Raw genomic sequence first — 72,089 nt, forward strand, 5'->3', positions numbered from 1 at the left:
CTCTGAAATACCTAGAGGAAACTACAAGGAAAACATCTCATGCTATAGAGATAGACAAAAGCTCTCTGAAAAAAAAAATCCAGTGGCTGAGCACATAATAGCAAGCATTTACAGATAGCATTGCAGGTAATGTAAAAAGCTTCTCAACAACCAAAGACACAAAGACGATTTAGACTCTAGAATGAAAGGAAGTATTCATCAGTTATACATTTCCCTGGAGATTAAATTTAAGAAAACATTAAAACTATCACAAATGAAAACAGTAAAAAGCAAATAGTCCAGTAAATAAATGGGGGAATATATTGGACATCCTTGAAAGCATTAGGACAAATGACAAGTCAATATATGTTTTTAATAGTTCCACATCCTTAGGTATTATAGAAATACACATATTCAAATTCCATCTCGCTGCAATCAGAATGGCTCTTAGTAAGAACAGTGAATGTTAGTAAAGCTGCAGGAAAAATAAACCAATACCATGTTTGTGGGAATATAAATTAGTCCAGCCAATATCAGAATCAATGTGCAGGTTCCTCAGAAACCAAAACCACAAAGCTACTGTATGATTCAGGTATATCACTTCTTGTTTATATATGCAAAAAATGTTCTTTAATCAGCATACCACATGGTCAGAAAAGTTATTTGCCCATTCGTGTTTAATGTTTCACTATTCACAACAGCCAAATAATGAAACCCTGCTTGGTGTTCATCAGTAGATAAACAGAAAAATAAAATATGGTATGTATTCTCAAAATTGGATTTTATTCAGCCATAATTTTTTTTACAGGAAAATATTTGGACTTGTATTAGGCCAAGTAAGCCACAATCTATAAGACAAATACTGCAGGTTTATGTCATGGGTAGAACTTACTTAGAGAGAGAGAGAGAGAGAGAGAGAGAGAGAGAGAGAGAGAGAGAGAGAGAGATAGATTTGCTAGACTTACCAGAAGACTACAAATAATATGGAACAAAAAATCAGTTTCCTTTTGAAGGTTTTTTTTTTTAATTAATTAATTAATTTACTTAATGTATATGTATAGCTGTCTTCAGACACACCAGAAGAGGGCATCCGATTGCATTGCAGATGGTTGTGAGCCACCATGTGGTTGCTGGGAATTGAACTCAGGACCTCTGGAAGAGCAGTCAGTGCCCTTAACCGCTGAGCCATCTCTCCAGCCCCATCAGTTTCCTTTTGTATTACTAGAAACTCATTGAACTGAAAGATAAAATAATATTAAACCAAAATTAGGCTGGAAGATTGCTCAGTAGTTAAGAGCACTGACTGCTTTTCCAGAAGACTTGAGTTCAATTCTTAGAACCTACATGGGAACTTACAACCATCTGTAACTCTAATTCGTGGAGTTCTGAAACCCTCTTCTGATCTCTGTAAGCATTATACTCCCATACTGCACAGAATTTAATTCAGGCAAAATACAATACACATAAAATAAGAACTTGTAAAAATAAAAGTATTGATGAAGGTTTGTTTATAAAATATGAAACATATGAATTGTTATACTTGGTGCAAGCCTACAGAGGTGAGTGGCATGTACCTGGTCCCCTGAATACCACTGCCTATCTCTGCCCTTGCTCTTCGGTATGAAGGAGCCTTGTGGAATCCCAAGGGAATCCAAATCCCCCATGGAAACCTTAGTGGGCCCCAAAGCTAATCAACTTGGAACCCTGCCCTGAACCCAACCTAGCTGAATCCACTTGAAGCCCAAGCTGGTCCTCCTGAGATAGCCTACAGAGATAAGTGGCACACAGCCAATATCCTAAGCACCATTGTCTACCTCTCCACTGTCTGGAGGATCCTTGCAGGACTCCAAGAGCTTCCCGCCTTCCCATAGAAACCTTCAGGGCCATCAAACTAACCAGCTTACACCTTACTTGACCACACATCCTAGTTGAATCTGCTGCCACACCAACTGGGTCTAACTGGGCCTGAGGCCCAGCCAACAGAGTAGGGTACCCTGATGAGTCCATGGCTCCCCTCACTTTCCTGAGAAGTCCTGCTGCTGTTAGGATCATCCAGCCAACACCAGAAAAAAAAAAAAAAAAAAAAAAAAAAAAAAAAAAAAACAGATGCCTAAAGGACAAGTAAGAATGCAATCAATAGGACCCAGGGCAATATGGGATCAACAGAGCTCAGCTATCCTGCTACAACAAACCCTGGATATCCTAATGAAACAAAAGCACAAGAAGAGGATCCTAAATATAATCTAGTAAAGATGATAGAGGCCTCTAAACAGAACACAAATAAATCTTTTAAGGAAATACAGGAAAATACAGTCAAACAAGTGGAGGCATTCAAAGAGGAAGCAAACAAATATAAGGAAATACAGGAAAATACAACCAATCAGGTGAAGGATGTGAATAAAACTGCCCAAGATTTGAAAAAGAAAATTGAGACAAAAACACAAACAGAGACAATCCTGGATATTGAAAACCTAAGAAAAGAGAAGAGGAACTACAGATACAAGCATCATCAACAGAATACAGGAGATGAAAGATAAAATCTCAGGAGTGGAAGAGACAATAGAAGAAATCAAGATATCTCTCAAAGAAAATGCAAAATCTAAAAAGTTCATTACACAAAACATCCAGGAAGTTTAAGACACTAACAAAAGACCAAACCTAAGACTAATAGGAAAGAAGAAAAAGAAAAAAAAATTCTCAGTTCAAAGACCCAGAAAACATCTTCCACAAAATCATAGAAGAAAACTCCCCTAACCTAAAGAAAGGGTTACCTTTGAAGTACAAGAAACTTACAGAACACCAAACAGATTTGACCCAAAAAGAAAATTTTCCCACCACATAAAAACCAAAACACTAAATACACAGAACAAAGAAGGAATTTTAAAAGCAGCGAGACAAAGGCCACATAACATATGAAGGCAGACATATTTTTCCCCCTTTGGAGATTCTAAAAGCTTGAAGGACCTGGGTAGAGGTCTCACAGACTCTAAGAGACCACAAGTCTCTTAGACCACAAGTAGTCAGCCAAGACTACTATACCTAGCAAAACTTTCAATCATCATAAATTGAGTAACCTAGATATTTCATGACAAAACCAAATTTGGACAGTACCTTTCCACCACGCCACCCTATAAATGATACTAGAAGGAAAACTCCAACCCAATAAGGTGGCTATAGTCAAGAAAACTTCAAACACCACCAACATTAAAATAACAGGAATTAACAATCACTAGATATTAATGTCCCTCAACATTAATGCACTCAGTTAGTTCCCCAGTAAAAAGACACAGGCTAACAGAATGGATGCACAAACAGGATCCATCATTCTGCTGTATTCAAAAAACCACATCTCAGCAGAAAGATAAACATTATGTTAGTATAAAGGGGAAAAAAAGGTTTTCCAAAAAAAATGAACCCAAGAAACTAGCTGGAGTAAACATTCTAATACCTAGTAAATTAGACATTCAGCTGAAAGTAATCAAAAGAGACAGGGAAGGATACGTCATACTCATCAAAGAAAAAAAATCTACCAAGAGGACATCTCAGTTCTAGCTTTCATAGTACCTAAAGGTGATGTGTATGCTATTGGGGGAGAAACTCATACTCTTGCCCAGCTGCAAAACATTTTAATGATGACACCAACTTGCCAGTAAACATGTCAGCATGTGTGTAGTAGTGTCACAATTGTTATGAGAATAACCAACCACTCAGTTTAGACTTCAGGTACATTCCACAAGAGGAAAGCAATCTTTGGTTCTTCAACGCCCCCCCCAAAGCCCACAATGGAATAGGACAAAAGATCTAAAAAGAAACTTAATTTCTTTTCAAATAAATTGACAGTGTTGAAAACTCTGTAAATATATGCATTTATACTCATGACAATTGCCATTCTTCATTTTTTCTTTACTTTTTTTTATTTATTCACTTTACATTCTGCTCACTGCCCCCCACTCCTGACACTTCCTTTTACAACCCTTCTACTCTGATCAGATGGGCTGCCCTGGGTATTCCTCCACCCTGGCCTTTCACGTGCCCGTGAAGCTAGGTTCATCCTTTCCCATTGAGGCCAGCCAGATAAGGCAGCCCAACTAGAAGAAAATATCCCATGTACAGATAACAGCTTTTGAGATAGCACCCTCCCCCCCCCCCATCAGCTGTGCCATTTCTCTTTAATCAGAGAGAACTCTCTTTTCAGTGAACTGTGATAACTGGGATCATAGGACTACACAGCTGCTAAAAGTAAGTGATGGTTGACTGCTTAGTCCTAAACAAGGCATTTACATCATCTGCTCTAAGACTCAGGGAACATTGCCTAAGAAGGAGCGGAAAACTGTCAGATCCAGAATAGACAAGGCTGTGAAATATCTTCTAGGCCATGTACAGCCATTTCAATAAAACCTCTCAATAACTACATATAACTGAACAGTGACAGGTAAGGACATAGAGAGGCTCAAGAGGTCCTTTCCCTACACTGCTGACATGTACTAAGGCTAGATTAAAAGACAGGAGGAGTGACTGACTTCGGGTATATACCCACCAGGCCTCAATAGTGTACCCCGACACTGTTTCATTCAATAGGTTTTCTTTTCTCATTAGATTTTAGTTTTTGTTATTTTGTTTTGTGGTCTTCTTTCTTTGTTTTTGTAGTGTCTAGTTTAGTTGTTTAGTTTAGTTTAGATTAGTTTAGTTTATTTTTTTCAACTTAAGCATTTGAGAATAAAGAAACTAAGTTGAGAAACTGCCCCTAACAGATTTCTTTGGAGTCAAGCTTATGTGTCAGACTTTTACTGATTAACAGTTGATGTGAGTGGGTTTAATACATTGGAACTGGTGCCATCCTGGACCCACGTTCCTGGATGGTATACAAACAGGCTGAGTGAGGCATGGGGAACAGATAACTAAGCAACATTCCTCCAAGGTTTCTGCTTCAACTCTTGTCTCCAGGTTCCTGCCTTGACTTGCTACCCTGAGTTCCTTTTATGGTGGAACCTGTCTTGATTACTTTTCTATCGCTGTGACAAAATACCATGACCAAAGTAGCATAAAAGACAATGTTTAATTTGATTTATGCTTTACCCATCTTGAGTCTAGGATGGCAGAGGAAGGGAATAGGTGAGAGCTCATATCTTGATATATTTTGAGGCAGAAAGAGAGAGCACTATGAGTTTCATGAATGTTTTGAAATTTCAAGGTTAGCCCTAAAGCTTCCAACAAAACCTATTAAGCCTTTCCAAACAGTTTCACCAATGGGAGACCAAGTATTGAAATATATGAGCTTATGGGTACCATTCTCCTTCAAACCATCATGGACTGTGATGTGGAAGTGTCGGCCACATAAATGTTATCTTTCCCAAGAACTTGTAGACATGGTGTATTATCAGACCACTACAAAGTAGGGCATTCCTCATTCAGTGGTCATAGATATGCTCCTGAACAAAGCAAAAGTTAGGAATGTGGGAAAGAGACAGGTAAGAATCATGAATAGACAGTAGTGGAAATGATAATATGTGGAATGCAGTATATACATGTGTGAAATTTTCAAAGAACTAATTTAAATTTGAAAAAGTAAATGTATACAATTCTACGCACATTGATAAATGACAGACATCATTCTTTTTATGACTGTATAATATATCATAATGTTATGCCACATACGTTTTATCTACTCATCCATTCATTGAACATCTTCAGTTAACAGTGTTACTTGAATTTCATGACTAATGTGACAATGGAATAATTGTCTCGTGGTTCTGGAAGCTTAAGTAAATTCTGACCCATTTCTGTCAGAGTCATGATGCATCATAAGAGCAGATCATCAGTAGTGAGAGTCACACCAGAAAAAAAACAAAACAAAACAAAAAGAAACAACAACAACAAAAACTGAGTTCTGATTTCAGTATAAGGGTAATTCTCTTGGAAGAAGAAACCCACTTCTGCAATAAAGGTGTTATTACGTCTTAATTTACAACTCTCAACTCTATCATAATGGCAGTAAATTTACAACATGGAATGGGGAAAACTAAAATCACAGATGATGCTGAGCATGGTACAAACTGTATAGATTTGAGAGCTTTCATTACTTTTATTAAACTTTTCTTTGAATATAAATTGTCCTGTAAAAAGTCTGTTAAAGAAAAAAAATTGAGACAAAGAGAGAAACCACTACAAATTCAATTTTCCAGCCAAAGATAGTCACTTTCAAAAATGGAAAATCAATCACATTCAGTCAACTTTACTGTCAGCACAGCAGAAATATAAACCTGCAGGTTAGAAATAGATGTGCTTTACCCTTCTTGAATGTTCAATGTTACTATGCCTTCTTTTATTTTCAGTAGTAGCTGAGCGGTAATTTTATCTGACCATACATTCAGGCTTAGACAAAAATGATGGGAACTAATGAGACAAGCTTTCATGTTTGTATAGTTGCATTACAAACTGTACAATGTATTTCTATTAAAAATATATATTCAAATTATATTTCTGTTTTCATCTTTTAGTTGTTCCAATTTGACAACATTTTATATAAAATACAGTTTTAGAAAATCAATGTTTTAGAATAAAGTATATATATATATATTTATATATATATATATGTAATCAGTTTATCATTTTAACAGATAAAAATCTGAAAGCTAGTTTAATACTAGATTCATGATTAAAATTATTGATTTTGGTCAAAGCAAATTTTAACAAATTTGTTATTATCAATTATCATATACATGTCAAAACTTTGGATGAAAGAAAACATTATATTTTCAACAGCTAATTCACTCTTATTACTTGGCCTATGGGCCAAAGGGCTTTCAGTTGGTGTTAGCTCTTCTATTCCATTTTTGTACCTAATAGAAGGTAAATTACTCTTGATATCCTCTAACAGTTATCTTCTGATGCTCCCATTCAAAGGATAACTGTTTTTAGGCTCAATTCTCCATCCACTTAAGCCACAATTATTTGCCTAAATGCTCAGGAGTTAATTGAATTTCTGCATCACACATAGCTTGTAGGCATCATCCTTGAAATTGCTACATATTATTAGGTATAATATTATCTAGCAATGCTTTAATTTTTAGAAACTATATTACTTAGTATTTCTAGCTACTTTGATATTCCCAGAAGAGCAGGATTATACTCATAATTCTGCTATCAAACAGACCCCATTATCTAATAAAATATCAACCCAATCAACTTGCTCTCATGTTGAAAGACACCTGAGATTATCAACTTAGCAAGAAGAACCCTTTATGCAACCCTTAAGCTTGGACATCTCCTCCAGTCAGCTGAACTCACCGTGGGCCTGTGCTGAGGCAGCATAGTACAGCTACCTATATAATCAATCCGATAGGAGAGGAAACAACAGGTAGTTGAGGTCCATTCTCCAGACCATATTGTACTGCTCAGGACTCACAAACATCCCACTTCCCAGTAGAGTCACATAGACAGAGGTCCAAGCCTAAAAACATGGTCATTTTGGAACATGCAAGTTCCACACTACAGAAACCAGCAAACATACTTGGCATTGAAGGGATTCCTTCTGGTTTACAAATGATAGTGATACTGTGATGCAACCAAGTAACTGAAGAATGAATTTATAAACAGTTCACCTTCTAAGTATATGTTAACTTTTTTCAAACATCATGTTTGAAATATTTCGCTAACTTCCCTAATGAAATGGTTTCTCCTGAGATTATTTTAGCAAAAGTAAAATTAAGATTGAATACTTTCTTAAAGAAAATTGATGACATAAAGTCTGGTGGGAATGTGTTGGGGATGTTAGCAGAGTCAAACTGGGTAAAGGAGGTGATATGATTATAGTATACTATGTACATGTGTGAAATTCTCAGAATAAACTAAAACTACCATTAAAATACATTAAATTTAAATGAGAAGTCACTCTTAAGTTAAAACAAATGCTGCCTTTTGATGAAAAAATTTAAATGCCCATTAAAATCATTAGATTCTATGTATTAAAATAAACTCTGTGCGTTTTAAATGTTTAACTTTATATAACTTCTTAAAAGTCATAATCTTCATCAAGCTCAGGATTTCCTGCACCAGAAGATGTATTGTTATTGATTTATTCTCTTTACTGCAATTAGGAAGATTCCGATTTTCAATTTAGCACTGATAAGATATTTTTTGTTTCTATAAACTTTCCCATGTCATTTAAACACATGATCAATCACATCAGTATTTTACAATTGTGAGTTTCTGGGTAATAGACAAGAATATTTTCACATATTTTAGTCTCTTAATTTATTCAGAATTTTCAAGGTTTTACTATTTTATGTACAACAGTCTTACAATATCTTACAATGCATTTGCTATTACATTAATAGTCATCATTCATTTTCTGGTTTTGTAACATTTGCTGTAATCATGCCTATTATTTTTTATATAATAACTTTTTCAACTATGTGTATGTGTGGTACATAAGAACAATAGAATATTGTTCAACCACACAAAGAGTGAAGCTCAGTTGTTTACAATAATAGAAATACTGCTTAAGACAGCCATATTAGGTAAAATGAGGAAGTAACAGAAAATCAATACTGTGTGATCTTATCCCATATGTAGAATTGAAAATAGTTGGAATCATTGAAATTGAGGTTGAATAGAACGGGAAAGAAAGAGAGAAGGGAGACATTGCTCATGCTCTGCTATGCTACAGTGCAATAAAGGCTATAGACAATAAAAATGTACTGCATAGAGTCAATAATTTATAAGGTTCTACCATACAAAAATAGTAAACACAGAGTGGGTAGTTATATTTATTCTGATTCAAACATTACACTATGTGACATGTATCTTATCATGACTATGACACACTGTTAATATGTGTGATTTTCTCTTATTGATTTTTTTTAGAGATAGTCTTTTTCTATGTAGACCTGGCTCTTTGGAACTCACTCTGTATATCCGGTTGGCCTCAAACTCAATATCTGCCTGCCTCACTTGGTACTTATTTTAAAATCTGATGCGATTTTAAAAGGCAATATTACAGTCCAATGAATTACTGCATTACATATTAAGACTTTTCAAATAATATTTAAACTTTTCTAGAACTTTAATAAATTTATTTCAACATATTACTTGTTCCAGAGGATCTTGCTAGCAATTACAAAGGGGGTGCCCTTATGGAGGCAAGGCAAGGGGGTAGAATGGGAGTTTTTCAGAAGGGAAACTAGGTAAGGTGATAACATTTGAAATGAAAATTAACCAAATAACTAGTAAAAAAACAAAGTAAAGTTCCATTAATGATTTACTATCAATTATTAAGAGTGCACTGAAAATCTGTTGACATCATTAAATAATTTTGGAAACTATATTTTTAATTGATGCTATCAGAACAGTAAAATATTTATCTATTGAATAAAAGTATGTCAAATATTTGCCTTCTGTTTATCTATTTTATAAAAGCAAACTATATTCTCTCAGAAATACAAGGTATTCTTGATATAAAAAGTCAGGAACTGAAGACTGCCCTGAAAATAAACTCTATATTCTGTCATAGGCAACAACTTTGAATTTGATAGTGACAGTCAAATGGGGGATGTAGTAAATGTTGGGCATGAAATGTCTTTAGGAAGAGCCTGTCAGAGCTAAGGCAGTCTCTTCTACTTATAGCTGAAAGAAAATTATCTGTGACCTTTTTGGAGTATAGTTGTCTTTTTGTTGTTTATTGGAGAAAATCTATTTTAGACTATACCAAATATTCAATAGTCACTTTTCTTTGACCCTCAGTATGATGGAATTGTTTTCAGCAGGATTTCGAGACCTGGTCAGGCGTGGCCAAGTTTGTAAACATATCCATATGCAATGGCAGACTTGACAGCTTCTTCATTGCTGAGTTTGGGGATTTTTTTCTTTATAAAATATTTTATGGAAAATTTGACATAAACTCAATAATTATTACTTGATCTAAAATTCCATTTCAGGCTATTCACTGTTAAAAAAATGAGGCTGAAAATTTTGCTAAATTTGAACATAATATTTGTATAATCCCATATCCTACACAGGTCCCAAGGACATGAATAATTATTGTCTATATTCTTGTACCATTGTGCAAAATCTTCTCTACTGGATGACACTGCTTCATAAAACAAAGAAAACCAAAGAAAAGCAACAATAAAACTCATTCCTTTTTCTTTTACTTGCTAGAAATGAATATTTTAGGTCATCTACAGTAAATGTGGTGATTTTAAGGTTGTTCCTTTTGTATTTTACTAAATGTTTTAAAAAAGACAAAATAAATGTCTTTTGGGGGTTCTGGAGTCCTGACACCTTCTTTGCAGCAGATTGTTGAAGTGTGGGCTAGTCTGTTCCTTCATTTTTCTATCAATCTCGGGAACAGCATGGCAGCAATATTTATACACCAGGAAGAAATAAGGTCCCTGAGCAGCTGCTGGTTCTGTGTGTTATTTAGCTCCCCCAAAGGCAGTTGGAAATACTTTCATCCTTTAGTGAGTTTTTTTTTTTTGTTTTTTGAGAAAAATATCTTCTAAGAAAAATGGATAATGGATAGTGATTTGGGTGACAAAGAACATGAACTCTCAAACTGATAAGTCCAAAAAGGAAAAAGTGATTCTTTTTTGGAATAGCAATAGTAAATACCTCACAGAAGCACACATGCGTGGAGTCCTTAAGTTGCCTCTGTGTTGGAAATGGTTTTCTTTTTTAGTCTAATGACATGCTATTACTTGGTTTGACACACAAGTGACTGTTGTTGTTGTTTTCAATTTCTTCTGTTATGGTTTAAGGTAGATTTATGAGTCCTTGTATTTCTTTAAAGATTGGTGTGTGTGTGTGTGTGTGTGTGTGTGTGTGTGTGTGTTTGCCATAGTGGCACAGGGCACAGTGGGCACAAGAAGACATTGGATTCTGTGAAATTGAAGTTACAGGCAGTTGGTCACATGGAAGTGTTTCTAGTGCTGTGACATTTCTCTAGCCTACAAGTCACTGTAATTTTTATTTTGCTTTTTAGTGCATTATGGCTATACTTATAAATATAAATAGTAAGGAAGTTAGATGCCACTGAACCCTTCCTGCCAGAATTTCTGATGTGTTTTCCTGTTTAAATTTCATTGTTTTCAGTTAGCCATCATTCTTAAATTATCTATTAAACAGTTATGTTTGAACTAGCCCTGTGCTGTGAAAAATCTATAATAAAGGATAGAGATACCAGCAGTATAAGAAAATATGAAGTTGATTAGGGATACACATAGACACAACCTATGTCTTCCTCTGGCCTCCATTCAAATATGTCTTCCCTAATATTACTCTTATTAATACATTATGTATCCTTTATTATTTTCTGTAACAACTCTGTGTGCTTTTAGAGCAGGTTGCATTTGTTGGTTGTCTGCTTTCAAACATTCTCTGTTGAGGGTTTTCTTATTATTAACTGAATTTGAAGTCCATATTTCTGGTGAAAGGTAACTGGCATAGAATACATACATTCATATATGTATATATATTATATATATATGTGTTTATATATATTATATATATATTTACTTTCATATGTATCCATAAATTATATATATATATATAGCCAATAAATGTGCACTGAAATTATTGAAGGTTGCATAGCTTTTCATGATTGTTTTTTGTTTTCAAAGAAAATATAATAAATGAGAAAAATAAGATTATCTATTAAAATGCTATCAATTTTAAAGATGTATTTATTATACTTTATGTGTATGGCTATTCTGCCTGCATGCACAGATATGTGTATCACATATATGACTGCTGCAATGGATCACCTGGAATTGGAGTTACAGATAGTTGTGACCTCCCATTGCTGGGAATTAAACCCAGGTCCTCTAGAAGAGCAGCCAGTACTCTTAATTCCTGAGCCATCTCTCCAACCGTAGGATATTAGTATTTTGTGATACAATTAAGTAAATGTTCTATACCTTCATACTAATTTCTGGGTTATTAGATAAATAACCAGATTGTAGAACTTTTATAAAAGAATGGAATATAGAATTCTCTTACAAAATTATTACGTTTAATTTTTAAAGATTTATCACTGATAAATCTTCTATGTAGGCCATGGAGAGTTTTTTTTAATTTAATTAATTTGAATAGACTTTTAATTGATTATAATGTTGCATATTTGTAGAATATGTCACGTTTTACCCCAGATATATGTTTCACAATATTTTTACTTTTATTAACTATTTGAAGAATTTATATTTTGTATTTCATTAATACTAACCACAACCCAACTTCACCACCACTTTTCTGTTTTATGGCCACCCAAATTTGAGTCCTCCATTTTCTTTGAAGCAATCAAGTCCAATTGGTGCTGCTTCTGTATTTGGTTCATGGCTATTCAATTAAGTGAGTTAGACCTATGTGGGGCAGCATCCTTAAAGAAAGCTGACTCTGTCTCTCTAGGTGACTATCAACAGCCTTTTGAGAAATCTAGCTATCTTTCCAGGCAGCTGTCAATTATCAATAGCTCCTTAGTTGTGTGTCAGACTTGGTGACCACCTACACCTTTATGCTGAGGTTTTACAAGGGTTGTGGATGGTACCTCTCTGTGACTTGTTATGTAAAACCATACTGTGGCATAATTTTAAAGTTAGATATTTGTCATTTGTTTTTACAGTGGCAATATTGAAACTCCTTTCTGCCAGCTGTGTGAAGTATATGCTACATTATCATCAACTCTAGTCTCTCTGTGATACAATAACAGTACAAAACTTTGATCCCATGTGACTGTAACTTACACATTGATTGTTTTCCCTCTTTCACTCTCCCTGATCTCAGGTCTCAATACATTTCTACTTTCAACTCCTATGACACAAAATTATTTACATTCCACTCTTGCATGAGGCTATTCAGCTCTTGTCTTTCTGTGTCTGAATAATTCAATTATTTTAAACCTCCCTAATTCCAACCATGGAGTCACAGACCACAGGATTCCATTATTCTTATGATGGCATAGTACAAGACTGTACTAAAGATATCATCTTTCTTTATCTCTGATGAACACTTAGATATTATTTTTCTTTTCTTAGCTCTTTTGCCTAGTGCAGTAGAGAACACAGAATACATGTAGACAAATGGATACCCTACACTTTGGATATATGTCTGGTAACAGGACTGCTAGAGCCTATTGAAGGCACGTTTTGATTTTATTGCTTTTCACAATTATCCTATTAATTACATAGTTCACAACAGTGTGTACGAAATCTCTTTTCTCCACATTTTCCCTAATGTTTGTTATCACTTGTCTATTTTTCTTGTCATTTAATGACCATCAGAATAACTATTGTTATTATAATCTCATTCTTTGAAAGTTTTGTGTGTATGTGTGTATATATGTAGTGCCTCCAATTCATCCTAAATAGCCCAAACCGGATTCTCCTTCAAACTTTATGTTTGCCCTTTTTTTCATAACTCATTAAGTCCAATTCCTGATACACATGGGTTTTGGGAGCATGGCCACTCTAGCATAGGCTATGCCTCTGAAGAAAACTGACTCTTCCTAACCTACCTAGCAGTTGGACAAAAACTAACATCTGCTCAGATTTGAGTGTGAAATAATCACCATGCTGAAATGGAAATTTCTTCTTTTTTGCATGTCTCATGCAGGTAACTGCAAAGGTCCTGACATGTCCAGAAGACATTACTTTGTTGCAGTACTCCTGACTTTTTGCTCTTACAATCTCCCTACCCATTCCTCTGCAATGTTCTCTAAACTCTAGAATAGAAGGACTGTGATTTAGATGCTCCATTTGGACTGAAACACTCCATAATCATTTTTCTGTGCATATTGATCAGTTATAAATCTCTGCATTAACCATAATCCACTGAAAAAAAGAAATTTCTGAGGCCAAGAGACCACCTATGAAGTGTACACCACACTTTTGTTGCCCTTGGTTGCCTAACAGGAAGGTAAGTCCATATTGCTGAAGATACCACACACTTTGGACCTAGGACTTGGAAAAATTGAGATGGTTTGATCTAGAAGCCTACTTTCTGGGGTCCAACACTCACATTTATCAGAAGGTGCTATGCAAACTGCTGAGGAAGAAAAGCAATTAATATCCTGCCCCGTTGTGATGGCTATGAAACAAAATGATGACAAGCACAGCAATATAGCTCCCAAGTTGCAATACAGGCATTTATATCTTGTGATTAACCTATAGACATATAATTAGACTTAATCCTAATGGTATAGCCTATTTTCATATACTCACTGGCTATTTCTGGATTTTCTCTTGTGGAGAACCTGATTAGTTATTACCCATTTTTAGTTAAGTTCTTTACTTGTTAATTTGTTCTTGAGTTTCCCCATTCCTGCATGATTTATATATCAACTTCTAGCAAGATGAATAGTCTGCAAATGTTTTTTCTCTTTTTGAGAATTGTCTCTTTGCTCTGCTAATTGTTATACAGAAGCACTTTAGTTTGGCTTAATCCTATTTGTCTCTATTTGCATTTGCTTTGAAGATTTGTACAAAACTCCTTCCTTATTCCAGTATCTTACAGTATTTCCCACACATCTTCTTTTAGTGATTTAATATGTACTTAAATCTTTAATCTCATTGCTGTTGGTTTTTATAACTAGTGAGAAATAGGGACTCAATTTCATTTTGTACTTATAAACTTTTAACCACTTAATTATAGCATCACCAAATGTAAATATTATGAAATTATTAAAAAGTCTTTATTAATATACTATATACCAAACTCTGTTTTATCCCACAAAACATTTTGCTCTTCTCTGGTCATCCACTACACAAAAGACTAAAGTGATTACAAATGTGACCCAAGAACCAAAGGACAGGCAAAAGATTGGTGCTTTGAGTCAGAGACCTCGCACATGAGTTCACGAGTTAAAATATTATTATGATACTTAAATAGAAATGTTATGTACTGAGAAATCCATTTCAAACTATTTCTAATCATTATTAATTGGCAGTGATTTATGTTTTCTGTGGTATTATATGGTTTATCTGTCCCTCCTTACAAGAAAAGAATACTTATACTGTATTTATAAAAATATTTTCTACTTGATCATGTTTCTAATAAGAATGAACAAGAGACAAATAGAAACTCCTACATTTTTTCAAAATGGTTACTGGCTATGTTAAATAGAATAAAATGCTAATTTAACTATTTTATATTATATAGTCTAAAAGATTTATAAAACAAACCACTAACAATAGAACTGTACCAACTTTACAGATGTTGTTTATGTAATGAAGCAATATAATTTTTATTTTTCTTCAAGTTAGATAAAAATATACAACATTAGCGTTTAGCTGTATCCAATACAATCTCCTTTGGATGTTTTGCTGCAGTTGTTATTGTTGTTTTAATCATTCTTTTATTTTTAAAACAGGACATATATCTATAGGTTTATGATATTCATTCATTCATTGATGACAGAGGATAAATTTCTGATTTTGAATAGTTTGTGTATCTTTGTTACATTTGTTAAAACGATATTTACCCACTGAAATATTTCATCAGCCTGAAGTATTATTTTTCTGAGATATATAAAGATGTAGTGCATTATTTATGACTATAAAATAATACTAGTTTTCTTAAGGAAGTCTGAATTTTTGATATATTTAGTCAAAATATATTTATCTTTTTGTTTATACATTTAATCTCCAATGTTTAAAATAATTTTAACTAGAAGTTTGCCAAGTTTCTGTTCATGACTTTGAGAATAAAAAGAAATTAAAAAACTGAAAAAAAAAAAAAAGAAGCTAATTAAGAGACATATAGGAAAATATTTCATCTTGGATGAGCCTTTTAAAAATATTTCTTGTTCCATTTTAATTTTTCACACTTGCCAAAGGTTTTAGTAGCCAGTCATGATTAGTACTTTCAATAGATTTTAATAAGTGATATTGGTCCTATAATACAAGATGTAGTTATAAAGAAGAAAACACACTTTTGTCAAAAGATATTCTTCAGAGTTTTCTATTAAAAATTGTTTTTGAATATAGATATTTTATGCTTGTGAAACAAACTGCTGATTTTTCAAATAAAATCTGCAGAGAGATCTAGAACCCTGCTCTGTGTTACAGGCTTGTGACTTACGTTGATGACTGAAATTTCCATTAGTATGGTAAACATTTACAGAACACACTCCAAAACTTAATACCTGGAAAAGAAGCTCTACAACAGTGACTCAACAAATATCTATGATTTAAAAAGTAGTCCAAAGAACAACTACAGTTCTTTGCATTACTGGGACAGGACCCAGGACCTGCCACGTATGGGGCAAATATTATTCCACTGAGGTAAACTCTCAGCATGGCCTAACCATATTTTTTCTCATAAATTGCTGCAAATAAATAAAAACTCATAAATTGAGAGTTGTAAACAACAATAAGGCAAACACTATAGAGCACTAGAAACCTTATAAATTCTGACACCATCTTTTAACAGAGAAGTCATGTACTTTATACTAAACTGGGAACAAGTTTGCCGTAGCAGTAATACAAAACCGCCCTATGAGCGCACTGATTATACATATCAAGTGAATAGAGGCTGTTATTCTATTAGCAGATATTGATCAAAAAAATCTGTGATTGCCAAATAACTTTTAAATGTTAAAGAGAAAAGCGAGGACTTTGTTTCATAGTTGCTAGTGCTTACACAAAAGAAAAGTTCTTTTCACAGCACAAATTTGACAGCTCCCTTACCTTTTGAAAACGCAGAGTCTTATTAATGTGGTATATATAAAACATGCAAAATTTAGTTTCTAGGTGTGAAAAATAATAGGTAATTGCACAATGTACAAATCATGAAGTGCAATTTCTGTTAGCCATTATCATTTCATTCTATAATGTAACTGCTCTTAAGATGACTGAAAGAGTTATGCTTGTTTCCTGTGTCTAACATTATTTTCTTCCATGTTTTCATCTAAGATGATAAGTATTTTTTACATTGAATAAAAGGCTCCATGCATGGCACCCCAAAATAAGTAGACACCTTTCTCCACATTCCTAATGAAAAAATATTTAAAATATTCTTTGCAAGAGACTACTCGTTTAACTGGAGCTTTGAGATATTCCTAGTAGCCTATAAACACTGACTTGCAGTCGTGCTGGCATTTCCCAGTGCTGTCAGGATGCAGTAGAGGCAGTGAAAACTTCCCCCCAGCAGCCATCCCTCAGCATTATACATGGGGAAAGCCAGTTAAAATCATAGTCACAAGAGGAGAGTCATTTTTTGAGGATTAAAATGTAAATGAAAACCCAAAAGGTGGGTATTTTCTTAGTGGATACCACATTTAAAAATATGTTCAACATAATAGTCCAATTTAAAGGAAAATGCTATCATTACACATGTAAGATAGTAGTCTTTATTCTTAACTATACACTAATCTCCGTGAATACAAAGCAAAGTATTCTCAACAACTAAACCGTAACACTGCAACCTCCTTATATTAAGTAAGCTTTCTATCCCCTCCTTTAATTCTCCCGCATGCTAAAGAGACCCCAGAAAGAGCTGAGAATCCTTCAGGATTAAAACATGCCATTAGAAACAATTTGAATACATATATTTTGGTAAATATCTAGAATCAGAAAATGTAACTACCTCTCAATTTTTATCTTAAATCTATAAATGAAACAGCATTAAATCTATAAATATATCAGCTTTCAGATTACAGCCAACAAAAATGAGAAAGTTTAGTCTCTCCACCTACTTCCCTTTTTCATTACAAGGTCAGTAGATGTAGATAGGGAGCAATTTTTGGCTTTTTAGTTTCTTGATTGGTGTAGATCTATCAACTATTCGCTGTCATGTTAGTGACTTCATTAAATTATGGTTTGAAAACTGATGACATGAGAGCCAACAAAGGGAATGGAGCAGACAAACTGAGATCTCAAATTATGCTTGCCTTCTGGAAGTTACCTCATGAGCCATTTAACACTCACAATTCAACTATTTAATCCAAATTTCAGCTTGAAAGTAGCCATCAGCTCCAAAGTGTTATGCCACACAGTGGCCAGCTCAGGGAGAAACATAGCCTTACTCCCATAATAGGCTCAATAGGAACTCCCAGGTGGCCTCACTTCAAAGACTCATCGCTGGGCTCTGCTTCTGTCCAGACCTTACAGCAAAGATGCTCCGGTCCCTTGGGGCCTCTCAATTGCCTTTCACTCACCCTATACTTTCACTTAAGAAACTAGATGAAGAGGCATTAGAGGCAGATTTTGATTAAGAGAAATTTAAAGGAAACCGACATCTTGAGAGGACCAGCTGCCTTTTGAAAGTGCCCATTAATGCAATTGCTAGGTAGTACTGACTCTGCAGGGAAGACTTTTAAAAGCAACCTACTTGTGGTGTTGCATCCGACATTTAGCAACAAGGCTATATCCCTTCAATGCAGTACAGTTGCAGTGAGGCATTTTATTCAGCATTTTGAACCTGGCTATCTAGTTCACAGTTCAGTTCTAACATGTCCAAGACTGTCAATGCAGTTGAATATGACAGACGCTGAAAACAGTTACAGCCAACTTAGTCTTAGGTATTTCTGTATAACCGAGTGCGCAAATGCAGTTCTTAAAGACACTAATAGTTGACCTACAATCCCGACAATCCTTACTTTTATTCACTGGAGAAAATATGTAAGTATATTTTGCATACTGCAAGTAAACAGGAATATGAAATCATTGTGTCCCCTTGTGACAGATTCAGACATGTAATCTCAATCGCTTTTGTAAATAGTGACAGCTGGGGGAGTCCTTTCTAACCCAGGAAATGGTTTTCCGTCGTTGACCATGTATTGAAATCACATGTCATGGTAAAAGATGAAATGAAAAACATTCTGAACCTCAACTCCAGTTTTAATTTAGCTTGTTTAGAGTGAGCCTGGGCAGACAGAGCTTGTAATTTTCATGCTCACCAAGAAGACACATTGCTGGTTTAGTAGAGCTCGAACTTCTCAAAGTTTAATGTGTGCGTAAACACTTGGAGACGGAAAGGAAAAGTATCAGATTAGAACCCCCAAGACCAAGTTCTCAGAAACAAATGAGATTTATTTACCACAGAGAGACAGAAGGCAGGGAATTAGAGACAATCACAGGAGAAACAGGATGAATGAGAAAGGGACAGGAAGAAAGAAAAGGGGGCCACCAAATAAAGGGATACACCACACAGCTTTTGGAATATAATCTAACAGTTTTTAAGCAATGCAGAGGGAATTGAGGAGAAGGACAAGCTGGAGCCAAGCCCACCATCATTGAGATGGCCGGAGTTCCTTCATTCCCCGCTTTTTGTTACTGTGTTGCTGAGTGTTGTGGAAGTGATAGCATTCTCTCTCGCAGCTTCCTGCTAACAATGAAAAGCAGTTCAGATTTTGCTGAGGGCAGAGATAAGAGGCAGGGGTGGGCAAGGTGGTCTAAAGTGAAGAGTTTGGGGATTGGTGTGAGAAGGAATTTAAGATGGATGACTTTGAGAGTGGAGGGTTGAGCTTTGGAAGGAAAGAGCTGGTAACTTCTTCAGCTGAGGAGACTGAGTAGTGCGATGGTAAACGGAGGAACTACAAAGGAGAACAAAGGTCATCAATGTAGCGAAGCAGGCAGGAGGAAAACGCGGGAAGGTGAGTGTCTAGACATAAAGGTGGGAGCTGTCTGTGAATCTCTGGCGAAGAGCAGTTTCAGTCAGTCATCTGGATTGTTCAGTATCAGAATCCATCTATGTGAAGGCAAAAAGGCCATGGACAGGGGTGGACATCCAGGAGTATTGAGAAGAATATGCTTTTAAGGTGTAGGACTGAAGAGTGAGTGGTGAGCTCAGGAATACTGGAGAGGACAGGCTAAGGGTTAGAGAGCTAACAGGTTTACAGTGAGGACAGCAGCGTTAATGGAGCATAGTCCTGGACTGGATAGACAGTTCTGTTATGTTTCTTACTGTTAGTATAGGAATATTGTGGGGTGAGGAAATGAGATGCAGAAATGATAGGTTTGGGTGAAGGCAGAGGACAGTTAAGGGTAAGGAGTGTTGGGGTTTGGAGAAAAAAGGCAAAGTCTATGTTTGAGTGTGATAAAGAGGAGTTTATGATGTGCATTGAGAGGAGAGGTTGCCTCCCACAGAATGGCTTGATTAAGAAGTGGGCAGAGAGTATGATGGGTTTTGAAGAGAGGGATTATACAAATGGAAGCTGAGAAGAGGAATGCAGGAATATTCTGGGAGCTGTTGTCAGAGAAAAAAAAAAGGTGAAATTTATAGCAGCTTTGGAGAGGATGTCCTTTCCTAGTAAGTGGGGAGGACATAAAGGGGTGAGTGAAACAAAACCTTGAAAGTGGCAAAAAAAGAGAGAAGTCTGGAGGGGTCTGGAGGATGGTTGTGTACTTTGACTGTGGGTGATGGAGAGGGTTGAGTGGTGGACAAGCAGTAGCATTTTGAGAAAGAAAGAAATCAGTAACAGCTTTTTTATATATCATAAATTTCTTTCTTTAACCCACAACTTCCTTAATTAAGCTTTTCTATCTTGAAAATGTAATGCGTTCTCTTGTACTGCCATAACCTCAGAACTGTATGTCATAGACCTGCATAACTTGTATCACTCATTTTTCTTGACCTACATAACTTACATGTCTGTTTGTCACAACCTTTAGAAATGCGAATCTCTGTTAGTGTGAAGCCTGTAGACAAGGTAAACTGCATATATGAAATAGACTGACCAGGCAGCTGGGTGTTCATTGTTGTTAAAGTAAGAGTTAGCCATCAATATCATTAGAGATCTGTGAAGGACAAATTTAGGTGAGAACTATAATTTAAATGGGTTTTGTATTCATTAAAATGACACAGTCTTACTTAGCCATTTGAGGTGTATGTGGTTCATTGCAGAAGCAGTAGGTTTGCAGTTGTCAGACAGGTGAGCCTTTGGTGTAAGTCTTAGGTCTGACGAATGATTCCTATAAAGTAAGAACTTGGGAAATTGGGTGTGTTATTTCAACGAGATAGAGTATAGCACTCAATCCAAATATTTCTATAGTTTGTGCAGGGTCCTGGTGGCATGTGTGGCAAGAGGCAGTTTTGCCCAGTGTATTACCACAGTCCATGTGTAGTTGTCACTATAGTGTTCCCTCTCTCCTATTTGGAGACCTTAAATCCTTTTGCTTGGAGTGGTGTCTGTCTATTGTGGAAAGTATTTTATTGAACATTTTAAGTGCCAATTCAGCAGATCTCTGAGGGGTTTGAGGACGATATATTTATTAAGTATACCTGATTTTAGGTAAACCGTGAAAAATATATACAGGAGGCTAAATAAACCTATTTCTGTAATTAATCATGACTATAAGTACAGTTGTGAACACATTAAAGAACTGATCGATAATGAGATAACTTCTATTTTAAATTACCTTTAACAGTTATAATAAGTTAATACAGCTTTAAAGTTTGAGTTGAAGATTTAACTAGAGATCTTTTAGCATGGAAATAAACCATGAAGCATAAATGTAGTAAATTTTGTCATTATAGAATATTACAGTTTTTGTATATCAGGTTTAAGCTGAGGGTTCTATCAGGAGAGACAAGGTTTAATAAGTTGGGAAAATGCAAAGGCTTTGGTGGAGGGAGGTGCCATATAAGAAGGAACATAAGTTGATTAAAAATGCAGAACTTGGCTTCATGAAAAGAGGCAGGAGGAGGAGGCGCCTGTAACAGCAGAGGTAGCACAAAACTTTGTTTTAGGGCAGGAGGGCTGAGCAGACTTGGGTTGAAAGAAGGGGCCTTTATAGAGCGACGGCAAAGGGGTAGATCAGACAATAGCAGAGAGAGGAGATGTAGGTAGAACAAGTTCCTAGAGCCCTGGTGGTGGATGAAGGAGGGGTTGAGAGGGCAGCCAGTTGCAGTAGCCCAGACTCAGGACTAACTAAGAGGACAAAGGTCACTATAGCCCATGGGTCTAAGGAAGCTGCAGTTCCTGGAGGCAGGTATGAAAGCTCATTTACTCTTAGGCAAGGAGTATTGGGGAGGCTAGACTGGGCCATGCAGGATGGGCAAGGCTAACATGAGAGTGCAAGTAACTGGGCATCAGATGGCCTGGGAGAAAGATGATGGGCTATGAGAGCATTATCTGAGCTCAAGCTGGCTGAAAGGAATGGGGACTGGGGAACATCGACATCCATGGACAGTGTGGAGTACAGTAGCGGCTGCAGCAGCTTGGTCCTGAGAAGTGTGGCCTGCAGCACGGTTGTTAAAGCTGTGGGCTGAAACTGTGGGCTCAGGCTGTCTGCACAGCAGTGTAGGCTGCGTGGAGTAGACAGGGCTGGCTGCTGCACAGGCAGCATACTTAGCAAAATATTGTTGTGACTGTGAGTGAAGGAGCAGCAGTGGGAGGCAGGGACAGAATACAGAGATAGAACAGAACGTGTAAGGAAACATTTGGAGCTGTGAAGCAGACACTGAGGCAAGCAGGACTGGCAGGGCTGAGAAGTAGGAGGGGGTAGCTAGAGGCATAGGAGATCTCAGACAGGGAATGCTGTGACAGGTGGAAACATGGAAGGTCTGAAGTTTGAGGTGGATATTTCATTTCAGTCCTTATGCTGATAGAATTGTAAATGTTGTCATTTTGCTTGGTTTTTTTTTAGGGAATATACAAGCTATTTTTGAATGTTAGAGTGTATTGGATGTATCAGTAATTTTAAGTGTGTGTTGGAGATTTCGATCAGGATGGGCAGGACCGATTCCTTTTGCTAATGGTTTCCTTGGGCCAGTGTCCAGAGCCTAAGTTTTTTCTGGTCTCAAACAGCAACCTCTGGGAAGAAGAAGCAAGAAGAAGACAATAATAGTCTGAGGAGAAATCCAGGCTCAGTCAGACAGAATTTCTGAAGGACTAAGAGTAGACACTAAATTCCAGCAGTGTGGTCACCAAAACTCAAAAAAAAAAAAAAAAAAAAAAAAAAAAAAGTTCCTGTCCAAGAGACTCCACTGAAACCAAGGAAGGTCATGGTGGGGTATAGTCTCTCTTATCCCACAGGACAGGGCAGAGAATATTTAAGACAGCAGGGATGGGAGACTTATCAGCCACTGCTGAGTGAGACGATTGGACATAAAGTGGTACAGATGTGCTATCAATGGATTAAGGGGTAGGGAAGTCCTGAAGATCAAAGCCAAGTCAGGTAACATATGAAAGAAAAACGATCCAGTCAAACCCCCAAGGAGAAGTTTTTAGCACAAAGGAGATATATTTGCCCCATGAGAACATAGATCAGGGGATTAGAGACAAACACAGGAGAAAGGCTGAGGGAGGAGAAGCGAACAAAGAAAAACAGTCAGGAGTTTGTTCTGGAAGATGAAAGACGGCCTCTGGATAGAGATGAGACAGACATGGTCCATAGGCTAATGGCAGCTTATGAAGGTGAAATGAGAAATTCTGTGTTATGGTGATCTGCTCAATTTTAATTAGGCATTCTAATTAGGCCAAAGGGGGCTTGTGATTGCTGGACTTTAATATCTTGATAGCTGAAACTTGGTAGTCAGCCCCAAGAGGAGGAAGTGGTCAAGTATGGCAATAGACACACCTTAGTGGCTAGCTTTAAGAATGTAATTTAACAGTTTTTAGTAAGGCACAGAGAATCAGGGAGAAGGGCAAGGCCTGCCAGAGCCATGTACATCATGCATTGGCCACAGTCCCTTCATAGACCTTGAGAAAGATGACTCTGATGCAGTCAGTCCTGGGTGAAGCTTGTGGCTCTGCCTTTTGTGACCAAGTCTTACAGGATTGTAACTGGCTTCCTGGTAGAGAAGACTGCATATTCCTCAGCTTAGATCGAATCCTTAACATATTTGAGTGGACCATCCTATACTCTCACAACCTCTATTTAAGCAAATAACCACGTCTCTACCTGACTCAGCCTCTCCACGTGCCACTTTTTCTCACTTTCAGGACAAATTATAGGTCACTAAATCTGGCTTGTGATATAGTCTATTGAAGACTGTGCTGGGACTTTAAAATGTGCCACTAATAAAAACTGCATACTGGGACACTTCAAAGGAATAAACTGCTTACTGGAAGCAACTGAAAAGGCTGCTCTGCATTGTTAATGGTCTATTGTGGAGATGCTCAATTCAATGCCTGCAAGAATGGCAAGTGAGGCCTTTACTATGATTGGGCATATTCATGACATTTATTCAAGGAAAGGATAAGCTGAAAGAAGAAACCCAAAGAAAGAACAGGTTATGCATATTGGCAGCTCTTGGGTAGTTCTGTATGCATAATAAAGGACTTTAACCTGAACTGCTGTGTGCACACCCAAGGGGCTGGGAAGAAGCCAGGAGGCCAACTGATGCTGCAGTCTTGCTATGGAAATTTCAAGTTTTTGACACTGTGTAAAATGCATCTCAGAATTTTTCTCTCTAATAAAGTGCAGCATTTAAATAGCAAGTCATCAATAATTCTCTATTTGTTCTACTTCAAACCTTGTTTCTGTGACATTGAGGTGTGTTTTTTTTTACAGAAAATTTTGAGTTTCAATATTAGCACAACCTTTCTAAGATTTCTAGCTATGATACGCCTGTTTCTTTTTTCTTTTCTTTTCTTTCTTTTTTTTTTTTTTCTGGTATGGGGACTTCTTTGGAGCACCAATCTTGTATTCTGGAGTTGTAGCTTTCTTAGTTAATGACAAAGCACTTTTCAAAGCTCCTACAGTTTGCTACTCTAGACAAGTATGTCTCAGAATGAGAACTGAGCCAAAAAGCTAGGTCTACCTCAAATGCAACAGTGCTAAAGCTTATTGCAAATGTTTAAAGTGTTATGCTTGGCATATGTGGAGTTGTTTAATAGTTTTGGGAAGAAAAATGAAATAAAAGTTGTTTTCAAAGGATGGTTTCTTTGGTGGGATATATGGAACAGGCAATGGGAATGGAAATTAGGAAAGTATGGATGATGTCAAGAAAATGATAGGATGATGAGTCAGTCTAAAGCATCAGAGGATCCCCATGATGCAAAGGGGCTGGATGGTGGATGTGGGAAATTTAAAGAAGAGCTTTCTTTATAGGGTTGTATTTGCCATCCCTCTCTTGTGTCTGAACCTACTCCTCTGTCTGACTTTTCTAAATATCTGAATTATTCTCTCAACAAACATCTGATTTCCAGACTGATAATATCTTTATAAAATTCATTTTAGGAAGAATGTTGTTCAACTTTATTATGTAACTGCACTCATACAGAATTGTAGAAGTTCTGATATGGGCAAGCATTAGTAACTAAAAAATAGTTCTACATTCTCATCATCTGCTTTCAGAGATAAAGTTAGTGGTGTTTGGAAATAAGAGTGACAAAACGTGACAGAAACTGAATTTCTTCAATGCCTAGCTATCCATGTATTAACACTTTAAGTATAAACACTTAAAGTATTTGGGAATGGAAACACACTCAACAGGCAAATCAGATGTTTTACTTTTTTCCCCTTGAAATATTCTTTGTTAAGTGGACATTGTTTCTTTCAGTTGATATACTTTGGGAATAATAAGTGTGTTTTAAATACAAAATACACAAATAAAAATGCCCAAAATTTCAAAAATACTTGATAACTTAGTGAAGATAGCTATCTTTTAAAAAACTGAAAACAGCATTTCAATTTGTAATATTCACTGAACATGGGATAAAATGTAGACTTTAAGAATTCCAAAATACTGAAACATAACTGTTTTGATGTTTTTAAAGTGCTATAAACAATATTTCAATATCAAGTAATTTAAGGAAAAATGTCCACATATTTAATATAAATATTAAATATTCTTGTAAAAAAAGTTTCTAAAAACAATACACACTTCAACCAGGAAATAGCTGAGCAGAAAAATGCACTTTCTACACAAGCCTGAAAACGTGAGTTCATATTTTCAGTATGCATGTAAAAGCTAGACACAGAAGCATGCTTCTGTGAATTTAACCCTTTTATGGCAAGATGGAAACCAGAGACGGGAGAGGTCACAAGAATCTTGTAGAGCAGATTACCTAGTGTATACAGTACTAAAGCAACAAGAGGGACCCTACCTCAAATAAGATGGAAAGTGAATATCAATAGAGTTATCCTAGGACAATATGTGTACCTCTATAATTCTCAACCCCAAAGTAGAGAATATTCCTTATTTCTTTCTTATTTGAGAATTTCATACATGTATAGAAGATTCTATGGTCATACCAAATCTTTATTTTCCTCCCCTAACTCTTGACAGGCCCCTACAATGACAATAAGTCATCTTCCCAACTACATATTGCATGTACTTTTACACATAAATATATACACACATAAATATATAAATAAAAGCCTCTACACCTTGTTGAAGTCTTTAGGCTGATAAAATTAATCCTCCCATGACTGTGGAGAGGTAGAATACAGCAAACCTTATCGTGAGCTCATCTTTAGTCGACTTAGTGGTCATTCATCACCCACCTATCTATCTTGCCTTACACTCTTTCAACTATCAGATACAATTTTGTGAAGTTACTTTAGCCAAACACTACCCTCTACATACCTCAATGTTGAGAATAGCCTTTCTTTCTTTCTTTCTTTCTTTCTTTCTTTCTTTCTTTCTTTCTTTCTTTCTTTCTTATTTGAGAATTTTATACATGGATACAAGATTTTGTTCTCATATCCAATCTTTATTTTTTTCTCCCCTACCTCTTGATAGACCCCACAACAACAATATGTCATCTTCCCAACTACATGCTTCTGTGTGTATTATATATGTATGTATGTATGTATGTATGTATGTATGTATTGATGTACAATCTCTCTGTATCTGTGCATTGCACATAGTTATTGTAGGTGTAGAGCCATCTACTAGAGCATAGGAAACATACCAGTGGTCATAAACCCAAGGAAACCTGCCTATTCCTCCTGAAAACAACATCAACTTCCCTATACATATAACTGTATTGATTTTGTACAGATATTATGCGGGTGATCAATAGTGTGTCACATCATGAAGACAGCAATTCGCATCACTTCTCCACAACCTCCAACTCTTTCATTATTTCTGGAACCACGTCCTCTATGTTCCCCAAGCCTTGTGTGGAGGTATTTGATATATACATCCCATTTTAAGTTGACTTCTTATAATCACTTCTCCTTAGCACTTTTATTTACCATGCATCTCAGTATTGACTTATGTATATTAAAAAGGAATTTTCTGTGGCTAAGGTTGAGAGCTGTTCAGGTCTATGGGTATAAACATAACTGCTAAAAAGGCAATTTGACAGGAGTGTTGAGGAGAATAACAATGGCACATTTTATTCAAAAAACATATGATATTTCCAATGTTAGAATATCATGCATGAAATTCCCTCCTGTCCAGCAGCTCTCATCAAATCCAATTAGAAAGCAGTTACCCCATCACAGCCTTACCTTTATTATACCAGTGGGCACATCCAGCCTGGAAAGTCAGTATTTTATTGTCTAGGATCCAGAGTACTGTATAAGCCTACTAGTGTATTTTCTTCTCCAGCAGCAGTTGCACAAGATTTTTGACATAATGCAAGTGAGTTAGAAAGAGTTTCCTAGTCAGTTTGAGACTGATTTCTCCTTGTCTTGAAACCAAAGTGAAACTGAGTAGTATCTTCAGCAAGAGGGTCTTAACATGTAATTAGGATACCCAACGAAAAGCAATGGAAATAGTCTGTGCTCTTTGGGGCGTGTTGTTGAGCAGAAGGTGCACTGGAGGTAAGTTGTGCCTGATACTATGACTTTCATGTAATAACTCATGTCTTCTTGAGCGACATTGTTCTCTCAATAGTGAGACTAGTATGTATTACTTTAACAATATATACAATACTATAGCTTACTGTAACAAGCTTACCCACTGTATAGTTGATAATTGCTGTGATTCATGGTTGTCTATAATTATCTATAAAAGTTTGTTATCCACTTCCAAGGTGGAATATGCCATTTCAGACAAATGGAGGCCATGTTTCAGAACTGTTATCTCTCATGTTTGGCTGAGATTAAACAGTATCTTACTGTCTTTAAAATAAGAATTACATGTCACAGTAACAGTCTCTAGAAAGGAGGCATCAATGGATACTGTGTTTATATTTTATAAAATAAAAAGAATGAATAACAAAATTTATGGAAATCCTGGGATTGATATTTGAGTTAGATGAAGCCTCAAAGAAATTCTGCCATCACTTGGTTTCTTATTGTCTGCTTAAACTGTTATCACATCTTTGCAGTGGTCTCAACTGTTCTTATATTGCTTCCCTTTAATACAGTTCCTCACGTGATTTTGCTACTGTTATGAATTGTAGTGTAAATATCTGAAATGCAGAATATCTGATATGTGATCCTGGGGGGTTGAAAATCACAGGTTAAGAATCACTGCTTTAAAGACTAAAAAATCTCACTTAAATGGAGACTCAGGAAAAACAGATTATACAAGGTATGGGCAATTTCTGATAGAATTTTAATGGAAGAAAATTACTGGAATATAAACAATTATCATTTTATGCTATTTTCATGAAACTCCAACTATGCTATATTTTGACTACTAAATATTTTTCTAAGTGTTGATCCTTTTCAAGGGTTGACACTTTCTCATTAATGTCCATGTGATAGCATGCAGACACATACACACTATTTTTTTGTGTTACTTGTCATTTCACCTTGATTTTTTTTCTCTGTGTAATTCCTTTATTCAAAATAATTAAATAAACAATTTAAATAGACTCATGGTCAAAATTATTTTTAATTTGAATAGATACCCCAGGTATCCTGAGGGACTTATTATATTAAATGATCTGTTTAATATATGAGGCTATCTGGAGGCACTTTTTTAACAAGAGAACTTCTGTTAAATTTGGTAGGAGACATCAGCTTTCCTTCCATGCATTCGACATTCCTGCCATTGGGAGAAGGAATATAACAAAACTTACTCAGTTAACTTTAATGGTGGAATGGCAATGTTTCCACTTCCTACTTGTAAAAAAAAAAAATGCATAGAATTTCCATCACCGGTCTTTACCCTTTGCTTGAGTTCTTAGGACTTTCTTCAGAGAGAGCTCAAAGGAAGAAATTGAGATATTATGTTGATTTCTAGCAAGGGGGCCTTCCTGTGGTAATGAAGGAAGTTAGCAAAGCTATATCAAAAGCAGAGTGGAACACAAAAGACATTTGAAGATAGAACACAAATTTGTAGCTCAGTAACAGAATTGCCTTTCTGTGGGCCTGCTGATTTCAGTCCTCATTTGATCAAGTAGAAAGGCAGTTGCGTGTGTGTGTGTGTGTGTGTGTTTGTGTGTATGTGTGTGTGTCTGTGTGTTTGTGTATGTGTGTTTGTGTGCGTGTGTGTGCGTGCGTGCATATGGTGTGTGCTCAAAACCTAGCTTCCATGGACTTGTTTTCAGGGAAAAGGTCCCGACGGAGCTAAAAATTACAGACTAGCCATTTGTCCCTAGTGAACATATACTCCTTCTGTTCATCAAAAAGGGTGTGGTCTTAGTGAGGGTTTTACTGCTGTGAACAGACACCATGACCAACTCTTATAAGGACAACATTTAATTGGGTCTGGCTTACAGGTTCAGAGGTTCAGTTCATTATCATCATAGCAGGAACATGGCAACATTCAGGCAGCCATGGTGCAGGATGAGAGTTTTACATCTTCATCTAAAGGCTGATAACAGAATAGTGACTTCCAGGAAGCTAAGATGAGGGTCTTTGAACCCAAACTCACAATGTCTCACCTACTCCAACAAGGCCACACCCTTTCAACATTCCACTCCCTGGGTAGGGCATATACAAACAATCAAACTTATCAAGCCTCCATTTGTTCTCCATAAAGGCACTGTCAGTAAAAGGAGGCCCAATGTGTGATATTCATTGTTCTGGGGCTTTGGCTGCATTACCTGCCTCTGCCTCCTTGGTATCACCTTGAAATAGACAGTCAAGCCATTCACAGTCCCAGAATCACCCATGAGTCCTCATTGTGTTGGTGACCAACCAGAGGATTTATAAGGGATTGATTGGATTGACGATGTCCTGTTAGCTGGGTATCCTGATAATGAGGACCTCCTGGCTTCTCCTGATCCACAAACACTTCTAGGCTGACCACAGCCTTCTCTGATCTCTGGAACTCCAATACCAAGAACCCCTGACCTGTGTTTCTCATCCTGGAATGATTAACTCAAACAAGTTTTTCCTGTATTAACAACCTTCCTCAACCATTCATTCGGCTATTGGCCTTCTTTGTTAATCTCTGTAGGATAGATGATAGATAGATAGATAGATAGATAGATAGATAGATAGATGATAGATAGATAGATAGATAGATAGATGATAGATAGATAGACAGATGATAGATAGATAGATAGATAGATGATAGATAGATAGATGATAGATAGATAGATGATAGATAGATAGATGATAGATAGGTAGATAGATAGATAGGTAGGTAGATAGATAGATTGTCTGATTTTAAAACTGTGTGCTAAATCTGCTCTTGGTTTCTCCCTCCAAGGCACTTTTCACAACACAGACATCTGCTCTTAGCAAGTTACCTCTTAACAATGTTTTCCCCACAGTAGCCCTTATCCAGCACCATACCCTAATGAATGATATAAACCAGATTGGTTGATAGAGTCTTCCTATTCCCCTGTGTTAGAGCCTTCAATGTTTGATAATGAGAGTTAAAATTCCTTAATAACATTTCAACTGCCCATATTACTTCTCCAAGTCAATATTCTTCTGTCTTTTCCTCATACCCTTTTATCAAGTATAGAAATTTAAACTTTATTTTATGAACAAAATAACAATACTCATTTGCAATAAAAATATTCCTAGCCAATTTCTATAAATAAACCATGTGTTTGAAAACAAGTTGATGGATGTCAAGTTAATTGATTGTGTATCTTTTTATTTCATTTTCACCTGCATAAATAGCATGAGGCATTTCCATATATGCCTTCATGCTTTTTACCTATTACATGAAGTCTGGCATAGAGTGTACTTCTCTTATGCACATACTAAAAGTTGTAAATATATATTACCCCTATTCCATAAATCATTTTCTTTTATTTGGTTATATTTTGTAGAGGCATGGATAGGTCAATGTGGATAGGTCCTATTTTTTGTGAAAGTCATTCTGTTTTGAATAAGTCACCTTAGATGTCTGAGAAGTTACAGTTTTCTCATCAGTTACTGGTAGTTAGATTGGCATGAGTAATGTCTCTCCAAATGACCAACAACTATTTATTAGCCACTGTCTATAGTAACTCCAAATATTGCTATTATCAAGTCTTTGAAAGGGAGATTTTAGATAAGTCCAGCAAGATTGACACTTGTGCATTCCCAATGCACAAATTGTAAATAAGGCTATAGATATATACTATGATGAGTTTCAAGCAGAGTGAAACTACAGAATTTTACTGAGGTCATCTTAGAGTGTGTATGTGTGTGTGTGTGTGTGTGTGTGAATATTTTATATATATATATATACATATATAAAAATGTATATATGTATATACATGTATACATATATACATATACATCATATACATATACATATATATATATATATATAATAAATTTTGAAGCAAACTTGTTAAATAATTATTCAATTGTGTCTAAAATGAAATGTCCTAATACTTATCCCCCAAACACAGTAGGTATTTATTGTTTAAAACAAAATATGTACTCAATTAATATTTATAGAGTTTCTACTGAATCAGAATCTCTCAATTCTATGTTAAAGCAAATCACAAGTACACATTGTGTAAAGAAGTCTTTTGGTGTTTACAATATTGCTTGGTCAATATGCATTTGAAAAAGGGGAAATATTTATGAGTGAAGTCTAACTTGGTTCTAGTCCTTATGTACCAGTGTTACATCTCAGACATGCCAAAGCTAATTCTAGGTTAAGTTCCTGAAAAAAATAATTAGCAACATTTCTCTTTCTAGATGAGTTGATCCCAGGTATGCTGAGGCTTTACTGAGCTAACCACTAACTGATTCCATGTAGCCCATGGAACAACATCAGCCATGGGATTGGTCCTGTGCCTACTCTACAGAGCCTGGCACTGTCCACTTCCCTGACTTTTCAAATCATAGTCAGTACTTTTACCCATAAAAAAATCCCCACTGTTTTCAGTTGTTGCATGTCAGCAGTTCCCGTTGTCATTGTCTCCCAGCAGGCCAAAGCAATGGAACAGCACTTACTACAGAGAGGTTTGTCAACACTGTCAGCCCACCATATTCATGAAGAGGTACATTTATGAAGATGAAACCCAGCCAAATCCATGTAATTTCCAGGCTGCCTTTTCCACAACTGTCATTTCCTTGGCTTAAAGTAGGCAATCTTTTCTTTCCTGGGAGCAAAGCAAGCCCTCAGTCAGAGTGGCTTCTGGAAAGGGAGTTATATTTTCACACTAAACAGACTTTGTGTCTTAAGAATATCAAGATCAATAAGAATCACAAAAATAAAAATAAGGAAATGTGAAATGCACAATCTCTCTCTCTCTCTCTCTCTCTCTCTCTCTCTCTCTCTCTCTCTCTCTCTCTGTGTGTGTGTGTGTGTGTGTGTCTGTGTGTCTGTGTCTTCCTTCCTAAACTCAATAGATATGAAACTTATCCAGGCAGTTGCTATTGTTAAGTTGATGGCCAATTAAAAATACAGTGCCTAGTTTTGCTTGTAAACACATTATGAATTTCTCTTTACAAAACATGGACATAAATAACTGCTTATATATGGTAGAAAAACTGCACTATGGTATAGAAAACACAAGCCAAGCATGCAAATTCAGCAGCCTAGAATACCAGCAGTAGAGATTTTAAGGCCTTTGCTGATTAGGAATCCCTGCAGCGAATTCAAAGAATCTCAGGAAAAAAAACAAATCTGCATGGTTAAGTTTCAGAAACACATTCAGTCACAGAGCACATCATTACAGCAACAAAATGTGCAATTAAGAGTGATTTGGGCCAAACAACAAAATCTAGTTTAGAACTCTTACTTTGTGAATCAAAGTCAGTTTACTGTTGTCCTAAAATATTCAATTTTTCTTTTGAATAATAAAACATAATTAAGATATGATTGGCTATTTATTTTGTGTGTGCTCATGTACACGCTGATGTCCATTCAGAGGTCAAAGGGCAAGAATAGGTGTCCTTCAGGTGTCCTTTCTCTCTTTCACTCTTTCTCTCTCTCTCCTTCTCCCTCTCTACCCCCCATCTCTCTGTGTCTCTCTTGCTATCACTCTCTGATACATAGTCTCTCACATCTCATCAAGAGTGTTTCAAGTATACCAAGCAGATTTTTAAGCAAGCCCCAGATATCTATCTGTCTCCACCTCCCTAGAACTGGAAGGACAAGTGTATGGCACAGACTCCCAGATTTTCACATGAGTTTCTAGGGATTAAACTCATGTCCGCATGCTTGCAAAACAAGTGCCTTGTCAGGTCTTAATCCTAAAGTTATATGTTAAGGATGCTCTACTATGTTTTTAATGTGATTTTGAGCAGGTAAGTTAGAAGATACAGCATTTGAAAATACAAAGGGAGTTTTGATACTGCCCAAGAGGAAATTCTACCATTTTGAAAGTGAACTAACTCATTTAAGTAAGATGATGATAATTTAAATATTTTCTCTTTTGTTAAAAAAGCAATATCCAGATATCTTTTAATGGTTCCAGTGAGATTTTTCTTTTAACTATTTCATCTTTAATTTTATATCAGATTTGTATTATTTAGAAAAAAACTAAGAATATGCAGATAATATAGAATGAAAAGTTGAAATGTAAAAGCATTAATCATAAGAATCTGCAAATCTATACATTTCAATTAGACAAATACCAAACAGATACCTGGTACTTCCATTGATTTGTGTTTTATGAGTGAGTTATGGTAAACTATCATTTCATATCACTCATAAACAACTAGATTAGACCTGTACTGAAATTTGCTTAATTGGCTGAAAAGCAGAAATTATGCTGTACTAGACAGGTTGTTAACAGAATGTAACAAAGGGAGAAAAATGTCATCTCTAGCAAACCCAAGTCTCACTTTATAACATGATCCATACCATGGCAGGCAGATTGGCTTAAATGTCATGATGAATAATTAGGGAACATGAGCCTGATCTGTGATCACTGTGAGCATGTTCTATTAAGATACTGTATGTTTCTGGCTAGAACGTTGAATTTTTAAATCACCTATTAAGAGAAAAGTACTAATGAAATGAGATAATGTTGTATCATCAAAAGTAGAATTTTCCATATAGACAAAAGCCACATTTTATAATGAAAATTCAAATTTGTATCTACTTTGAAATGTAATTTGAAAGGCCAATAGCTGATTTGAACATGACCAAATTCAAGTTGGATTCTTGACCCCTTTTCACATCAAATGTGTGCAAAGAATTCTTAAAGTGTTTTAATCTAGTGAAGTCATGTTCTTACTATCAAGCTATACAGCACCATTCCTTGAATGCCTAGGAATTCATAACCTTGAAGTTAGGCTTTAAGTGTGTATTACAGAGACACACAGATGCATGCACCCACAAACACACACACACACACTTACAAATTGGGAGTAAGTAGAGGGGTAGGGATAAGGAGAGGGCAGAGAAGAGACTTACCCTCATTTCTTTTCTTTTGTTGAAAAACTCACAAATAAAAGGCAAATAGTTTAAAACTTACTTGAAATGCAAGGTCAAAGAGATACCAGTAAGTGGTAAATATTACCTGTATAAATATCACTACTTACAAGTTTTACCTGAGACTAGTTATATTTTAGCACTTAATTTTAAAGCCACCTTCAGTACATATTAATAGTGGTGAACAGAAATGTGGCAATCAACCAAGTGACAAGTGAAGATAAAATAATATTTTGAAACAATAAATTTTTTAGAAACTAATACCCATCACAAAAGCCATTGTACCTGTGAGGCATGTTATATACCTTGCAGCATGCTACTTTATATGTTCAGTCTGCTTCAGCATATGTCTCTGTGAATAGACAAATACAAGTGTGTAGAAGGAGCCATGAGTATCCTGTTCTTTCAGAATCAGCTGAATAGTTCTAGCATGTCTTAACCCTGTTTTATTTGATCATCTTTTAGTGGACATCATAGCTTGAGATCTTCTGGTTCAAACTGATATGCAATTCAAAAGTGTAAAACAAAATATATTTAAATACATTACAGGAGAATATTTTCAAAACCAGGAGCTTTGCTAAGGTACAATCTAAACATGTCTTCTGATATGAACACATTCAACAGTCTAGGCTATGCATCTGAGTCCTCGAGGTTCTGAACAGTCCATATGAGGGGCTCCTCACTATCAGAGGATGAAGACTTTTTATCTGGGCAAAAATCTAGCCATCAATGTGTTTGAAACCATTTTAGATTTATAAAATACATACCATGTGTGGCATGTGGGGGCTCACAGATTTTATGACTGGCTGCCACTAAGAGACAACAAAAGACAACCAAAGAATGTAACAAATAGGTGATGACCATTTCAAACCTAAAACACTTTTGAATGTTGCAAGCTGAATTGCACATATAGATTATAGAACTATTTTTTATTTGTATTAAATTTTCATTCTGCACACATGCATTTAAATTTCAAATATAGGCTCTTTTACATTTCTGTAACATTAAGGTTATTAGAAAGCACTTTACAAACATTAATTTTGCTTCCTAGTATTTTTAGCTATGTATCCTTATACTTTATAAGCTATGTACCCTTACACTTTATAGGCCATACATTCTTATACATTATAACATATTTATTCTGTTTTACAAGGGGAAAACCCAGGTATAAAGAGCATGGTCATTTACCCATAGTCACACAATAAGCAAATTGGAAAGTAAGAAAAAATTCTAATTTTTGTTTCCTTTTTAATAAAATTTTTCATAGGGTACAGAAAGATACAATATTTCAAAAAATAGAATTTAGTGTTGTCTTTTAAAATGGGGGTTCTATTGTCATTTAAAGTATTTGTATAGCTTCTGTGCCTAGTTACCATGGCAGCTGGAGGAACCTAGGCAATGTTCAGGATCAGGAGCTTCTGTTATGAAAGCAGAACAAGAAGTTTTATTCTAAAGGACTCAGGAGTTGCCTGAGATCAGAACACACAGAGGAACCAACCATATAACCACTACCAGGGCTGATAGCCAAGTGTGTAGCATGGGAAGACATAAACCAAACTGAGACAAGGAAAGAAAGGAACAGGCCTACGTACAATTTTTCGAAAAGTTTAAAATCAAACAAGTATAACTCCACAGTTCTGCCCACTTCAGTTTCCCTCCATCCCTAAAGAAATCAGAACATAACAATTGGTAAAAGAAAATGTTTTTATTTATAGTTTTGTCAAACCTTAGAGAGAAAGTATAATTCCTGTGCCTATAAACATTGTTTTAATTTCATTTCCTGTTGCTAAGATAAAATACCCTGTCAAAAGCAACTTAAGTGAAGAAGGGATATTTACACTAAGGTTAAAATAGAAAACAATGATAATCTTCAAGTGGAAGGACTTTTGAGGCAAAGTGCTACAAAGGAATGTTAATTGAAAACATGATTTGTAAAAAAGGAGTCAAATGGGAAACCCAGAAACACAGGCATGAAGGCAAATCATGATGTTAAGTTATGTGGTGAAAGGCTGCTTGGTGTCGGAATCAAAAGAAGCATGCAAAGGAAAAAACCCTGAAGTGAGACGTGCAAAAACTTTAGGGAAATAACTGAAAAAACAAGAAAGAAAGAAAATATGGAAACTATGGTGAAGGTAACAGAGATATCACAATAGGAACATACTGCATATCTTCCCACAATAGGAACATACTGCATATCTTCCCAGGGCCTGAAACATACTGTGGCATAAAACTTCTTTAAATATCCTGTACTAGCTATAGTAGTTAGTGATTTCCCTTTACAATGGTCTTTATTATTTAAAATGCTTATCTTAGTGTGCATTCCCATGGTGGCCAAAAATGTTCTGGCTTTATCTTTTTTTTTTTTTTTTTTTTTTTCATTTCTTCATGTGAAAAAAAATCTTTTTGATTCACTTATCCCATGATCAAGTATACGTAATTTCAAACTAAATTACAATTCTAATTTATGACAGAGTAGCTACCAAGAAAATAAAATATGTTAGTAAGGAATTTGGGGATTGGGCTAACCAATTGCTGGTGGGAATGTGAATTACTTCACTCAATATAGGAAGGCTGATAAAAATCTAAATATTGTACTACCACATGATCTAACTATTCTACATCTCCATATGTGCATCAAGGAATCTGACTCAACATGCAGCAGAGATACCTGTATATTCATCACAGAAATTAATAATGGAATCAACCTGTTTGTAAACAGACTTACAGATAAAGAAAATATATTTGTATTTTATATATACCATTTGTGTACATGGAATTATGCCATTTTACTTAGTTGCAAAGATGAAGAAACATATAATATGCTAGAAAATATTTGCAATTAAGATCATCAGGTTAAATCAAACAAGACTTTTAAAGACAAATATCACACATTTCCTTTCAAATATCTAATTTAGATGGAGAAATAATGTTTAAGTGAAAGAGAGACTATTAATGGTGTGTAAGTAGATAAAGGAGAAGAATGAAGGCAGGTAACTGAGAGGAGATGCATGAGGGTTAACTTTAATTGTCATATTGCTGCATCTTAGAATTACTTTGGAAGAGAATCTTAATCAGGGTTTTCTGTGTTTGATCAACCTATGGACATATATTTGAAGATCCTGCTAATTGCATTAAATAATGGTAGAAGACCAGACTCTGTGAGCAGATCCTCCACAGGGTTTCCTGAACTGCATGGAAACAGATAAACCAAGCTGACCACAAGCAAGCAAGGAGATGAACATTTACATGAGCGTTTCTCTGACCTTTACTGTGGGTTTAACTGGATGCTTCAAGCTCCTGCCACTGTGACTCCATTGAAATGATAAACTGTAACTATAACCTGAAATTGTAAGCTAAAATACACACTTCTCCTCAGTTGTTTGTCACAGTATTTGGGGAACAGAAATAAAACTGGAATGTAGATTGAAACCGAGGAAATATATCCATTGCTGTGATAATTCTGAAATTGCAATTTTTATTCCTTTAGTCTGCTCTGTGAACAAGTTTAGAACTCTTGATGTTCTTATGATATTTTGCATTGTAAGATTCTGTGTGTGCTGATCTTGCTAGGAGCAACTATGATTATTCAAGAGATCAGCACCACTGTAGTGAAACCTTCTCTTCATTGAGACAATAAGAACATATTTCCGTGGGATAAGAACATAAAAACTTAGACAGCTATGGTCCAAGGGCCCCAGGCTACATCTTCAACTGGATGCAGGAACTTGACATCATCCACATCATACAGATCTGAAGGTATCAAAGATACAGCAAGATCATAAAAAGTAACAGAGACATGGTGTAAGGTAGCAGGGTTGATGGTCTGTGTGAAGAGTTACTGACAAGCTATCGCTAAATGTAAGATCCCAGTTGCAATGAATCCCAAGATATTGGAGATATGTATCTGCAGAGGACAGTTGTCAGGGTAGATCGCAGTTGAGAAAAATGTGTGTTACAGGTCTTAAGAACTAGGAAATCAAGGCCACCTGAGTCTTTCAGAGCCAAGACTACTTTATGAGATCTTGGAGTTACACGATTTGGTATTTTCCCTAAAGGATTTAGTTGTTAATTTGATCTGATTATTTCTTGTAATGAACTGATCCTTTTATTTTTTTAAATCACAATATTTATTCTATGTCATTATATAGAAAGTATAAAACTTTTTTATTGTTTTAAAAGAGCTCAAAGTTAGGAGACTTTGGACTTTTAAGAGGTGATTTTTTTTTTTAAAGTAAAAGGTTGGGTACGTTAAATGCTGTACTGCATTTTATATTTAGATGAACATGATACTTTAAGGACAAGTATGGGAAGTTGTGGTTTAAAAGTGATGCGTCTGTGCATTCAGATAACAAATTGACATCTGTGATGACTAGGTATGACACAACCTAGAATTACCTATGAAGAAAGCCTGGATGACACATTGTCTAAATTGTGTTGACCTATGAACATATTGCTGGGAACTTCTCTTAATTATATTGATGGATATGGGAAGGCCTAGGCCATTGTAGGCCTGAGTTTGTTTTTTTAGTTTGTTGTTGTTTCTGCTGCTGCTGTTGCTGCTGGTATTGCTTTTTGAGGTAGAATTTCTCTGTATTGCACTGACTGTCTTGGGACTCACTCTGTAGATCATGATATTCTAAAACTCAGAGATTCACCTGCCTATTTTTTTTTACTATTTTATTTTATTATTTTAATTTTTAAAACATATAGATCAATGATGAACTTCCCCTTTCCTATATTTCTCTCAGATCCTACCCAACCAACTTCATATTCTTCCAAATAGATATGTAGTTGATAGATTATAGATAGATAGATAGATAGATAGATAGATAGATGATAGATAGATAGATAGATAGATAGATGATAGATAGATAGATAGATAGATAGATAGATAGATAGATAGATAGATAGATAGGTAGTGATACAGAGAACAAAAGTGAAAATCAAAACAAACAAATAAAAAACAAGAGAAAAGTGCTAAAACAAAAAAGAAGATACAAAAAGCATGAAATGGAGTTTATATTCATTCTGTGTTGCTCAACTATTCCTGAGCACTGGTGCTGATATGGAGCATGGCCCAAACACTCAGTGTGTGACCCTACTGAAGAAAACTGATTGTGCCTTTCAAGGCAGGAATCAATTACAAATAGCTTCTTAGTAAGGATGAGACATTTTGTCTACTTTCTCTATGCTGGGATTTTGTCTGTTTTAAATCTTTGCAAGGGCTTGTCTCTGAGAATTAATATGTGTATCAATGTTGTTATGTCTGAAAAAACAATCACAATAGAGTAATTCATTACAATCAGTTACATCATTAAGGGTCATTTCATTAGTAGGTTCCTTTAGTAGAAAAAGGTTGTAGGTTTTCCCTTAGGTTCATGACATATCTAGTTCTAGAGTATTGGTCACTTTATGAGTGTTAATATGGGTTCCCTCTCATGAGCTGAACTTTAAATCCAACTTTTTAAAAGGTATTAGTTATTCCCACAGCAGTTAGGCCACTATTTGCATAATTGTATCTTACAAGCAGGTCACTGTTGCTGAGTATACAGCTGGCTAATATTTATGATTACATTTCTTCCCCAGTATGGTGCAAAATACTTGCAAGTGCGTGCATGCACACACACACACACACACACACACACACACACACACTCACCTACACACAATGCTAGTCAATAGCTGTGATGCTTGAAGCTGGGCACAAGGCCAATTTGCCCATTTTTTGATAACATACATAAGAGATTTCTTCTGCAATTGATTCTTACTATCAGTTCTTGGGAGTTACCATCATCTATGTCAATAGCTAAATATTTGTGGAGCTCTGAGGGTCCACTTTGTTGAATAAATAAAAATATGTAGGCCATTTCTGGCACTTGGGATTCTACTTAGTTTCAGTAGTTACCCCAGTTGAACCACTGTCTCCCTCATTAAATGATGACTCCATTTAAATGTCTTTCATATATTTTAGGAAGCTTCTATATTAACAGGCTTCCATGTGGTTTTTTCAAAGGGACTTTAGTATTAGGTGTCACTTCACTTATCTCCTCCATAACAATGCACTCATAATTCTGTCCTCATTGAATCCTCTTATTCTAGTTTTCTCTTTATCTCTCCATAGCATTATGTATTAATTTTCCTATTTTTTGAAGAAACATGTCTTTCCTCTGCACACTTATAAACTACCTATTTTCGGTTGTTATTCCAATTGAAATATACACACAGACACAAACAAGCACACATATCGTAAGTGCTATCTTCCACATATGAAAGATACATACATACATTGTTTGCTTTTTTGGCTTGGGTTACTTCATTCTGAATGATCGTTTCTAGCTCCATTAACTTTTCTGCAAATTTAATAATATCCCATTGTGTGTAAATATTCCACATTTTTATTATTCATTCATCAGCTCTTGGACATTTAGGCCTTTTCCAATTTCTGGATATTAAAAATAGGTAGCAATGAACATGAATGAGCAAGTTTCTCTGTAGAAAAACATGTTGTCTGTGGTATATATGTTATATGTAGATCTTATAATAGAACAGTTTTCAGGTTTTTATGAAATCTTCATTTTAACTTCCATAGCGGCTAAACAAGTTTGCACACCCACCAGCAATGAACAAATGTTCACCTTTCCCAAAATCCTCATGGATGTGACCTGTTGACATGTTAGCATGTTAACAAACAATGTTGTTTTATTGTTTGGGGCCATTTTGACTGGAGTGAGAGGAAATCTCAAAGTAGCTTTATTTCACATTCTTCTCATGGCTTATGATATTGAACATTTACATAAGTATTTCTCATTCATGTAAGTTTCAGCTTTTTTAAACCCTCTGCTGATTTTCCGTTTCTTTATTTTTATATTATTCTAGATACAAACTCTCTGATGGATATATAATTTTTAAAGATTTTCCGCCAATCTCCAGGATGCTGCTTTATTTGAAAATTAGCATGTTTTGTTGTACTTGAATATGTCTCTTTTTAGTTCTTCTCAAGGTGAAACTATGTTAGCTAATTGGTAAAGTCCCTCAGTTCTTATGGGACAGAATGTTGGTTCAGATATTCGAGAACTGTCTATAAAAATTACAGAAACAAGTGTTTACAGAATTGTTGCTATTCTGCATTGGTGACTTCCAGGAAGACATGCTGCCGATACTGTTTGGAGGAAAATAATCAGAAGCTCTTGTCACCATCCTCTGGGGTCTTCACACCAGCATGTTTTCTTCCTGAGTACTGGCCTTCAGCTTTTAACTGTGTATAATGTCTTGGAAGACTTTTGGCTTTATAAGATCTCTATACACATTAGTTATAATAATAACTAAAAGTGATAATTTTGAAAAATTAAATCCTAAGACAAACACCCTAACACACACACACACACACACACACACACACACACACACACACAAACACACACACACACACGCATCAAGTTAAGTTCAGCTTCACCTCTATTCCCCAAAATGATGCTGTGTCAACAACTCACTGAGAATTTTTACAATGCCCATGTCTGTTTAGATGGACTTTTAAGGCTGCCCTTCAGTATGGACTCTCAAAAACAGTTTTACTGTTACACCCAGCTTTTCATGATCAGACAATGTTTTCCTAAGATTGCCCTAGATTTGATCTGTGCCTGGAGGCTGTTACTTAATTAAGCATCATTTGCCATCTGCAGAATCTGGGAATGAAAAGCCATGTTATTTTTGAATTCAGCAATTTGAGTCCTCTTCATACCTAAAAGTTCTTTCTTTAGCTTTCTCTCCTTTTGCCATATTATTATTTAAAAATAACTGGAAGAAATTAGACACCCTTTTATACTTTTATACTTTTTACCTAGAAATCTTAAGTCAATCTCCCAGATTTTTTGGTAGGATTTCAATTGTCTAACTTTTGCTGGGAGGAGTTTCAGAGTACTTGCAGGTATTTTTTTCAAGAAACAGTGTTCTGTCTAGTTTTTAAGTCAAGGTTCTGGATAGTCTTATGTCAACTTTATAACAGCTGGAGTCATCTGTCATTCTAGGCAAATCTTTAAGGCATTTTCTTAATTAGAAATTAATGAGGGAGGTCATAGTTCTTTGTGGATGGTTTGCTCCTGGGTTGATGGTTCTAGATTTTATAGCAGTCTGAGCAAGCTAAGGGAAGCAAGCCAGTAAGCACCCCCCCCCCCCCCAGCCTCTGCATCAGCTCAGCTCAGGCTTCTTGGTTTCTGCCCTGTTTGACTTCTTGTTTTGACTTCCTTTAATGATGAACAGTGATCTATAAGCTAAATAAACCCTTTCCCCTCCAATGTTCTTTTTGATTATATTGTTTCATTGAAGTAATAGAAACTCTAAGACAGTCAAATTGACAAAAGCTGGTGTCATTTCTTTCTTTTTTTTATTGGATATTATATTTACATTTCAGATTTTATCCCCTTATCCCATTCCATCCACCACCCAGGAACCCCCTATCCCATCCCTCCTCCTCATGCTTCTATGAGAATGTGCCCCCCACCTATACCCCCACTCCCACCTCCCCACCCTCAAATTCTCCCCACTCAGTGTTCAGCCTTCATGGAACCAAGGAGCTCCTCTCCCACCTATGCCCAACAAGGCCATCCTCTCCTACATATACAGGAGCTAAAACCATCCAGTGGAAAAAGGACAGCATTTTCAACAAATGGTGCTTGTTCAACTGGAGGTCAGCATGTCAAAATATGCAAATCAATCCATTTTTATCCCCTTGCACAAAACTCAAGTTCAAGTGGATAAAGGACCTTCACATAAAACCAGATACACTGAAACTAATAGAAGAGAAGTTGGGGAAGACCCTCTAATAGGTAGTGTGATTTCTAAAAGAAAAAGTCAACTGAGAAAATTTCCCCACTAAATTGGCCTATGGACAAGCCTATGATGCCACTTTCTTGATTAGCAATTGAAGTAGGTCCACCCATTTCATGCTGGAGTCGCCCAGATGGTCTTGGGTGATATAAGAAAACAAGCTTAGCAAACCATGGTGAGCAAGCCAATAAACAGATCTCTATGGCCTCTGTATCAGTTCCTGCCTCCAGGAGTTCCATAGTCTCTAGTTCCTGCCCTGCCTTTCATGGATGATGGACTTCAAGCTACAAGGTAAAATAAAGCCTTTCTTCCTCACATTGCTTTGCTCACAGTGTTCATCACACCAGTAGAAAGCTGACTAAGAAACAGAATATTCAAGAGCAGTGGTAAGCATGGTACTAAGGCGAGAGCATGAGTGAGCAGTCTCAGAGAAGACTTCCAGTCCAACTCCATCCCTCACTAACAAAATTATCCTTGCCAAACTCTAGATAAGATTAGTAATTTCATAACAAATATTCAGTTATTTCCACTTAAAGAAACAGGCAAATGCATTGAACAATAATTTAACTAAGTACAAAACAGAATTAGTCATGGTGTAGTACAACTGTTCGTACTGAGGGTATACTGACTTCTTTAATGTTTTATCTACTTTATCAAAAATTCTCAAATATCCACAGAATTTCCTTTTCTGGAAATGCCAAAGATTTACACAAAAATCCTCCTTTAAAATTTTAAGGTTCTAAATATATGAGTGCCTGCAACTTCAACTCTTGAGATGCAGGAAAACTGCCTCAAGTTTTAAGTTGTTCTGATGTGCATAGGAAGTTCTAAATAAACGATGGCTACTAAATGAGACCATCTCAAAACAATTTAAAAATATTAGAATGCTAATAAATTATGTATTTATATATTTCTGATAATACCTCATGTTTACAATGTCCTTTGGGTAAGGACTAATGCTTGATGTAGTTCTAGTAAGTTTCAATGTCCTTAGTACAAAGTTTTCAACACACACTAAGATTAAGACTGTCAAAATAAAGTGAACTTCCAGTATTATATCTGTATGGATCTTGATAGTTTTCTTCCAGGGCAATGAAATATATCTTGGCATTAGAATGTACCACTGTTGTCTTATAGCTCAGTGACATGTCAATATCAAAGACACATAAAGAAGGAAATAATGCTTTATAAAATAAGAGCTTTGAAAGAGAAGTTTCAAACATCAGTCTTCAGGCAATAAAGATTATCAGAGTGTTTCAGACATGAAAGTGTAAAGGACAAAATAAATTTGCCACAGCCTAGTGAATCACTTATATGAGTGACAAAGTATTGCACAGTCGCTCTTCCACGATCATGGAAGCTGGTCTCAGGATCCCCTGTGGATAAGAAGATTAGTGGGTGCTCTAAGGCTCGGTGCAAAATAGCATAGTATTTTTATATGTATGATATGCATCTGTAAACCTTAAGTCTCCTCTGCCTGGGATATAGTGTCAATACTATTGAAACACTATGTAAATAGCTGTTATACTGAATTGCTAAGAACAAAATAAATAAAGAAAAATCTTCGTGTTCAAAACAGTCCCATTTTTTTCTAAATATATTTTTGTCATTTGATTAAATTCATAAAAATTGAACTTAATAATTTGGGGAACAAAAATATGAAACTTAATGCAATAAGCACTTTTAGTCACTTGATTGGAGCTGGGGACCCACTGTGACTGACAGTGCTCAATAAAGCACAGTCAGTCTATGAATTGTACTGTGAATTTTACAACAGAACAGAGACATTTTGAAAGTATTAGGAGCCTGGTAAAGTGCAGGATGTTGATTGTATAAGTTAACTGGATGGATTTGGATCAGATCTGGTGCTTAGTAGTGGTAGTGTTGACAAAGCCTCAAAAGAGAAGTAAGGCACTGTGATTATTAAACTTTTAAAATAATTAAAAGTTAATAATTATTTTCTAAATAAAAACAGAGTACATGTGAAATCAATGAAATAGTTATCAAAAGTTAAATTGAAAACATACAAATTTGTTTCACAGGGAAAAAAAAGACTACCATTTACATGATCACACAAGAAGAATCACATATTAGCTTAAAAGCATGGTGTTATGTGTGTACAATCCCAATAGCTCAGTAATCTTGATGTAAGACTGTGACTTCAAGGCCAGCCTGTTTTACAAAAAATACCTTATATTACCAAAAAAATTTCACAATTTATAACTATAAGATATTTTTTTATTCTTTGCTAATACTGTGTAAGATTACAGTGAACTGTTATATGAATCTAATATAGTAATCTGTGTTTCTTTAGGAAATCAACAAGTAGATTATTGACAAAGAAAAAGGTTAGAAGATAATGGGCACCATGTAGCTCAATGATAGAGGGCTTACCGAAAAGGCACAAGACCCTGTGTTTCTTAACAAAACAAAATAGATAAACATACAAAATGGATATACACCTCAGTGACAGAGCCTTCCTAACAGTGTGCTGGGTTCAATCCTCAGTCCTGAAACAAAATTACAAAACCAGATATGACAAGTTAGTCTGATCTATCATCAGTAGTAATAAAACATAAATTATATTAAAATATTACAGGAAACTAATTATATGTATTGCTAAACTAAATGTTATAAGCATCCATGCATGTGCATATGTGTGTATCTCATTAAAAGTTTTAAGTAGAAAGTTGTTGATCTTGTATGAAATAAAAAGGAAAGTACAGTAATATGTTGTAACCTTTGTAAATCAGTGGATAAGTTATATTTATTCATTTTTAAGAAGAACAATAAAATATAATAAAATTTATAAGCTGAGAATATGACAACTCCAAGATATATTTAATGGGAAGGGCTTTTATTTAAATATGAGGGAGATTACAGTCAGAGTCATCTGGAAAATTCCAGAGCAGATATAATAAATATAATGTTGAACACGGACAGTAGACCAGACAAGGTCATGAGAAGAAAGGGGAAGAGCAAAAGAGGAAGATAAAAAAGAATGTGGTCAATAAAGACCAAGAGAGAGGAGCAAAAGAGAGAAATTCAAGTGGATACATAGCATTAATATCAAGGTTACATGGAAATGACAAGATGGAGGGCAGTTGGAGCTGGAGAAATTTAGGATAGGGGTGGAGCAGCATTAGAAGACCCGAGAAAAGCCACAAATACTTGAGATAGTGAAGGAGCAGCCTAAAATATAATATGTTAAAACTAACACATTGGAAGATTACAAAATAAAGAGACAGAAAAGAGCACAAGATATTGAGCAAGAAACAGAGAAACAGAGATTTACCTGTTCAAACATATGGGGGTCCACGCACCCCCAACCAATAAACTGGAAGGCAATATTGGGCTGTAGACCCTGTCCATGTTATTTGGTCACTGTGAGTTAATAAATCCTTTATCATGTTGATTTAAAAGACCTTGTTTTATTGGTGTACTCCACTCCTTCTGGCTCTTACACTCTTTCTCCCCCATTTTCTTTAAGGTTCCCTGAACCCTGAGTGGAAGAATTTGATGGGGATAAGTTTAGGGCTTAGTATTTCAAGGTTTCTTATATTTTTGTATGATGTCTTGCTCTAGGTATCTGTATTAGCTCTCATCTGCTATAAAAAAAAAGTTGGTTTTTTTTGTGATCACTGTGGTAATCAATGATCTATGAGTATAGCAGGACAACATTAGAAATCATTTTCTTCATTCTATTCTTTTCTTTTTAAACAGTAGTATTTTTTAATTCAATATTTTATTTATTTACATTTCAGATGCCATCCCCTTTCCCTATCCGCCCCCCCCCCCAACAATTCCCTATCCCATACCTCCTCCTCCTCCTTTTTTGCCTTTATATCCTTTGTTTAAATTACATGCAAGTATTAAAGTCAGTTCTAGGTTGAGGAACTAGCAATACAATAGATGCAAATAGTCAAGGAAGAAGTAAGACAATAAACCCAGATAGTCAAAGAACATGCATGACAATAAACAGAGTCCTGTGATCAGTATTTCTAAGGGATTATCAGGATGACTGAAATATCTGAGCCTACTTCCCTGTCAAGAAGAAGTTTCAGGCAGAAATCTAAATCTTAGGCTAGAACAAAGAAGTAATTATAGTCAGAAAACAGTAGTATTTGAGTTTTCTCTAACTATCTAGTCTCTGATCTTGGTCACCTGATCAGTGTAGAGTATGGTATTTCCCTTATGAATTGGGTCTCAAGTCGAATCAGGTAATTGTTGGTTCTTCCCATAAGCTTTGTGACTCAATTAATTAACATAGGTTGCCGGTAGCACATTATTTTAGATCAAAAGTTTTGAGGCTAGGTTGGTATTTATGTTTCTCCTTTGGTAGCATGCAAAGTACCTTGCTGTACTAAAGACACTAGCATACAGTATTAAAACCTCTGTGTGAGCATCAGGTCTAATTCTCCAAGTTCAGTGAGTTGCATAGGTTTTGTCTTGAGCAATAGAATCTATTGGGGATTGTTCTAGTACTACTATGTATACAAATGATAAATGCTGCCCCCAAGACATTGTTGCCCCAATGATCATATTTTCACCTACACCTGTCTTTTTTGTGTAAACACTGCTCCCCAATTTAAAGCTATTGGTTAAATAAAAGTGGCTACATCCAATTACTCAGAAGAATAGGTGTAGGTGGGTTTTCAGGTTCTGGTGGGGCTTGCAGGTAGGAACCACAAGGAGAGAGAGAAAGAGAAGAGGAAAGAGGGGAAGGAGAAAGAAGACAGGAAGAATTATGTATACATGAATGATTCCTTTGTGTATATTCTCAATTAGTTCCTTCAGTTTCATACACCTCAGTGAGAATGCTGTGTTTAGTATTCCTCATGGTCCCTTGTCAGATGGAAAAAAAGATGCTTTCTGTTATACTCTCTTGGTATGTGGTCATATCATGTTGGATAAGTCATTTCTAATAGGTCTGATAGCTTCAGGATATCATCAGAGCATCAAATGTGCTTCTGCCTCATTGTGTATCATGATGACAAAAGAAAGATAGGCAGTCTGAAAAGTAAGCAGACCACCTACCCTTTTGAGATACAATCATAAATTAAACGTCCCCTACTTATTCCAGTTAACAATAGAAAGTCACAGTAACTTCTAAAGTCATGGTAGCAGAAAATACTAATGAGAAATGAGACTCAGTATGAAATGTAGACACTGCTGGCCAATTTGTGCAAATTTGAAAAAAAAAAAAAAAACCAACCTTAGGTAAGCAATTTCAGCTGCTGTGCTGCTGTTCACTCTTTGAACAAACTTGTACATTTATTACTTGCCTTTATCCAATGCATCTCTTTTTCTTTGAGGGCTACCCTGCTATACTGCTTAGGACACAAATGCTATCCAACTGAAGGTTCTTACCCACCAGTTTAAGACAGAAAGTTTCCTTTTAGCCAGGTAGTAGTGACACACACCTTTAGTCCCAGTACACACGAGGCAGAGTCAGGTGAATTTCTGTATGGTCCCTCCCAGCCAGGGCTAAAGCAATAAATTCAGTCACACACACACACACACACACACACACACACACACATCATATATATAAATACTCATATATGTATGTATGTATAGAAAGAAAATAAAAAAAAGAAAATAGTTCCTTCTAGAAAAGACAGTGAAATAGTTATAATATGTAAATTAAAATTCATTGTTTAAGTTTTATAATTACACTAAATTAGAAACAAAAGATAAATGTAACTAATAGTGATGTGGGGATTATTTTAGTGTGACAAAGACTACATTATAGCTTAACAAACAGATATTCTCTCCATAAGCATTATCTATTTAACATTATCTATTTGTTCTAAAGATAGTATTAAAATAATATAACCATACCTTATATCCTGAAGCCTGTGAATGTAGCCACATGTTACTAAATATATAAGAAAGAAGAATTTTATCTAGACAATCTCTAGGACTAATTGGTTATGCATTCTCATAAGGGAGGATTTTGAGACAGACACACAGAGAAGAATGGATAAGGAAACAACAGACTACAGAGGCAGAAATGGAACTGATGGGGTTACAAGCTGAGGAAAGTAGAAGACACCAGCTAAGAGGGCAAGAAGAAGTCTCCTATTGAGTCTCTAGAGGTAGCATATTCCTGATAATATGTTGATCTCAAATGTTGACCTTTGTGAATGTGAGAACAAATTTTTGCTGATCAAAGTCATCTAATTTGTGATAATTTATTAGGATAGCCCAAGGACAGTGTTGAACAGATTAAATATTTGAGCCAAATAACAGGTTTTTTTCTTCATGTTTTTATTAGGTGCTTTTCTCCTTGTTATTCAAAATAATTGACAAAGCAACTTAAGAAAGTATTTTGGCACACAACTTAAAAGGACATAGTGCATCATGGTGGCAATGGAATGGCATCAGGAGTATGACAAAGCAGATCATATATCAACAGTCAAATAGCAAAGAAAGCAAAATGCTGGTATTCATACTTTGTCCTTTCTATCCAGTCTAGCATCACAGTCTGTAGGAAGAAGCCATTCATTTTCAGGAAGGATCTTTTCTCCTCAGCAATATTTCTCTGGAAATGCACAGAAGCTCTATCTCCTAGATGATTCTAAGTATTATCATTGAGTTGGTAATGAAGATTAACTGTCAAAATATTTAATTGTATAGGTACATGTACCTATATATGCATATGTTAAAATATTTTGGATATATACATATGTACATTGATATTTGTATAGATATAAATATATAATGACTATCACTATCCTTTTTAGGCTAATGACCCCATTTGAAGAATTATGAAGCCAAAATTAATCAAGCAGTAACTTCCACAGGGTTTTTTTTTTTTTTTTTTTTTTTTTTTTTGGAGTGTAAACACACACATCCATAGCATATGGGGTGTTTCAATTGGTAACAAGTGAGTGTTTCTAATGTTGAGGGAACATTTGATTTATCCCCACATAGACATTAAAACTTCTTTCACAAAAATAAGCATCCCTTTGAAGCAGAAGGCTCTAATGCTTTATGAATGTGTAAGTGGAAGGGGATCACGAACACTTTTCTGTAAACATCTGTTTGCATTTCCCAGGATCTTCTCATGATTTCCACCTTTTGTCTAATTTGTCATTACAGCATCTGTTTGAAGATAGAGCTATCAGTGTTGGTTGGATTACTGGATATAACTAATACGCATGCTAATCATCACATGTATAACAATACCATAGTTACTTTAATGCGAAATAATGTGTCGGTGACAGTAGCTGTCTCAGAGGTCCCTCTTGTGAACAATTCTGAAAATAGAATAAAATAAAGATAATTATGCAATCAACTAAATAGAAGCGTTTCTATAAATATGACCTTAATTTAGATCCTAAACCTTTTTAGACAGAATTGTGCAGAATATACAATTCAGGGCTTGTGACTTTGGCAACTGCAGAGCAAGTTCATGGTTAAGTAAACATCCATTGGAGAAAGAGCAGGGTATGGGCCAATCCCAAAATTTTTAAAATAGTGACTTTGCTGAAGAAGCTCTCTAATGAATAGAAGCTGGATTTAGATCTATGGACCAACCATGAGCTATACTTTGATATAATTTGTTTAGTCTTCCGTACAAGAGAAGAAAAATTTTAAATTTGAAATATTAAAATATGCTATTATCGTCTAGGATTCTTGATATTAGGCAAAAATTTGAAATATTTTTATTCAATTATTAAAATGATATTTACTTAGCAAATTAGTAACAATGAGAATGAAGGTACTGTGCAATAAAGCTCACTATTATAAGCCAAGCCACTCAAACTATTAAGAATATCGATACATTTTCTGATCCTATAATCTTAAAGGCTATACACCTTCAAGAAGATAATTAAAAATTTAATACAAATAGATTAGTTTTGACTAATATATCTCATATGACAATCCTAAACTAATATCTTATGTGTCAAAAGGCAAGTCATGCTGAAATATAGTAAAAAATGGAATTCACTAAAAGCTTAAATTAAAAGTACACACACACACATACATACACACACACACACACACACACTTATTAATATATGCACAAGAATACCCTCACACCAAATTGATGCTGAATAATTTTCCTTTGACCTAAGCATTTGTTTTGGGTTCATCCTAATCAGTAATAAGAATGGGAACAATTAAAGGCCCAAGTAAATGTGTATTGTTGAGAAGGGGATGCCATTGTCAAAGACCCCTGTGAGTTAGACCATGAGAAATGGCAAAGCTTTCCCCAGCTATGCTCAGAGAATGACAAATTATCCTCTTCTGAGTGTATGTGCAGGAATTAGCCACTGTAACTTTTCCCTATGTTCACAGCCTGCAGACAGTCTTTCTGCAGAGACCGCTCCTATCAAGCTAAACCTGCCTCTGTGTTCAACTGTATCTTATTGCCCTGCCTTCTTGTTTATGAATTTGCAATAACTCTATCTTTCTGTGTGACTGTGAATAATAAATATATTGAGCTTCCAGAGTGCTGCAACTTCTCCAGGAGAGAGCCCAGACCCAACCCCAAGTTTTCTGTATCTATCATTTGTGAATCTTTCTCTTTTTCATTTCCTCATTGTTCCCTGTCAGGGTTTCTAGACTAAGGTATATATACAAGGACAGAGCAAACAGGCCTTCTACTTCTAAATAGACCCCTGAATTTCAAGTGACATAAATAATTTGCACGTGTAATTATAAAGTAAAAAGAGACAAATATACAAAACATAGAACTCATTAGTATAAAACCAAGTAATTTTTTAAGAGTCCTAATAATCTATACCTTAGTCTCCGTTTTGCAATGCCCTCTCCTGTGGATCTTCAAATATCATGATGGCATTCTCCAACTCCGTGGTTGATGCCTTTCTTTCCTTAAGTGGTCAATAAACATTGGTTCTGGAAAAAAAAATCAATATTCCCCTAACCCCCAGAGCAAATTCTTGTCATAGCCAGATAAGCATACTTGTCTCTTCTAATGATGACAAAAGGACATTTTTGCTCAAAGGGGAAATTGAGTCTTCCTGAAATAATGAGGAAAATCTATGTCCTGAGTGAATCCGTTTCCTAAGAGAAGTGTGGCGGATGACTCATTTCCCCATGGACAACTTGTGAAAGGCAGAAAATTCCCAGGGGTAAGGAGAGTTTCTCGCACGATTGTTCAAAAACAGAAAGCAGACATTTTCAAAATAAGGCTGCTTTTCCTGGGATAACTCTTATTCAGTGTATTTCTTCTAATGTGAAATAGAAAAGCCCATGGAGAATGTCAACTTAAAAGAAACTGGAGTCCTTTGAGGATGCAGCTATGTGGAGTATCTGGGAACAGTTCCTGGTGCCTATGTTTTTGACATGGCAAGAAGAGCCTACATGCAGATTCAAGTTTGTCTAACCATAAAAAGGGGATTTTAACATTCAGGGAATCTGCTTATGGTAGCCATCATCCCAGAATCAACTATGAGGATAGAGGTTTGTGAATGGGGATAACTTGAATAGAGATAAGTTGAATATAATCTGATCTAGCACATCATTTTTGGTCATCCAGCCCTGAATTCTAGCCACTTGTGCCAGACAGACTATACGCTATTACTGCCTTAACATTTCCCATCAGATTAACTAAAGTAAACTTTTGTCGAGTTTCTTTCTGATTACCAACCCCCCACCTCACACCCCCCACCCCATCTCTGTCATCAATCAAACCCTTATTTCTCTACAACCAAGCCCTGGGCTCAGCTTCCTACTTTCTCCTCTTTTCTTGGAGCAGTTACTTCAGATAACTTTTTCTCTGCCTTTTGAGATGTAAAACAATGATCCAGGAATGACTTTCTCAAGGACCTTCAAGCCATCTCTTTGAAATGCAAACATTAAAAGGATAGCCTCCATCTCCCAGTCTCTATGGTAGGTTAGGCTCCTAACTTTGATCAGCATTAATGAGCAAACAATGAGGGCATAATCACATTGACCCACCTCCTCTCTACGATCTTCTAGGCATCCTTTTCATTAACTTACCTTACCATTTAAAGAGCTGCTTTGTGTTTCCCTGGTTAAACGAGTCTTGACCTTATCACAATAGCTATCAATAAATTCTCGTGGCTGCTTCACATTCTCTATCTGGTGCAATTTTCTTTTGACAGGAGAATTGCCCTCCTTGACTTGAAGGTGAGTGCTCTTCCCTTACTTATCCCGTGGGCTTGTCTCTTGCTTCCCACTTCCTTTTACCTTTCTGTCCAATTGTTTTACACTTGAGCCTATAATCTGCTTCAATACTGCATTGTGACTTTTGAGGTGGATTCTGGTCTGATGGCACAAGAAGATTCAAACGTTCTCCATAATTAGTTTTCCTGGAATCTCGTGCTTGGCTCCAATAGAAACAGAACAAACATGAGGCGACCATCTCTGATGGCCAAATAGGTTTTCCTGATAAATGGGACCATTAATAAGGAATGGGCCTACGGCCTGTAATAGGGACTGAAAAATCTACTGACGATTGAGGAAAAGTCAGTCTTTAGGTCAGTCTTCATTTGTTCCATGGGTATCTTTCTACTTCCCATTTAAGACTAAAGTGACCTTATACTTCATTAAATAATTTTCAGACCTTCAGGAATTCTAGAGTGCAAGAAAGCACGCTGGGACAACACTTATAAGAAGGAATCTCCTAGGAAAATAAATATTTAAGATTGTAGCATGTAATTTTAAAAAGCACACTTTTCACCTCAGCACCGTGCTCTCTCCAGCTTGTGCTCTACCCGGTTATCTCTGCCCCCCACCCCCACCCCCGGACCCCACCCTGCCAGCTTTGCCAAGTCAGAGCTCAGAGATCACTCTCTTGCCAGCCAACTTCACAGCCAGTTTTGCGAGTGTCTACCCTGGTTTGGCTCAATTCCTCCAAACCACCAGCTTGCGTTTTTTTTCCTTGATAACCTCTGTGCTCGTTCCTCTGGCTTCCCACTTTTTCTTCCAGTCCACTTTAACGGCATGAACGGAAAACACCAGACACTTTAATATTTTAAAACTGACCAGATAACTCAAAGGCTGGGCGAAGAATATCCTGCCCTATCTTCCTTGCCGCAACCTGCGAAGGCCACAAGCTAGTACTTGGCTCTGATAGAGAGCCTGTGGAGGACTGCCCGAAAAACCTACAAGCCTGCAACTTCTGGTCTGCTGGTGCCTGGTCAGACTCTCAACCTCTCCCTTCTTTTCCTGTCTGGCCCAGAAAATTTCCTTTCCATATCTTCGCCCAACGATTGGCTTCTGCCGTCTTTATTAGCCAATAAACAATTAGGGAAATAATTGGGAAAACAATCGGGGAACCTTCCCCTACGTAAGATCATTATCTAGTGGTTCCCCTAAAAGCATTTGTATCCTTTAGTGGTCAGAGTGAAACACGTTTAAGTTGCATGTAAACCTGGTCACACACACAGGCCTTCACATTTGCATACGCCCATACAAACTTCTCCACAAACACAGTGAGAAATCCTATAAAGCCATGTCTATGCTCTGAATAAACTTGGCATCACTGTGGACCACATTCATTCTCGCCCTCAGGATTCCCAGCCTCAGTCATTCTCTCATTGGCCAAGTTTCTCCTAATATTTTTTCTCAGACACACCTTTTATACATTTCCTTCTTTGCTTCATGAACACAAAAGACATTGTCTTTCTTTAATTGCAACCCCTCTCATTTATAGTTTTTCCTGCTGGTAAAGGGAAGTATTTTTACCAGAGGCAAAATATCTACTCAAAAAGAATGAAAAGAAGACACTATAAAAATGACTTTCTCTTGTTGCCAAGTTTAATTTTCTCTTAGCTTCTTTCTTTCTGTCTTTCTTTCTTTCTTTCTTTCTTTCTTTCTTTCTTTCTTTCTTCCTAGTTCCTTTCTTATTTGTGTCTAATTCAAGCCTTGTAAAAAAATATACTTAGGTATCATTAAAATTGTCATGGGATTCTACAGGGCAAAAATATAGGTACCTGAAGATAAACCAAGGTGCCACGTGAAGAAAGGATACTCTTCTGTCTTTATTCAAACATTTTGCTCTTGAGAAACCATTTATGGGAGGTTTCCTGAGAAAATGCAACTCTCCTTTTCTTTTTTTTTCCAGGAAGTATCTCTGTCAGTATAAGCTTAGATGGCCACAGAGGGCACCACATAGTTTTCTTCTTTCCAAAACTTTTAATTTACATCTTTAGCCTCTCTTTTCTTTATTTTGTATTTAATTAAGATATTGTTATGTTATTACCCTCTTCCCTTTCCTCCCTCTAACCCTTCTAGTGCCCATCCCTGTTACTCACTTTCAGATTTATAGCTCCCTTTGCTTTGCTTACAATATATATATATATATATATATATATATATATATATATATATATATATATATAAACTTGTTGAATCCAGTTAGTGTTGCTTGTATGTACATGATCTCAGGGTAGATCACTTGGTGATCTTATCTCTGGGTAAGACATAGTCTCCTTTTCTCCTCAGTGATTAATTGATCTCATCAGTGAGACTCTCCCTACCGACATTAGCATGTCTACTGCTGTCATCCTCCCTTGAATCATTTTTTGGCAGCCATGTCATTAAAAAGTCATAGGTATAGATTCCCTGTCGTTTCTAGGAGGCACAGTCTCACTGCGTTCTTCCTGTTTCTCTGGATGAGCACCCTGTGATACGTTGTTCTCTTCTTCCTGTTTCTCTGGATGAGCACCCTGTGATACGTTGTTCTCTCTCTTCTTCCTGTTTCTCTGGATGAGCACCCTGTGATACGTTGTTCTCTTCTTCCTGTTTCTCTGGATGAGCACCCTGTGATACATTGTTCTCTGCGTTTTGACCAATTCTGGTTTTCTAGGATGGTCTCCATTTAGTTCAAAGAGAAGTTTCTTTGATGACTGATGAGAGCCACAGTTCTCTATGTGTATAAGGATAAATTTCGGAATTCAATTGGGATTTAGGTTGGTTTAGTAGTGGTAGATTCTCCTCTAACACGCATAATCACACTATCTCTGAAATAGTTTGCTAGGTTTCTAGTACCAGACATGCTTTTTCTCCTATTTTGTAGGCTTTAATTCAAGTAGACAGTGGTTATTAATGTCAAGATATGAATACCACTACTGCACCTTTAGAAATACCTTGTTGTGTCCCTTAGGCATCACAGCTGAGTAGGACTTTTGCTTAGTTTTATCCCTTGAAATTTTCTTTTGCCACTTTAAAAAAGAAAGCATTGACCTCTGCCCGGCCTGCTGGTGTGTGGACCCCGGATCCCGCCCGAGATATTCTGGAGGCTCCACGGATCCCACAGCCAGCTTTAGGTAGGAAAACCCACATACTGCCCTGAGCCCATAGCTGGGTGCTGTGAGTGCTCAGATTCCAGCAGATAACTCCCTCCCTGCCCCTGCATGCTGGCACTCCCCTTCCGCCCCTCTTCCGGAGGAACTGAGGCCTGGACCAGACCTCTGCCCCGCCTGTTGGTGTGTGGACCCCGGATTCTGCCTGAGACATACTGGAAGGTCCACTCAACCCAGAGCCACAGAAGAACAACTGAACTCAGAGCTTCAGACAACATATCCTGAGATATTCTAGAGGAGACACTGCACCCAGAACAGCAGACATCTATCTGAACTGCTACATTGGAGGCACCAAATCCTGAGGCATCCTAGAGGTACCACTGTAATCAGTGCAGCTGGAAAAGATCACAGAGACATCTGGACCCCTAAAAGATCAGACACAAGCTAGATAACTGGAAAGGCAGGCTTCAGTCAGAGACAGCAAGTACAGGCAGCACTAGAGTTAACCAGATGGCAAAAGGCAAGTGCAAGAACGTAAGCAACAGAAACCAAAGTTACATGGCATCATCAGAACCCAGTTCCCCCATCAGAGCAAGCCCTGAACACCCCATCACACCAGAAAAGCAGGATTCATTTAAAATCACTTCTCATGATGATGATAGAGGACTTTAAGAAATAAATAAATAAAACACTCTCAAAGAACTTAAGGAGAGCACTGGTCTCTATAGGATTTAACCTCTAGGAATCAACCAAAGGCCACATCAATCACCTATATTGTTATGGTAGAATTTTGGACTCACATGACAAATAATTCAAAAGAAAGTTTCTGATGGCTTGATGGCTTGTTCTGGGATTATCATTAGATGCCCTACAGCTCTTAGAAGGAATATGTCAATCCAAGTAGTATAATTTCATTTTATAAATATACAATAGGGCAGTGTTAATGCATACTTAATCCCAGCACTTGAGAAACAGAGTCAGGAGTATCTGTCTGAGTTCAAGGCCATCCTAGTCTACAGAGTGAGTTCCAGGTCAGCCAAAACTACACAGAGAAACATTGTCTTGGCTGACACCCACAAAACTAAAATAATAATAATAATAATAATAATAATAATAATAATAATAATAAGTATTTATATGTATACAGATACACTCATATGTATTAAATGCAATTTTAGGTAAAATGAAATAATACAATTCTGTATAAATTTTTCAAACCTTTTCAATTTTTTTTACTTATTCACTTTACATCCTGCTCACTGCCCCCACTACTGATCTCCCTCCCCCCACAGTCTTTCTCCCCATCCTCTTATCCTTCTCCTCTGAGCCAGTGTAGACCCCCTAGATATTCCTCACCCTGGTACATCAAGTCTCTGAAAGACTAGGCACATTCTTTCCCACTACAGCCAGACAAGACAGCCTAGCTAGTAGAACATATCTCACATACAGGCAACAGCTTTTGGGATAGCCCCTGCTCCAGTTGTTCAGGACTCACATGAAGACCAAGTTTCATGTCTGCTACATATGAACTGGGAGGCCTAAGTCTAGCTCATGTATGCTCTTTGGTTAGTGATATAGTCTCTGTTAACGTCAAGTCCAGGTTAGTTGACTCTGTTGGTTTTCCTGTGGGGTTCCTGTCCTTCCTGTTCCTGTCTGCCCTCTCTCTCTGAGGTCTCTTCTCCATTTCTCCCTTCATATCACTTGTGTTCTGCCATTCTCCTTAAGAACCACCACCCCTACCTCCATCTCCACCCATCATGCTGCTGCTTGTGCTTCTGCTCCTTTTTCTCCTTCTCCTCCTCCTCTTTTTTCTTTTTCTCTTCCTCCTTTTTCTTCTTATTCTTTGTCTTCCTCCTCTTTTTCTTAACTTTTCTAGATTTGTCATTATGTTAGGTTATATTTTACAACTGAATATTTGGGTATAGGAACTAAGGATGAGAGGAAACATGCAATGCTTGCTTTTCAGGTGTGTGTTACTCTGCTCAATATGTTTTATAGTTCCATTACTTTACCTGCAAATATTATAGTTTAGTTTTATTTTTACCAATTGATTTATTGTATTTATTTCTTATGCATATACATTCTAATTTATATAGTATAATCGTATCCCCTAGTGTTTATGTATCACATTTTCATTATCTTTTCATCTGTTGAAGGACATTTAAATTGTTTCTACTTCCTAACTGCTGAGGATAGAACAGCAATGAACATTTCTGAGCCAGTTATCTGTGAAGTACGACATTGAGTCCTTTGAGCATATGCCAAGAATATATGGCTGGGTTATATGATAGATCTATTTTTAGCTTTTTGAGAATTTTCCATTCTGATTTCCATCATGGCTGCACCAATCAGCCATCCCTTCAACAGTGGATATGGATTCTTTTTCCTCCACACTCCATTCACCATTGGTTAACTGTGTTTTGCTGTTAATATTGCCCATTCTAACTTGCTTAAAATGAAACCTGAAAGGTTTTTTTTATTTTTATTTTTCTAATTCTAAGGATAATTAATATTTTTGAGATGTCTCACCCATTTTCATTTATTCTTTTGAAAACCATTCCTGTCTAAAACCCCCCATCCCTTTTTTTTTTAATGTACCAGTTGGTTTTGTTTGTTCATTTGCTGGTTTGCTTGTTTTGACTCATTGTCTTTTGAGTTCTGTATACACTCTAGATTACAATTCTCTGTCAGATATATTGGAGGCAATGAATCTCTCTCTTCCTTTGTGAGTTTCCTCTTTGCTTGGTTGTCTCCTTACCTTGGCAAAATTTTTTAGTTTATCATGTACCACTTTATCAATTGTTCGTATTATTTCCTGGGCAAATGGAGTCCTAGACAGAATGTCCTTTCCAACACAAATAAGTACAATATTAACTATGTCTTCTTCTAACTCATAGCTTATTTTGATACTTACCTGTGATATGCTTTTTCTGAATCCGAGTTATATTGTAAATACCCTCATCCATGAACCTGAGTCTACAAGGGCACAGCCATAAAGGGAAAGGGAGTTATCACTGTCACCCATTATGACCCACTAATATTCACTGCTCTGACATCTTTAGCTCCTTTGAAGTAGTTGAAGTTATACTTGTCCAAATTCTGTGATCTTTCCAGAATGTGTGCAAATACAAACTCATTAATTCTGTCCTTACGTTTATTGAACTGGAATGCAGCTAAATGTATGGGTCTGTGTTCTTATTCAATGATTCATTGATTTCATGACCTTGCCTAGCACAGATCACTAGAATGGACATCAGTTGATATATTCCCACCCCCTGTAATGGACAGAAGGCCTGAAAGCCTAGACCTATAAAAGTTGAGCTTCTTTTTTTTTAAATATTAAGAAAGTGGGCTCCATCAGTAAGAATATCACAGATTAAAGGTCATGGTCAAGTGCTGCTTAGCTGGCTTTGCAGAAGTCACTACAAGACAAAGAAATGTACAGTGAAGAAGTGAGTAAACACATGAATCCCGGTTATCCAGAATGAAGTTTACACACATAGAGAAGGGCTAGATGAAGGTCTAGGTATTCAGAGTATTTCCATAGAAAACTAAATAGTTATGGAAATAAAACATCACTCGATATCCCAGTATTCCTGTAGTTCAGAAAAAAAAATAACAGAGTCCATAATTCTCCACAGACTATTTAGCAGTTTCTGGCAAATTTGAAAGATTCCTTTAAACAAGCATGAATAAACCAAAAGGTTCTTTTGTTTTGTTTTTTGTTGTTATAAAAATCACTGAAATTTTCCATTTCTTTCTCCAGCCCTGGAGTACATCGTATCTTAAATTTTATCAGTCATTGCACATGCATACTCTCAATGATCCAATAATACTGGTACACTCACAAGTCTTTAAAAATTATGCATAACTCTATGATTCAGTGAATTTATATAACAACAGCACAAAGACTCTTTCCTTCTCAAAGTCTGCATAGCAATTGCATCATTAGCTTCCTGTTATCAAAATCAATTTGATAAGGGGCAATCCATGAAAACTGGTCTTCTTTCCTGTCCTATATATTCTCTGAAGCTGGGATCAATTTTTTACGTGTTTCATCTTCTTTTGTCTGACTGTCTTTTGTGGCCTCTACTCTATGAAACCTTGATCACTATGTGTAGGAATGTATTCACTTCAGAACCTGGGATGTTTGCTTTCATGCTTCTTGCTCTGCCATGAAACATACAAATATTTAATGGAGAATCTACTACTTGCTCATAAAGGTATTTCTAAGACAGGTCAATATTTGAATTGGTAAGCCCATGCCTCACATAGATGTAAAGATATCATCTAATCTTCTGAGGGCATTGCTAACAGCAAACAGTAGAGGAAGGTTGAAATGTGCTCTCTGCCTCCCTGATGCTTCTGAGAGGTGGGGTCTGCTCTTGATACTCTTCTTTGTGTTTGACAGTCTGTTTTTAATATTGGACTGCAATGTGTCCTACCAGAACTCAGGCCTTCAGATTATGGAAGTGACTTTCATGTTCTTTAGTGTAGAAAGACTCAAATTTTGGGCCTCTTCATCTTAAATATCATGAACTAAGCTATTTTTTTTTTTTTACAATTTATATCAATATTCTATTTAAAAGACGTATATGTCATATTTGTGCGTATACTATTTTGCCTTTTTTGAGAGCATATGTAATACATAAATATATTAGTAATCAAGCACCTAACCCATCACTATTACATTATTATATGATATTTCACTAATATTTTAAAAAATACAAAAAAAATCAGAGACCAGACTTTCTTTATAAGTGACTATATAATCCCCACCCTAAATAGAACCTATTTTAATCTATAAAAAAATAAAATATTTCATTAAACTATAATAAAAATAAAAAGATATGTGCAAATAATATATAAACCAAAATGCATTTATGATTAAGAAAATGGCTAGGTTTTAAAACGTCTTTAAAGCAATTAGAATGCCTTGTTTTGGACCCTTAGGACCCACATTAAATTAACCCAACATAATGTCACATGCCTCAAATCACAACCCTAGAAAAACAGAGACAGTACACTAGAGCATTACTGGCCAGGCAGCTTAGCTGAAGAATTAAACACCAGGTACATTGAGAAACCCTGTCACAAAAAATAATGTGGAAAAAGATTGATAATGACACCTGGCAGCAACAGCTGGCTTCCACATGCATATGCACAGAAATGTTCAGACAATACAGCAGTAAATAAATAAAGAAGTTTAAAATTAAAATAGACAAATTAAGCAATAAAAAATTATACAAATAAGTCGTAGTTATTTTCAGGTTCAGTCAGAGATATTGTTTCAAAAATGAAGTGGAGAGTGATCAAAAAACACCTGACATCAATCTATGTTCTCAACATGCATGCATACACCTATGCATACATATAATAGAATAATTTATTGATAGTAAAATAACAATTCATAAGTTATAAAATGTTAGTTTGGTTATGGTGAATACCCACCACAAAGAAAACAAATTCAAGGATCCTAATAGATTTAAGAACATCTATATAAACAAAGAATAATACATGTAGATCAAAACAAAGTGAGTAATATAACAGAAACAATCATTGGGTCAAGATGTATTTTATTATTAGAATTGAGTAGGATAGGCTTAAAGTCTGTTCCCAACATGTATTATCAGAGTTTAAAAAAGTTATTTAGATTTTCTTAGCATCCATTTTTGTACTGTTAGATGGAATTGCATTGACAATTTGACTTAGTGTACTGTTGTGAAATCAAATGCACTAATAACTGTATTGTATATGGCACAATAGTAAACTTTAAACCCTGTTCACGTGTGTGATACTAAAATTAAGGCATATGATGATACGAATATATTTAACAAAGAAGAAATGAAATTTACACGTAAAATTGATGTCAAGTAGCAGAGAGAAAATTTTACTGCACTTTTATAAAAAGATTTCAAACTTGATCCAAGCAGTTAAATTCAAGCCACAATTCAAAATGTCATTCAGTTTCGGAGCGCAAAGGCAATAAATTGTTTATTCCTATTTCTCATTTCTTAGGAAATTTTGATTGATTGATATTTACAAAAATTCTCCCTAGATTTTAAGTTTGCCAACATGTTTTAAAGTCTAATAAAAACATTTTAACTTCTGCCTTTACCTCCTCCATAATACTTGCAGTGTAATGGGATAAGGCAGAAAACTAGTCACACACTTAGGCAAGTCTTAGTTTAAGAATCTGGATCCAGCTCCATGGAAGCCTGGTCTCCTCCATCATCCTTGAAGCAATTGACATTGACTCCAAGCTCCTGGGATAGCTTCCTGCCTGTGTTCTTCGTACTTGTCCTAAAGAAGTGAAAATGAGATGCAATGAATCATCAAGAAAAGGCTGGAAATGTCTCACAGATAATTGTATTTCTTTCATAGAGATGAATTCTGATCCTTCTTCTAGGTCACATGTAAATATGACATTTGAGATTTTTTTAATAAACAGAGGGAATGATTCTGAAACAATGCAGAAATGATGCATATAAAAAAGCTGGTGTTGAGAAACCAGAGGGAGTTATTACAGTGATTATTTAGTAAACTGAATGTAGACCAGGACTGACACTCAATATACATCTATTACCATATTTTCTATTAGCTGCATGACATCCTAAGCAATCTCTCACTGCGATTCCATGGCTAATTTTAGCTTGAGTAATGTAAATTATTTCCTGTTTTCAATTTACTTATTTGATATGACAACCTAAAGAAAAAGTGTATCTCTGAACTTTATGTGAAAAAATGGTGTACAATGTGCTTATTACTGAGACAAATGAGCTCTGTTTCAATCTGCCCTGCCCCTCTGAGGGGCTTGTAGTAGATATTGCTTTCCTAGGTATTGACTTTTACATTTTGTTTTGAATTACTGCTGCTTTAAATCTGCTTAATGTAGTCTGAACATTTCTTGAAAACTAGTGCAAAGTACTGAAGTGGAAACTTTAGGGTTCTTTGGAAAGTCTGTTGGATGGTGTTTTTCTGGAGCAAACACATGAAGGAATGTTTAGCAGATGCAGACACAGGTGAAAGAATGTTCTGCCAAAACAAGCACATGAAAGGACATGTGACAAAGAATTCTTTGCTAACCACATGATGTATCGGTCTGCCTTACAATGTAATGTTGTGCTGCATTTGTTGGGACTCCATAGAGAGAAATGAGCCAAAACAAAAACAAAAACAAAAACAAAAAAACAAACAAATAACAAAAAACAAAAACAAACTTCTGATGGAGTGCTGCAGTTTCTTGACTCTTCTGTGGACTCTGGCTGATTGGCAGAGTGATGTCAGCTGAGACAGAAGCAGATGCTGAGGTAAGATATGTGCTGAGGCAAGGCCCAAGGATGACCTGTGATGTTTGGAGGGGATAAATAGGACTCTACAGACAGTGATGGAGGCTAAGCTTGGCTGGCTGATAAGCTGGCTGTGCACCACTTGTGGGTCTTGTGTCTTTGCTGATTGTCCCTTCCCTAAGGCACAGCCAAGAACTTCTGCCATTCCTCCTGCTCCTTCCTGCTGAGGCTGAGGCTTGGCTATCTCTGCTAGGTAGTGCCAACACTGCTGATTCATGTGTGCTATCCTGACTCTATACTAAAGTGAACTGCTGGTGTATCTGTGAAGTATTTGCAAATGGATCAAGCTGCCACTGCTACCCTGTGAACTAAATTTCTGATTTCCAGACAACACAGATTCAAGTTGCTCCAAAGAATGTTTCTAAACAGGTCCACGTCCCCAACCCTTTCTTTTCTTTTCCACTACCTCTGGTCAGTAGTGGGCTAAAAGGGAGGTTAACACATTTAAGAACCATCAATAAAAATAAGGTTTGTAAAATATTAAAGTTCCAAAATACAATTGCAGATAGAAAAAAATTGAAAATGCTGGCATAAAGTAAATGAAAAATCAGCTATAATTGATGTGATTATTTTGGTAGGTAATTAAATACTTTGTTAAACACATATTTTAACTTTTTGTTTTGAAATTTAAAATAAAAATGTGTCCACTTTTGGGCTATACACTATATTTAGAAACCATCACATGGATATTGACTTTAATCCTCTGTAGATCAGGTAATATTTATAGCTATAAAAAACAAATTTTGCAGAAACAATGATACCATCATTTAAGTGTGTATACCTCAATAAACATGTATACATTTATCACAATGTATTGCGTTATGAGGAATACAAAATTTTAAGTATCAAGCACTTTTATCCAATAGCAATATGTTTGAGCTTTAATAGTACTTACATTCTAAATTTTCTTAACAAAGAATTTTTTCTTTTATAATAAGCACTTTTCTTATTAGGTTAATATTTAGATTGTTATAAAATACCATGTCTTCGTTTTAATTTGTTTAGAAAAAACTGTTCATTACATATGTCCTCTGTAAATGGAAAAAAATCTTTGGTTTAGCCATGTGTCCTTTCTGACTATATCACTAGCACACCTGCTATTAAGTTCAAGGGCACATACAGCTCGTATGTCACTCAATTAGATCGGAATCAATCAAAAGTACTGTTTTTGTACTGCTGTCATATATGTAGAACTGATGTTTGAACACAACATTGTTGATGGTGAAACTTAGGTCATCTAAAATTACTGAAATCATAAAATGTGCCCCATATTTTATAACATTTAATAATTGCCCTACACCTTTGACATTCATAAAGGTTTATAAGCTGTGTAAAAAGTAAGCAAAGGCCTTTAAAATTAGTGCTTAAAACAAGTGACTAAGTTAAAATAAGTTTGTCCTATAACTGAAAATTTACAATTATCTAAAATAGAACTTGAAATTACTTTATTTTAAACAAATATGTAAAAGAAAATTGGAGTTACAATGTAGATTTTGGACCTTGTTAAAGCCCTTTACTTTCAATACTAATACCAACCAATCAAACAGCAATAAAGAAGTATTTTCATATAAAACTCTGATAGATGTAATATGAGGGTTCATATTAAATAAAAATCCTAATACCGGGAACTGTTTTTTTTTTTTTTTTTTTTTTTTTTTTTGGAATGTTTGGCCAGTGAGAATCCCTAGACCCACACAATATAGGCTATTACTAATGCTAACATTTGTTCTCTAGAACTTGAATGAGTCAAGCTCTCTTAAAATTTCCACCCCTGATACCTTGCTTACATACAGATTACATGTTGCTGGAAAGTGTTATGCATACTGCTGCAGAAAAATAATCATCAATGAGCCCCAACTATGACCTCTGAGACTTGCAATAATGACTGAACTGGCAAGGTATGTTCACTGGTGCAACAGTAATGAGGACATAATGAAGCTAACCAACTACTTTATAGTATTCATGTGCCAAAGTTAGATCCTGGGAATAGTGTTCAAGAGAACTCTCAGTAGACATCAGTCCCCTGTGACTGATAATAAGACTAAAATCTCTTCCAGTTTGGGGGTTATGGAGAAACCGCCATAAACTGTTGAGAAAGCAAAGCCAGAATTTGAACTGACTGCAGTAGGGTGACACCATGTTAACAGTGGCTTAGGGTATCTCCTGGGTTATGTATAAGGCTATTTTCACAGTCTCAGGATCTCTTTTGCTTATGATTTACTGCAAGTCTTTCAATACAGGATTGAATTGAAGAGGTTAATAAAGCATTTTAGGACTGGAAGATATATGGAGACAAGGCATGAATTTTGGTGAGTAAATGGTTGTTTATAGGCAAGGGAATTTGACCATCTGAGTAATTTATAGTCCTGAGGAGGTGACTGTTTGATAAATTTGTTTGTTAGATATATGGGCTTCTCTGGAGTTCTAGAAAGGAAAAAAATCTTCTTATTATTGAATAAGAATTCTTTGAAACAAAATTTAAAGCCTTGTAATATGATTCATTTTGAGAAGTGAACTCTGAAACCCAAGGTTATTAGTTCTCAGAATTCAAAATTGCTACTTATCTGGAGCAGAAACAGGATGATAATAAAAGGGGCCATCTGTTATATAAATGGATCTTATATCATCTCATTATAGGAAGAGAATAAAGGTGGAGCTAGTGTTAGGCAGAAGTATTCACACAGAGAAACTTATATCTGTGACAAAAATTAAAATGAACCACTTTATCAGTCCTTGGCATATATACATACAAACACACACACACACACAGAGGCACACACACAATCACACATACAAACACATACACACATACAAACACACAGAGAGAGAGATACATATGCTTAATGAATTTCAGGAAAGATATTTTAATGATGAGCAGTGATATTAATATTATATGTCTTGTCCATTCTTTTCTAAATTGTATAGTAGATGAACCTGAAATATAGACCTAGACTAAGATATTTTCAGGTAGAGAAATGTATCCACATAGATGTTCTGAACATTAATGTGGTTGAAAGCCCACAAGGAGTCCACATCAAAGCATCAAAATGTGCAAAAAAGTAAGTAGCCATGGAATTGATGTATTTTTATAACTCATTGCCAGAGGATAAAATACACAGATTCATGAAATAAAATGACATTTGGCATTCTAATAATATGCATGTGATGATTTTCTTTAGAGTACTTTTTGTATTTACAAAAGTTTCTCAGCAATATGAATTCTTTTCTTTTTCTCTTGTTCTCTCCCTTACCCCTCCCTCCCTCTCTTCCTCATTCCTTCCTTCCCACTTTCCTTTCTTCTTTCCTTTCTTTTTACTTCCCTCTTTTCTTATTGTTTTCTCATACTTCCTCTCTTGGCATCATTCTTTTCTTCCCTTCTCTTAGTTTTTTTCATCTTCATTCCATTCTGCAACTGGCTGTCTCCTAAATCAGGATAGCTATGGAGGGTACCAAAGTTGTTGAGTGGCAGAGGGGGATGAATCAGAAGTATGTATGTGGACATCTCCGTGTAATGCTCCTGAGAATTTTATATTCATCCCATGCAGTAGTAAAACCAACACCAACAGTGGAAGTTGTTTTCATGTAAGTTTTATGGTATCTTTATGCTATGGCCAAATTCATTTACTTCCTTTGAAATAATATCACTTATTACTTCTCTTTCAAAAAATCATTGGCATTGGTTCAAACCTAATTAGTTATTCACATAAATTCTGTATGCATCTTGCCATTGCAGGTTCCTTTTGGTAAGCAACAGAGTATAAAACATAAGGAAAACTTTTCATCAAAACATTTAGGTCAACATAATATGAAGCTTACATCTTTTTTTAATAAAATGTTAGTGATTACCCAAGTGCTTCTCATTTATGTTTTATAAGATGTAATCTATAATGCAAATGAAGCGTACTGGTTTTCAGCATATTAGCATGATTACCCATTTAGACATTAGTTCCTGCCATTTAAACAGTCAATTGACAATCTTTGAGGGTAGGGATTGTAAGTTTCTAGATGTCTGTGATAATTGTTACTGGCCGACTTCTGAATCAACTTTGAGATTTACCTCTACGTTAAACTATACAGGTGTTGCAAGATGTTTGTCTGAAGAAAACCAACCTTTATTAAAGATGGTACTTTCAAACAGTATTCCGATATTAAAGTGCTCCTTGGAAAAAGCAGTGTATGTGTGACTGGCTTGTTGCTTGTTACTGAGCTGCTGTTGGGATTTTCTGGTGCTCCCATGTTCAAGACTTGAGGTTCCTGCCTTTCAGCTTAGACTTGATGCAAATAATTTGCAGAAAGTACAAAAGTTTTTGCTCTAGATTAGGATGGATAAGACCTCCAGACTTTTGAAAAAAGGAAATCCTGGATTCTATACTTCTTTAGCTTTGTTGGGCTATTTAAGTTCTTATTATATTATATTATATTATATTATTCTGTTCTTATAGAGAATCATGCTTAGTAAGCTGTTAAATGCTAATACTGTGTTCTCTGGTGTTAAGCTAGAAAACCTTGGAGGTTCAATGGATGCCTATTACTATCCTCTCTTTGGAAATCACTTAGATATGGGATTATGTGCATATGCTTTCCACCAGAAATGAAAATATTAAAGGTGTATATTGAATTATCTCAAGTAAATATCAGCATTTAACTTTCTGTTATTTGTTCATATGTTATAGTTGCTGGTTGGTGGGTAACAGAGTTTGTTCTACACATCTTGGGCAATGATCTGCAGAATAATTTGGTGTCTTCATATATGATCTATGTCTAGACATGTCATAGCAAAATGTATCAGGACATGGGGCTTCTGAAAGCATTAAATCTTCAAGTTAAAGACAAAACTAAGGCATACTAGAGTATTCTAAAAATTGGCATGTCTGTGTTTATAAAAAATGCAAGGTTACAATTAAAATAAATTAAATGACCTAAGACAGTGAATTCTTTCAAGCTTGCAAACATCAAAAATGATAAAATATAAGAATGTTTCTAAAATAATTAGACACTTTAAAAACATATGCTTTAAAAGATTTAAAGTAGAATTTTCAAAATTAAAATACCTTTCTAAATATAACTGTAAATTCAAACTTCTAGCATCTGTGATGTTCCTATACATATATAATCAAGGAATGTAATCAAGAAAATGAATATTCCTAGTGATTCCAGGAAATCATGCCCAAATATACTGCATTTAACAGTACAGAATGAAATATAGGTCAAGACTCTGGGGCCACATAGAGCTGAAATTTCTGCCTGCTTACCTGTTGCATCATCATAGGAAGGAAACTACATGTCTAAGAAAGTAGGAATTACCAAAGTGGAATTTTATTTTTATTTTCATTCCGTATGTCTAAATCCCGAGTTATTCAACTATGTTTACAAATGAGAAGGGAATAAGTATTTTACCTTCAAGGCAACAAATAATTACAGTAATACAAATTCTGTTTGAAAATTCTACTTTAGTAGCTTACAGTACAGTATGGTAGTTCCCTTGACTAGTTTCACATTCTTTGATTTGTAGTGACTTCTAATGAATTGTGACCCAAAGTTTTTAAATACAAAATTTCCGAAACAAAATTATTCACATTCTAATTTCTGTGTTGAGTGCCAATAAGAAAATTGGCCTTTCCATGCTATCCCACCCAGGGTATGAGTCATTCTTTGCCCAGCCAACCATCACATTTTTTTCTCTGTATATTTTATCTCTTAGTAGCAATCATAGGTAACACAGTGAATATAGAATACAGCAGAGCTTACATTCAAATAACCATCATTTTATTTAATACTGTCTCTTAAATTGTAAAAAACCCCAATACTGGACAAACAGAGTCAATAAATTATGGCCTTAAAAAGGGAAGGATCAAAATCATGTGCGAAGTTGTTAAAGTGTATGCTAAGTTATCCCTAATTGTGTCTACTTTATAAACTAAACTTTATCATAGGGTTATAAACATATAGAATAAATCATAGAATGTATCATGTTTGGTGAAGACTACTACAATCTCAAGCATGTAGTAAAGGCATGACACACATTACCTGTAGATAATGAGAGACTAATCTAAGTTAAGTTTAAACAAGTAACATAATGAAAACAAATTACTTATAAAAAATAAAGTAACAGATTAACAAGCAGCTCTAATATTTAAGTAACATATATTTACCTATGTTTTGTTTTGCACTAACACTGATATCAGGAAGAAAATGACTTCTAATAAATACGTATATAATAGTCATATAATATGTAGGTAGACACAGGCTCCTTTTCATTATACTTGTTTGTAAATTTTATAGTACCATAAATGTTATAGTATTTACATATATGTTTACAAAGTTTTGAAGATTCAATTTTTGGAAGACAATATGTCAGGTATATAAGTTTACTGTGAACTGATCATGTCAAAATAGACAAATTAAATTCCGCTTGGTGGAATCAGCTGATTTATTTTAGATTGGGTTCATGGGTGTAAAATTTAGAAAGATATTATAGTATGAAAATATAATATGTAAAACGGAAGCAATTTCTGCTTTTTAAAATTGTGGTATGCATGGTGTTTCTTCTCTTATTTCTCTCCTTTCTTCTCTCCCCTTTGCTCATCTTCTCAGCCCTCTTCTTTTCTATATTTTTAAATGTGTGTATGTTTTATGTGTGTGTGTGTGTGTGTGTGTGTGTGTGTGTGTGTGTGTGTGTGTGTGTGTATAAGTATGTACCATTCTTGTTTTTTGGCCTCTTCAATGTTGCATATTCCAAGGTGACTGGCCTCCCAATTTCTGTAATTTTCCTGTCTCACCTTCTGTCTTCTCATAGGAGAACTTGGATTACAGAAGTGTGCCACTGTGACTTTATGTGGGTTCTTGGACTTTATATGGGTTTATGCAGATGCAACAATTTCTTAACTCACTAGTACATCTTCTCAACCTCTTTTTTTCTATATTATTAAAATAAGTAATCAACATTAACATCAAAAAGCATTTAATTTTGCTCTCTCACTTAAGTACAGAAATCTGAAATCTGTTCCCCTAGTTTGGTAGTTTTGGTTTGGATTGATGATAACTTAATACTACTGAAATCACTTTGAGAAGAACGGTATGAAAATTTTCATCTAAGATACATCAGTATTAGAATAATTGCCATTAAAAAGTAATGCAAAGTTTGAATCAGAATTAATAGCACCTATTATGTTCACCACAGGAGACATTGAAAATATAAAATACACCAAAGAGATTAGAATAATTAGCCAAATAACTTAAAACGATTTAAAAACTATGATAATCTCATTCACTTTTACATGTATCCTTAAAAATATTCTTTTTATGAGTTATGGAATCCTAATATTGAACAGAGAATTGTTATGTAATAATCCATATGCATAAGAAATAAAATAGAATATGTTGTCTTACTGTAGTTTAGTTACTCAATTTTTAATTAATTTCAAGGTCCATGGTTAACAACTGGGAGAATTCTTTTATTTTACTTATCCATGAAGCTCTCATACTAATAAAATCCATATTAATGAAGTTAAAAATTTTCAGAAACCGTAGTGTATGCTTATACCATATTATATCAAGTAAAAAAGCCTTAGTAAAATTGATTTTCACAGCATATATATTTTCTCCTGGCATTATATGAAATATTAAATGAACAAATTCAAGTAATTGAATTAAATAATAATTCATAATTATTAATTAAAATTAATAAACACAATTCATTTTGTAGAGTATATAACATAAGCTGAATCTTAAGCAGATGGACATAGCTTTACATATAATAATCCAGAACTTTTAGAGTGATGGAATAATAGCTAGTGCTTAAGAAACATGCCATCCACTGTTCTAAGCACTTTTGTTGTGCAGTATCTGGTGTAAACTTGCCTGCAGCTCTTCATAAAAGATGGAATTTTGCTATCTTCATTCTACAAGTGAGGATCTAAACCACTTTGGAAAGTGGGAATTGACCAAACTTCGAGTCAAATCTACCAGAAGCTGCATTTAACGCAAGTGGGTCAACTCTAGGTCCTGTGCTCTTACTCTTGATGGTGAGCATTTTACTCAGTAAAATGTCATCTTCCATAGTGAATACTAGTGGATTGAATTAGCTTAAGAGGATTTAACGTAATGAACCACCTGCTCT

Source organism: Arvicanthis niloticus, chromosome 25 (genome assembly GCF_011762505.2).
Source record: "Arvicanthis niloticus isolate mArvNil1 chromosome 25, mArvNil1.pat.X, whole genome shotgun sequence".
Lineage (NCBI taxonomy): Eukaryota > Metazoa > Chordata > Mammalia > Rodentia > Muridae > Arvicanthis > Arvicanthis niloticus.